The 72,089-nt window shown below is 41.6% G+C and overlaps 2 protein-coding genes across 2 annotated transcripts; one reads left to right on the top strand and one right to left on the bottom strand.

The window, feature by feature from the left end:
- Window positions 1–31,321: 31,321 nt before the first annotated feature.
- LOC125378831 (GATA zinc finger domain-containing protein 11-like) lies at window positions 31,322–34,708 on the top strand. The gene is made up of 3 exons (XM_048394792.1): window positions 31,322–31,358; window positions 33,430–34,278; window positions 34,491–34,708. Exons 1-3 carry the CDS (start codon window positions 31,322–31,324, stop codon window positions 34,706–34,708), a joined length of 1,104 nt encoding a protein of 367 aa, XP_048250749.1.
- Window positions 34,709–37,436: 2,728 nt separating this feature from the next.
- Window positions 37,437–37,951, bottom strand: LOC125378830 (extensin-like). Its single transcript, XM_048394791.1, has 2 exons — window positions 37,838–37,951; window positions 37,437–37,703 (listed from the first exon to the last, which is right to left on the bottom strand). Exons 1-2 carry the CDS (start codon window positions 37,949–37,951, stop codon window positions 37,437–37,439), a joined length of 381 nt encoding a protein of 126 aa, XP_048250748.1.
- Window positions 37,952–72,089: the final 34,138 nt, after the last annotated feature.

The raw sequence follows: 72,089 nt of genomic DNA, 5'->3' as shown, positions 1-72,089 counted from the left end.
GTATATGACCCCGGTGATTAGGTTATATGACCCCGCTGCTTGTATTATGTGTCCCCGCTATTTGTCGTCTTGGCCGCCTCTAGAAGGTCGGTAGCAAATATTAGTGACCTAGCTTATTGTATGCCATCGTACCTCTACAACTTGGATTGAAGCTCATGATATCAACCTCTGGTTTACCAGGTCTAGAATCGGTGACGTACATGTCGCCATGAAATAGCTTGAATAGTGCCGACTGTGGCATCAGAGTACGACGAAACGCAATCAGAAAGTCATCCGAGCCATTTAGTCGCCTCTTACAACAAGCAAAGGTTACTGGGGCCCGTTCTAACCAGGAATCCTCATAAAGTCTTTCCTTCCTGTGATTGCCTTTTCCATTCAGGTTTCCTGTTTAAAGTAGCTTTTTTTTAAGAAGGCGAACACGATCTCAATCAAACATTTCGATCCTCTCACATTGTTTTGGAATCAATCGTCTTCACTATCTCAGTTCATTAACCAGGCAATGCCACCCCCTTGGGGCCCTGTATCCACTGAATGATTCAGAACCTAACCCATCTTCATCAGTCTTCATCTTGTACTCTCGCATTGAGAAGAACACGACGAACCTACTAAACTGCCGGGGAATAGAAATTGTACACTTGAAAATTACAATCATCACCCGTGAAGATCCGGGGTAGAATAGGTTTTCAGCAACCCATGCTTGTCGTCAGAGGCGACTAACGGGATGGTTGATTTGGCTCGCTGACTTGATTGATGCACGTCATGGTATCCCAACTGCGTTGATCTATGCTCATGATATCAATCACTGGATTGTCTGGTCCAGACTTGATTTGTCCAGACGGCCGTCATGTTGCTGAGTGCAGTGTAAACTTTCATTTGCCCGGCGATTTCAATTCAGAAGTCTTAAATGCGAACACTGTCTATTTACTTATAATTAGTCTGCTTAATTTGGATTTTCTATGCCCCACTGTCGAGTGAAGACAATCTCGTCGTTAGCACCTGTCAGGTAATGAATGGCAGCCGTGGTGCCCGGTATCCTATCATGGTGCTGCTTTCATGTTCGGTAACCATGACAGATTGCACGCGGGCCGGAGTTCATGATTTTAGTCACTACCGGGCGGAGACTTGATCATTTACAGGCCGCCCAGAGATACCTGGCATGCATCTATTTACTCACTCACTCACTCACTCACTCACTCACTCACTCACTCACTCACCCACCCACCCACCCACCCACTCACTCACTCACTCACTCACTCACTCACTCACTCACTCACTCACTCACTCACTCACTCACTCACTCACTCACTCACCTCACTAACTCACTCACTCATTCACTCATTCACTGAAATCCGAAGTTATATAATAACCTTTTATATTGTGATGTTTATTCTCGTAAATCACGGCAATTGGATACAGGAATTAGATACAATAGGAGAAAACATGTCAGTGGAACATTTCCATACATGATCTTATATAACTCGCCAGTTTTAATAGAATTGGCTTATAAGTAATGCCATCAAATGGCAGAAGGATACATACAGTAGTATTGAGGCAAAAACTTGTTTCTAATTTCTGAGAGTTTTGGACATTCTAATAAAAAGTGCATTTCATCACATATCAAATTTTTACACAATGTACATTTTCTTTCCTCGCTTGGAATATTATACCATCTTCCTGTTTCAATGGGTAATCTATGATTTGCTGTTCTAAAACGAGCAAGAGAGATGCGTAAGGTGATTGGTAAAATGCCATCTTTCACTCGTCAACAATCACTTCAATAACGCCGTGAGCTAGAAGCCTATCTCGTCAAGATATGTTTCACAAGTGACTAAGGAATTTTTATAAGAAATTCACTATATGTACCTGAAGTCATATTTTTCAGGTAAAGATAATGCAATCGAATGAAATCGGGATCATATAACTGACATAATAGTGTTGTTGATATGAAAGAAATAGCTTTACAGATTGACCGGTGTGCCACGCAACAAACAACAAAATTAATAGTCTTTCCCTTTCAAAATTCTTTACATCTTTGATGGGGAATAAAATAACCAGACATTTTTTTCCACAACAAAACGAGCGAGGCAGAATGTGGATTTGTTTTAAAGAAGTCCATGCGGTCGATCTTTGTCTCAAATACAAATAAGTGAGTGAGTGAGTTGGGATTAACGTCGTTTTGAACAGTATTCCAATTATATCGCGGCGTGTCCGCTTGATGTGGTAAGAAAGCCCCAAGGTATGCATGTGGCAGACGTTCACCACTTTGGCAAAACCCACGAGCACCGGTATGGTGCTGACAAACCTAGAAACATAATCGGGGTGAACCGGGATTCGAACCCACAATCATAGATTTCTGTCGTGTCCAAGGGACGCAACTCTGCACAGCGAATGGGGCGCCTTAGACGTTTGGGACACCCGTGTCCCCCACAAAGAGGAAGATAACGTTACGTGTTCCCACAAGATAAGTTATGGAATGACCATAGTTAACTTTTAACCTCTTTACTTAACCTTTGAATGTATTTTAGTCGTTTGATGGATCAGCCAAGGCTTGGGTCTACACTTGTGTATGAAGGTAGTGATGCGGAATGGCGTCGGCTAATCGTAATCCTATTTCTTAAAAATCTCGTTAGGAATTGTGATATGATTGCCTGGACTTGGCAATACTGTGCCAGACCAATCGACTCAGTCTTGCAGTCATCAATATGATTGTTCATTTGGCGGAACAGGCTTCGTGCGACTGTTGATTGACCGGAACATACTTGACCACTCATCTGTCTGCCAGTACAGCTCCATCACGTGCATACTCCATTGTGTCAACGCTGGCGGACCTATTGTTCCATGTTCTGTAAAAGTATAATGTATTTATCACCATTCGTATCAAACTGCCTTGTATACTTCCTTTGACCACCCCCTCCCCTCTCTTTAAAGTAAAAAATAAATATATTCTCTCTCTCTCGTACCCAGCCCCATCGGTGGTACCCGTCACAAATACATGCAAAGGAGAGTCAAGTCTTCACCTGAAGAAACACGAGAATATATGTCTTAAGTCAAAATATTGCATTGGACATCATTTTTGTCACTGATGCCTCAGATTTGGAAATGTCGTCCACGTGTCTACCAGAAAACGTTTTGAAAGCTTTGCTGAGGCCTTGCATGTTGTTACCTTGATGAAACAACCTTTACGCAAGAGTCGTTTGATGATCTTTGTAAACGTATAATGAGCGTAGTCGATTGTACCTCAATGTAGACACCAAAGGCTGGAGCTGATGGAATATTACTCAACATAAAGGGAGTTTACTTTTGGTAAGTTGAAATCTTCACTCTTGTCATGCAGAATTGTGAGAGTGGTAGGTCACTGAAGAACGCGCAAAGCATCGTGATGATGCCACGTCTGTGCTTAGCAAAATGTGTCATTTTGTGTGTTGCTTCTTGTTGAAGAGGGCGCAGTTCGCAATTCGCTTTTGGGGGTAGTGGCCAGGAAGGTATGGTTACGGGTTCGAAGCCCAGATGTAGCCTGATTATGTTTCTTGGTTTGTCAGCACCTCACTCGTCCTTGTGAGTTTCACCAAAGTGAAACATCCGGCTTTCCTCCAACATTAAGCTGACACGCCGTGGCATCACTGAATAGTGTAAAAAGCGTCGTTCAACCAAACTCACTCTTGTTAAATAAAAGTCATTAGGAAATTACATTTCCCTCCCGCTCAGTGAAATCTTTCATGAAGAAACACTGCATGGTTTTGAGATTCTAAATCCTACGTGTTGCCATGGAAATGACAAAACTTCAGCACCAGGGCACTAAGCGTTCGATATACGAGTGATGTTTCATGAAATCCTTTTGCATGTTTTTGTTCTGTTTTTAAAACTCTGCTTCGGAAACGAACCCCACTGTCCAATGAGATTCGATGCCATAAAAACAGAACACACAACAACAAAAATATAAAAAAACAAAAAACAGTCTTAATAGCAACCTGCGCCAGCGCCATCATGGTTGATATGTTTTATGAAAAAAATACTGAAAGGATTCTAAGGTCTGTCCGGAAATGAAATGATTCCAGACAAACAGGCACTCCCATTGCTGCATCTCACATCCACATCGGGGGGATAAATGGAATTCAGATGACAATTTGCAATCCAATTTCCCCGCATCATGACGACAACGTCCTTGATGCGAGTGTTCACGTCTTCCAGAATATACCTTTTCAAATAATCAGTATCAGTATGGCTCCTTTAGAACTACAGCCTTCAGCTCTACACGTTGTCGGACAAGGAGAAAGCACATCATGGTGTTTCAATGGCATGCATTCAATTGCAGGTTAACGTTCTATTGATTAGTGCGAATGAAAGCTTCTGAGTTTTTTCTCTGAATAAGACTTTGAGTGGCGACACAACGACAGTTTGGTTTAAAAAAGAATGTTTGATAATGAAACTTGACACTATGCATTGATGTATTTTTAGTGCAAACCATCTTTAAAATGGTACCTTCGTACAAGTTTTTACTTTAAACAACAGATGCACATGCGAAGAGTGTCCGTATCTTTCAGAGGGATGTTTGTAGAGTTAATAACAAGCATGTCTCATTTCCTCGCTGAAATTTCGGAATCTCAAAGTCCACTTTTTTTAGTTTAAGGCTTTTCAGTAGTTTCACGATTGTCTTGCAAATTGTGGTGTTTACGTCTCGACACATTGCCAGGTTCCTGTAGTGCTTAGAAAATGGCTTTATAATCCTCCAAGTGATTTCGGAGAAATGAAGTGGACAAAAAGTCGAAAAAATGTTATTCTGATGAGGTGAGGTGAAATGGGGTTTAACGTAGCGGGCAAGATTATTACGTGTGTGTGTGTGCGTGCGTGCGTGCGTGTGTGTGTGCGCGCGCGTGTGTGTCTGTGTGTGTGTGTGTCTGTCTGTCTGCTTGTACTTGTCCGAGTTATAGTGCCAGCCCACTGAGATACCATGCCGCAGTTTAACATGAATACCCCACTCAGCCACAATATACTGACTCCTTAATGCCGAGCACCAGACAGTGTAACAACAAGTACCTTCTTTTAACGTCTTTTGGTATGACGCGGCCGGGGATCGAACCCCGGACCTTCCGCTCTCCGGGCGGACGCTCTACCACAACGTTTACACATCCCTCTGTCATCCATGATGTAGGAACGGTCTTAACCGCTCTTGGACAGCTTGCTGCACATTAACGACTTATCACCAAGGATTTATGCCGGATTGAACCAAACACGCCATCTCACACAAACTTAATATTATTTTCCGTTTTGACAACATCTTGGCATAAGGGAGAGGCCATGTATTTATGGGGTTAGGGTTGGCGTTGGGAGCGATATATAAGAAGGGGTCATGAAAATATGACGCCGAAAGATGGGGATTGGCAAAATTTATCACAACTATATGGTGGTGAGGGGCATGAAAAAATTAGTTCTATTTTTCATATATATATATTTTAAATTTAATTTCACCATTATTTACGGACTTGTCATTTATTATAGGGTGTCATGAAAAAAGGCTGCAGATGGATGTGCCGTGTTTCGCTGCACAAACATGGACGCGTGTGTACAACGTTATAACGAAATGTTGAAGATAACACTCTTACTTTGATTCCTGGAATTCAAGACTGAGAGATGTGACAGACAAGAATCTAACCAATTTACTCTTCGAAATAAACCCATGCATCAGCATTATACCTTTTAACACCAGTTAGCGTCTTGATCAGTATGTTAATAAAGATAATTAACTTGGGACACGGCTTAAATCTCACACGAGGCACAAATGTCACTGTCTAGACTCCACACGATTGTGGAGCCGACGCTCTTTAAGACTCCCGAATTAGTAGACACGTTAAACCATGTCTGATGTTGATTGGTTTTGGCTACGGTTTGACCAGGAGAGGTCAGTATATCTACTATATTGTCCTTTACAATGGCCAAGGAGTGTCCTGTCTTTGGAGGTAGTAAATGTGATGAGGTGGTGGTGGGAGAGGGGGTGGGATGGAGGGTGGGGGGTGGTGGGTGTGTGTGTGTGTGTTAATGTAAGACCTTGTGAGCGCCAGTTACGTGCAGTTATATATATATGCAGATATCACTCAACTGAACTTTATGAATCGCTGCGAATACGACGTTAGGGTCGGTGTTGCCAGAGACCATGCACCGATATATATCGGTATATCATGCAAATACGTTTGTTAAACCAAATGAACAAAAAGGAAGATGCGTCATTTTAAGCCAAAGCAAATTACCAGAAACATAATTCTTTGTTTGGGACAATGTACACATGCATTGCTGCCCATCACACCAGAGGCCTATGGAGTGAATAGTCTTCTAATCCTGTTCTAGGCGCCAAGCATGGCCAAGTAGTCCCAGGCAACTATCGTGCCAGGTCATGTTCCAGTGCCAGTTTCGTCCCGATTATGACCCTTGGTATGTCAGCAGATCCTCGATTATCCCGTGTATTATACTATGATAAATATCTTGGCTTCAGTCGACTGGAATCTGAAGTCACCGTCTCCATACTTCCTAGGAGAAATTTTCAACAGAATTTTCCTCGCGCGTGTGTCTTTGTTGGCTAACGCCGCACCCAGCAATGTTCCAGCTGTCTGTTATATTCGAGTTGGAACCAGACAGTGATTGACATCATGCGCATCGATCTGCGCAATTAGGATAAAGGGCGTGCATCAACCAAATCATCGAGCCCGACCACCCGATGCCACTAGTCGCCTCTTGCGACAAGCATGGGTTGCTGAAGACCCCCAACCCGGGTCTTCTAGGCGGTCTCGCTCATGTAATGTTATTCGACTGCTAGTATTTGCGTCGTGTCATTGGAATACAAGTCCTGCCAAAACTACGGCATATCATAAGATAAGATACACTGGATAATTCTAAGATGTGTGTGTGCGTGCGTGCGTGCGTGCATGCGTGCGTATGCATTTGTCAACGTTTATGAGAGAATCGCCTTGATACACGTTAACAAAATAAGACGAAAATATTAATTGTGTTAACTTAAGTGATTCAAGATGCAAGATTTCAAAGTTTACACCTTTCTTTAGCAACGTGCAACTTTGAGAATCATTGTGTTTAAAGTGACTTTTGAATTAGAAAAGTTCGAAACACGCCAATACAGATAGACTGTAGAATACAGCTGTGCGTTTGTGCGTTTGATCGTTGTGTAAATTTCGTTGAAAACTAGTTGAAAAGAAATGTATCAGTAAAAGTGTTGATGCACGTGTACACATATCACACACGCCAACTATAACATTCCCAAATGTATATTTTAAATGTTTACCATGATTCGAAACAAAACGAAAGAGGGGGTAAGGGGGCGCGCCCCGGCACTCCCACTGCTGGACCTGCTTATGGAAAGGATCAGATTGATATACGGGCCTTTAAAAACAAAGTCAGATACATGTGTGTCTAGCACTTATTGGCAGATGAGTGAGTGAGTGCATGAGTATTGTTTTACGCCGCTTTTTGCAATATTCCAGCAAAATGACACCAGAGGACCTCAGAAATGGGCTTCTCACATTGTACCCATTTGGGGCATCGGCGTGGCCAGCGAACGCTTTAACCACGAGGCAACCAGCTTGGCAAACGAATGACGATCATGCGACGTGTACTACAGCTGGACCTTACCGTCCACTCGCAAATTATTGTAAAGTATTTGGAATTGCAAACTTCATGTTTAAATATCAAAGACGTGACAGTAATCTTGACCTGACGTCAGAAAACATGTTCTCGCGTGCTCGAACGAGACCGATGGCTTCTCTCCTATCATCTATCATGTGGATAGAGCGTCTCCCCGGTGAGAGGAATAGGGGGGGGGGGGGGGGGGGGGGGGGCGTCCAGTGATGGCTATCATGAGCATGCATCAACCAAGACAGGGAACCTGACCACCAGATCCCCGTAAAAGTGGACTATGCTTGTCGTTAGAGGCGACTTACGGGATCGGGTGGTCAGGCTCGCTGACTTGGTTGATGCATTTCATTTTTTCCCAATTGTGTGGATCGATGTTCATGATATCAATCACTGGATTGTCTCGTTCAGATTCTATTATTTACAAACCGCCGTCATATAGCTGGAACACTGCTGAGGTTTAAACAACAAACAATACAATACAATGAAAGATGCTACTTGTTGTAACCCTGCCTGGAGCTCGGCTTTTGGGGATAAAACAAGGACTGGTCCGTTCGGAGTCCATATATTGTGTCTGATTGGTAATTATGTTAAACTACGGCATGGCACACACGCGCGCGCACACACACACACACACACACACACACACACACACACACACACACACACACACACACACGCACACGCGCGCGCGCACATACACACACACACACACGCATGAACAACGCATAATCTTGGCATTCTTTACAGAGTATGAAATTCCCTGTGTCTTTATACAACCTCTATTTGTCCAAAAGCATCGCATGTATTGATTTTTCGCACCCTGTAATTTTCCTTTCGTTCCAGGAATCGCTCACCTGCAGATGCACGCGGTGCGGATTGCCATGATGCTGATCGATGCGAGGAGCTCGTGTGGTGCTCATAGGGGGACGTAATTGACAGACAAGAGGACATGATGGAGTTACTTCATGACTCAATGAAGCTATGTCACCTCTCCTGTCAGGAGGGTTCGATAGACTTAAACCTAATCTTCTCACCCACTTGTCTCTTGAACCAAACCCATTTGTCACCACCACGACGCATGCGTGCGGGCCCGGTTAACCCGCGCCATCAATTTTCCGCTTTTTAACCTTTACCGTTACGTGGTCGTCGAAGCCTTGACATGATGAAGAATTACATCATTCTGCTTGCATCACACTCTGTAATTAAAGAAACAGTTTAATTGGTTTTCGAGAAAGTACCAGTAAACCAATGAAGCTCGCTTCGACAAAATCCCATTAATGTCAGCGTGACCAGAATTTCCATTTAGGTTAAAATCAGGTGAACGACACTGCAGTCTAATGACCGACCAGTGCCACGTTATGGCTAATCGGTGGTAAAATTGGATAAAATGTTGAATCAGCGATAGCCTGACTGACTGTGACAGTGACTTAGGGGATTTAGGTGATTTCAATCTGCATCGATCCATGGTGATATTAGGTAAATGTCATTGTATTTACTCCTGCTGCCGGTAACACAACAACTACCACGCCGGTAACACAACAACTACCACGCCGGTAACACAACAACTACCATGCCGGTAACACAACAACTACCATGCCGGTAACACAACAACTACCATGCCGGTAACACAACAACTACCATGCCGGTAACACAACAAATGCGGTACATGTTTGACATCTGTGTTTTGTTTGACAAATAAGGTACATGCTTAATATTCACATGTATTGTTTTCCTGACAAGTGAGGTTCATTTTTCACATCTGTTTTCCTGACAAGTGAGGCGTGTTTGCCATCTCAGTTTTGCTTGACTAGTGAGTTACGTGTTTCGCATCTGTTTTGCTTGATAAGTGAGGTACGTGTTTCGCATCTGATTTGCTTGACAAGTGAGGTACATGTTTGCCATCTCTATTTTGCTTGACAAGTGAGGTACATGTTTCACATCTGTTTGCTTGTAAAGTGAGGTACGTGTTTCACATCTGTTTGCTTGACGAGGGTACATGTTTCACATATGTTTTGCTTGACAAGTGAGGTACGCGTTTCACATCTTTTTTGCTGACAAGTGAGGTACATGTTTCACATCTGTTTGCTTGACAAGTGAGGTACGTGTTCCACATCGTTTCTCCTGACCAGTGAGGTACATGTTTCACATCTGTTTTGCTTGACAAGGGTACAAGACATAGTAACAAGACATAGTAACAAGTCACAGTTTCAAGACATAAAAAGGTACCCCAAACGGAAAATTGACTTCGAATAAATTCCAACCACATTCTGCAAACAAATCTATTTTGGTTCTACGTTAGCCTGCACTGTGAAATTACTGTCGTTATGCATCCTTTCAGATCCCCGTTTCGCTATATAATCTTTTCAAGAAAAAATCTACAACGGGTATGGTGATTTCCTACGATTTGAAGTACCTCTCAATACCAACATCGCATAAAGTAGTCGCACCCAGACATTTTTATTTCAACCATAACTCCTGTGCTCCTCCGCTGGGGTGTGATTACCGCCGGTTCAATACGACTACAGCCATGCCTCTCGAGAAATCAATTCATTTATTTCTCCAGTCGAAAACAAATTCATCAATCAAAGCTTTTAAAAAGCTTTTTTGGGGCCGTCTCTAGTATGCTTGAAATGACCGCATGAGGCCACAGAATGTCAGCTTTCGCAACAAAACTGGTGAAAAAACTGTTAAATCTGCAAGGAAAATTTCCGCTAGCCGCAGTTTCATTAGATCTCGCGCGTTAAACCTCGGTCGGAGCACCTCACTCTTAACAGTTAAAAACGACACTGGTCGGAAACATGCTTTTCTCATGAAATTAACCCCTCTGTGGTTAAAACACCTTTTCTATGCTTTACATGTCCGTATTAACCTCAAAGCTAATTGCAAATATGTGTAACATTGTGTGGTTTGAAAATTGGGTTTAACATATGTGGTAAATACTTATTTATTATGACATCAATTGCTGTCTCATACTGATTTAAAAGGTTAACATATACTTGGGAAAATGAAATGATTCTCCGGATTTGTCCAAAGTAAATCTTTATTTTTGACATCATACATTACTTTTTTTCTTTCCCTATTTTACGTACGGAACTGGTAGTTTTGCGCATATATAAATCATTCATGTAAATGTCGCGCTGCCTTACGTTATGAGGTAGGTTAAAATGGAGGTTTTATTGTTTCTCGAAGCGGTTGGAAATTAGATCAAGTCGCTGATAATTAAACTTCAGAAAAGTAATAAAGTACAAGTACAATGAAAATTCCCTTTTTGTCAAATTCAAGAAGCGACTTGTTGCGCAATAAACATCGAGTAAAATGGATTAATCAATATAAACATCGAGTCATGCAATGGTTACACAATATACACATCGAGTTATGCAATGGTTGCACACAATAAACATCGGGTCAGATAACGGTTGCACACAATAAACATTGGGTCATACAATAGTTACACAATATAAACATCGGTCATACACTGGCTATACAATATACACATAAAGTCATGCAACGGTTATCCACTGTAAACATCGGGTCATACAATGATTTTACAATATAAACATCGGTCATACACTGGCTATACAATATACACATCGGGTCATGCAATGGATATACAATATATACATCGGGTCAATGAATGGTCATACAAATATAAAAATCGGGTCACACAATGGTTATACAATATAAACATCGGGTCATGCAATAGTCATACAAATATAAACAGGTCATGAAAGGTTATACAAATATAAACATGGGATCATAAATGGTTACAAAATAATAACATCGGGTCATAAATGGTTACACACTTTTAACATCGGGTCATTCAATAGTAACAATATATAAATCGTGTCATGCAATGGCCACACAATATACACATCGGGTCATACAATGGTTATACAATACAATCCAGCTATTCAATAATTATACATTTAATAAAACATGGTCATACAATATACACATATATAACATAAACATCGACAAAACGTTATAGAAGATAAATACATGTTCATTACACACAACTAATACCTTAGAAAAGATAAATACATGTTCATTATACACGACAAATACCTTAGAAAAGATAAATACATGTTCATTATACACGACTAATACCTTTGAAAAGATAAATACATGTTCATTATACACGACTATGACCTTAGAAAAGATAAATGTATGTTCATAATGTACGTTACACATTCCAGATAAATGCATGTTCATTATATGTGGCAAATACATTATAGAAGATAAATGCATGTTCATTATATGTGGCAAATACATTATAGAAGATAAATGCATGTTCATTATATGTGGCAAATACATTATAGAAGATAAATGCATGTTCATCCTATGTGGCAAATACATTATAGAAGATAAATGCATGTTCATCCTATGTGGCAAATACATTATAGAAGATAAATGCATGTTCATTATATGTGGCAAATACATTATAGAAGATAAATGCATGTTCATCCTATGTGGCAAATACATTATAGAAGATAAATGCATGTTCATCCTATGTGGCAAATACATTATAGAAGATAAATGCATGTTCATTATATGTGGCAAATACATTATAGAAGATAAATGCATGTTCATCCTATGTGGCAAATACATTATAGAAGATAAATGCATGTTCATCCTATGTGGCAAATACATTATAGAAGATAAATGCTTGTTCATTATATGTGGCAAATACATTATAGAAGATAAATGCATGTTCATTATAGGAGGCAAATACATTATAGAAGATAAATGCATGTTCATCATATGTGGCAAAAAAATTATAGAAGATAAATGCATGTTCATTATAGGAGGCAAATACATTATAGAAGATAAATGCATGTTCATTATATGTGGCAAAAAAATTATAGAAGATAAATGCATGTTCATTATAGGAGGCAAATACATTATAGAAGATAAATGCATGTTCATTATATGTGGCAAATACATTATAGAAGATAAATGCATGTTCATATATACTATTAGATTATCATTATATAGGTTCACTATTCTGGACAAATACGTCGAAGAAGATAAAAACATATTCGTTATATATAAGCAAATACATCAAAGAAGATACATACATGTTTTTTTATACACGACAAATGCATTATAGATGATATATAGAGCACATGTTAAACAATATGACATACATTATAGAAGATAAATATATGTTCACTGAATATGACAACTACATTCTTTAACGCCGCATTCAGCAGTATTCCAGCTATTTGATTGCGATCTGTAAATAATCGAGTCTGGACCAGAGAATGCAGTGATTGACATCATGAGCATCGATCTACTCAATTGGGATACGATGACATTCCTCCAGCAAAACAGCAAGTCTGACCACCCGGTCCCGTTAGTCGCCTTTTACGACAAATACTGTCGCCTCAGCATTGGTTGCTGAAGACCAATTTTTATCCGGATCTTCATGGGATATGACAAATATAACAAATGCAGTATGGAAGGTAAATATGTGCTAATTTACCTGACAAATACGTTTTAGAAAATATATAATTCATCATGCATGCCAAATAGATTATAGAAGATAAATCTGAGTAGTATATCTATGACCTATTACCAGTAGTGTTTCCAATATTAAATGCAATGTACGCCTGTATAGGAAGAGATTAAATAACGACTTCGTGTTCTACAACACACGAGCTAGCAATGATATATTAATTAATACTCTGTTCCAGCTTTGCAAAGAAAAGGATAAAACGTATCACATTCTTACGAATTGCTATTCCGGACCTTCAGACCATGTTACGTATCCTAGAACAACAACAACAACAACAACAACAACGGATATGACAAGGCGTTTCAACTTCTATATGAGGTTAAGTCGATGATGTGTTTTGTCAGAGGAAACTCTGAGTGATACACGTGATACAAGTGATACAAGTGATACAAGCAGTGGCTGGTACAGAGACTACTTTCCCGAGGCAGAGAGCAAAGCCGTGCCAATGACCTACGTCGCCAAGGGGCATAACTCTAAGCTACTGATCTCTGCAGATCAAGCTTGCTGCAGCTGGGTTGTTGTTGAGACGTGGGCGTTCTCCCTAATTGGAGACACTAATAAACAGTGAACATTTTTTCCGAAAGGAAGACGTATCTGCCTTGGGAGCGCTCCTCTGTCCACTTCATAAAATATAAAAAGAAACGCTTTTCCTCATACGGCAATTTGTATAGCGATGCGTAGGTGTGGCCCGCGTTATAACAATGTTACATCCTTGTAGATCCACAAATATACATCACAGGACTATTTCTATAAAGGGCATAAAGCGTGAGGTGAAACATGTTTGTAGCAGGATTGGGCTCCATATACAGGGATGGTGGTGGGGGCGGTTTATGGCCATGACCATCGGGGGGGGGGGGGTCGGCCCGGGAGCGCCAAGTTTGATATTTTAGGAGGAAAACACCTCTTGGCTTTCCCGGGACCAGTAAGGGCTCAGACACGGTTCACTGACACGGGATTGACGCGGTTACCGGCACATAAGCCATCAGGGAAGTATGTGCCCGTATGGTTTTCTGCTGTTTGGCCACATTTTCAGACAAACAACTGCAGAGGACAATTCATTGCGTTTTATTCATACAGGGAATCGAACCAGGATTCAATGCATACCGGGTGAACACCTCATCCTCTGGCTTACCCATCTTCCAAACAAGGGAATGGGTTGTCCTGAAGCGGCTAAGCCTTGTCTGAGCTGCCTGGATTGCTGTTCGCGAAAACACAAAACACAACGTTGCGAATAATTGCACATCACGTGATGCGTCAAGTGGGTTCGATTTAAAGATCCAGATACAATTAGGAAGGTTTTGCACCAGCCTCGAATTTAACACGTCTTCACTTAGAGAGACACATATCGCCGCTGCCACTTACAGTAATTTCGGAGGGCAATGTCTTTTTAGATTTTTAAAAAATAAAAACAGGTGAAATGATCAGCTATCTATTTCACCCTCCAATCAATCACCCATGGAATATCTGCGAAAACGTCGAACATAATACCACGCAATTTCTTTTTTTGCTAAAATCACTTTTATTACAATCTCAAATTCTCAATATAATTTAATTGTAGCCTTAAGGGTTAATCCTTCTCCGTGCGGATGTCGACCCTAGTCGCCTGAAAAGTGGCTCAGATCGATGCCACCTACATATTATAGCCCGACAAAAGCTTCTCGAATATGAGCGAATTTAATCCGAGTCCGTCGTGCATCGATTCGTCTAAGCACTGGCTAGTGTCTGACTGGACTGCTCCCAGAGAGACAAGGCGTTCGACGTATGACACCAAAGGGTCAGCGCGCTATTTATCACGCTGTCCGCGCGGTCTCAGCTGTTTCATCATCGTACGACTAAGTGGCATATTGCTAGACACACGGTAATGCAGGAGATAATATATATGTAAAACTGGAGCATAATGCTCCCATTCGGCAGACAAGAAGGGATGTTATGTTATAGCACTGGATAAACACTCAAAACTCATTCGGTATATAGTTTTTGGAACTACCTCGTAGGATTTTCATCAAGATCGTTTGGATGAATGTATTTCTAACATGGCCATTTATACAGAGTAGATACCTGCATGTATGTATATGTATTGATCATCTCACGAATTTCAGGAGAAGCGACTCTAGAACATTCCAGACTAGTATGAACTTCAAAACACTTGCAAAAAATCTGATTTGCAATGGGAATAATATTTCTTCTCGTCTTGCTTTTTCGCATATTTGGATGATGATAGTTCGTATTTCTTAATTTTTTTTATTTCAAACGGTGAGCAAGCAGTTAACACTAGGCCATCATTAGCCATTGGTGCGCCAGCAAATGTACAGGGATTCCGAGTTGGATCCCCCGCAACGTATTGTTGTTGCGACACGATGGATCGAGTGGTCAGGCTCGGTGACTTGGTTAAAGGTCATCGTACCACGAGGGACGTTGTTCATAATACGAATCACTAGTTTGTCTGGTCCAGATTTAATTATTTACCGGCCGCCGTCATATAACTGGAATACTGCTGATTGCGGCGTTAAAGAAACTGTACGATGGATTTCTATGATCACATGTTATTGCTCAAGCACAGCTATCCTTTGCTTGTTTGGAACTTAAATAAATGAAAGTATGCAATGAAGTACAGTAGCTATTATAATCTTGCACTTTACTGTTTATATTCTTCAAAAAAATAAAATTATAATAAAAATACCAGATGGGCAATTATATCAGGGAACACATTGTACGACTCAAGGAATAGTTTCTAAAAAATATTTCATGCCATCGTGTATGTAATTCAAAACATTTGAAAACGAATTTTTGTTCCTGAATTTGTAGGTTCGGATTTTGTACGGTAAAAACCTGGGCTTTTCGTTCTGTAAGATTGAAAAACGTCCGGACTTTAAGTGAAGAGTTGTCTTTCCTTCTCTAAATTATGCTGTCCTGTGTTCTTGCGAGTTTGAATATAGTGTTCTGCCTTATGTGAAAAAAGGTTAAACATTTGACCTGGACAAGTTTGTTTCAGATGGAAAACATATTTTTAACGTCAACTGGTACATTTATTCCAGATTCATGAATATAGCCGTTTATGATGCCATGAATCTCTGAAATAAATATGATTTGAAAATTGTGAATTGTATTTTTGTTCCGAAGATGCTGTAGTTATAAATATGAAGAAAAGTCAACATGTGATTTTCAGCCATAAGGTCCCTAATCTCATGTTTGGTCACAAATAAGTTTGGACTGGGAGGCTGAAATCCCTCTTTTTTCCCATGTCTTGCAAAGCTGAAGACTTAATCAGTGAGATTCTCCCGAATCCGTTGTAATATCTGTAGATGTCAGACTGAGGACCAGCAGTGACAGGCGTGGAATCAACACTCCTTCCACACAACAGGCGGCTAACAGGCTCCCCTTTCAAGACAATTGACAGCTAGTATCCCGAATGAACCAGAAAATCCAAGTAGGTTTAACATTGATCAAGTTATGTTTACGATTATATTAGTAAATAAGGGTTACTCACCCACACTCCACTTTGAGGCTTATAGATGGTTATGTGAGAACTTGGAGGCCGTTGGCGCCCCGTCAGGTGAGGGCCACGTATTGATGAGCCCTTCACGGCCCCTTCATTGTGGTTCTGTTTGAAAGAGTCTCAGATTTAGCATTCGGTTTGGCGTTGGGCAGAACCGTTCAGTACAAAGCACGTAGAACTTTATTTTTTGTTTGTTTGTTTGTTCTTTAACGCCGCATTCAGCAATATTCCAGCTATATGACGGCGGTTTGTAAATTATCGAGTCTGGACCAGACAATCCAGTGATTGATATCATCAGCATCGATCCACACAATTGGGATACGATGACACGCATCATCCAAGTCAGCGAGCCTGACCACCCATTCCGTTAGTCGCCTCTTTCGACAAGCATATTCGCCTTTTACGACAAGCATTGTCGCCTTTTACGGCAAGTATGGGTTGCCGAAGACCTATTCTACACCGGATCTTCACAGGTCGAAGAACTTTATTGATACGTTGAAACAAATGATCTGTATCATCTGATTACAAGTTTTCCAGATTTTGGAATTCGATTCCGCTGAAATGGTACTGTCAAAAATACATTCTTTTCGTTTATTTAAGTTACAGGGTGAATGCCGCTAAAATAGCTTGAATTCGAGACAAGCATTTTTGGATGTAGTACCACGAAATTGCAGCCTAGTTTGGCAAGGGTGGAAACTGGACTTTTACAGTCAGTTAACTCCCTTGCCTCAGGAGGATGGCCGCAGCGTTGACAGTATTATCTTATCTTACAACCACTCTTACTCGGCATAAGCAGTTCCTGATGGCGTTGTTTGAATAGAAAGTAAATAGAAACGCGATTCCTGTCGCAAGAAGCAACGATGCATGCGACAAAAGATTACATATAGTTGCAGGTCCAATTTAAATTGCCAACTGACGTGATTATAGTGGGATAAACTCCTGCCTCTGCGTAAGACACAGAGCTGCTGAAAAAGTACGCGTTGCCTCAAATTCTATACATGATGCCACGGGCAGGTTTCTTCGTCTTCTTCATCCCCGCTTCCAGTAATTAGATATTAAGTAATAAAAACCTTACTGGAGCTTCTTTGTCATTCAATACTGACTTGACAATGATCTGATGTTGGGTTCTACATTGATAATGCACTTGCGTAAGTACTACTAGTATTTGCAAGTTGTTCTGTGGCATGTGTTGTACAAAAAGTGTGCGTTTCCGCGAGCATAATCACACATTTGTTTTCTGAACATGAGTTTCGTTCTTTCATTGACTTTCTTTCAACATCTGAACATGCTTGATCTCTTGGTTTAAGATATTCGAAACGTGATTAGGTTTTTGAATGTTGATTAAATGGCAACAAGATATCTCATGTTTTTTGTATTAAAATGATTGGTGAGATGAAAGAACTGTTTCCTGTTATATGATTACACGTTTGTGATCGATTGATTGGTTTGTAGTTTTAGTTTACACTAATCCAGTGTCTGATACGAACGAAGGCATTACAAATGTGTAATTCAATTTCTTATGCTTAAATAAAAAGTAAAATATATTTTCAAGGCGGTATAAGAGGAAGAAAATGTAATTATATCAAAGTTTCAGGGTAAACGAATGGTCAGGTCGTCAAAGGCGCCGTAATTATCTGTGCAACCTGAGTCACCTCCCTTATGCGTGTCAGTATCCGATCAACCAAATAACAATCAGATATGGAACTCCAATACAACTCTGTGCGTGAAGGTGTGGCATCGAAGTAAAACATCGTTTTTTAGGGGGAGGACCATCTCCGTGGTCTTGTGGTAGGTCGGGGGTTCGGTCCCCGGCCGCGTCATATTAAAAAACCCGTTGAAAGATGTACTTGTTGTTACCCTGTCTGGCGCTTGCATTAAGGGGCTAAAACAAGGACTGGACGGCTCGGAGTCAGTATACTGTGTCTGAGCGGGGTATTCCTGTTAAACTGCGACATGGTATCTCAGCGGGCTAGCATTATAAAATCGCCATTAGTCCGGACCGGTATAAGCAGCCACACACAAACGTGCATTCGCGTCGCTATTTAAGTGCAATAATCTTGAGCGTGACGTTACACCCTATTTCACCTCACCTGTTTAATGAGATGGACGATCTGATAAGTCAGGGTTCGACTCCAAGATACACTGTGATGGTTATTATTGGTTTGTCTACACCATACCCGCCCTTGTAGGTTTCACTTACCTCACCCACTAACCCACAATTGGATTTTGTTCTTATTCTGCTGAAATATTAAATAATGACACCATATTTATAAACCTCGACTTTTGTGAGTGTGTTCGTCGGTTCGCTTTTTAAAGAAATTCATTTTGCAGAGTTTCGTTCCTTAGGCCTGCCTCAATGCTACGATCGTTTCTCGGCTTGTCACAGCCGTTCTCGTGGGTTTCAAATGGCAAACGTCTGAGACGTGCATCTCTTTGATCTGTCCTCCTGCATAAGTGAGTGAGTATAGTTTTACGCCGCTTTTAGCAATATCACGGTGGGGGACACCAGAAATGGGCTTCACACATTTTACCCATGTCGGGAATCGAACCCGGGTCTTCGGCGTGATGAGCGAACGCTTTAACCACTAGGCTACCAGACCGCCCCCCTCCTGCATGAAGCTGACACGCCGTGATGTAACTGAAATATTGTTCAAAGCGGCGTTAAACTCACTCACTCGCTAGGACATCTTCACTATTGCTGCGTGTCATCGAAGGGCTCTTGCTATGTTTCTACTAAGAAAATAAATTATCCCCGAAAATTCTGGAGAAAAACAATTATGCGTCATAAGTTGGAAAAATAAATAGAAATTGTAAGCCACAAAATGACATTGTTGCAATGTGTTTTTTAGAAGAAAAAATATTTTGGCTCAGTTTTAATTAAAAAGGTTTCAAAATATAGCATACACAAAGAGCACCATTATCACCCCGCCAATGTATCAGTGTGGACTCGATTTTCATTCTCAGCTCCCCGTGAGGCACTAGGTTAACGGTCACATTACCATCTCTTCATACCGGCTGCCCATTCACTGCTTGGCGAACAGAGGCATATTTGCCTCTGTCAAGGAGTCAAGTTGCCGAACACGGCCCATCCACCGACTCTCCGCCACCAGCTTAACTTCAACTAGATTTGTGACCTGCGCCCTTTGCACAGGGCCACGTGGTACCAAATACATCTGTTTTAAGGACCAGGCATATAAACAACTTGCCAAAACGCAACCTAGGGAAGATCCCGTCTGTTATCAGTTTCCTGACGTGAGTAATTAGTCGACTTTACTGCAGTCAAATCTAAACGACGCCTGGGGGGCCGGATTACAACGCCGCCTAAAATTTCAGTTCATTTGGTAAAGTCTGAACCAATATTTAAAGCCCATGGGAGGTAAGGCAAAGAAGATGTCATTTGGTGCGGCGAAACAATGGACACACCACTGAGGCCCACAGATAAATGTCAATTCAATGCCTTCCAAATGAAGGAACATTTGTCTAATTAAGATTAAAGAAAACTGGTTTTTCTGCGTTTCGTGCGAGTCCGTTCAAGATGAGATTTTGTTAATAAATCTAATTGGACATGATTGCATAAGACACGTGAAAACAGGCGCTCTTGGGCCATGATCAATAGACTATGTTTGAAGGGCAGTTTCAATGACGTCATGATCAGATCTATTATGCATTACTTAATTTTCCAACCTAAATGGACCTTATGTTGGGATTACTCACTGCTGGGGAAATGAAAAAACGACCACATGGCGTTAACAAGTCAGTTTCAGTAGGTCAAGAGATGCAGGCATCCTATAATGAAGAATCCCATACTAAGAAGGATTCCCAATATGCTCTTAAAGCCAATTCCCAAACCTCTCCAAAATGTGTTTGCGTGTTTGTTAAAATTCTTCTTTTCCAATGGCGCAATTAAAGCAGACTCAGGCTCGCATGAAATCGATCGTTCTCGTCTTTGGTTGGTAGCCATTAGAGTTTTGTAGAAATGATCTTTGACCTTTCTGTAAACACATGCAGCCCTTAACTTCGCGATTAATTCCCATCTTTCAAGTTTTTGTCAAGTTTCCGTTTTGAAATTATAGACTTTGTCGGGTTTGCTTTCTGTTGGCATGTTGTAATATGTACCTTTTCGCTTCTCAGTGTTTGCACGCTCTGGGATAAGGTAATCATCTCCACAATGCGCATCTCCAGATTCCATCAGTGGTTGTAACGTAATGTAAGGAGTTACTTCCCTTGAAAGATGCTTCTTTCTCAAGAAAATGCTGCAATAAATAATTTGACCTCAGGATTAACACACACAAATAAGTGTCCATTGGACCCGATGGGCGTCCTAAAAGTGTGTTCCTGTCCACTCCATCAATGCCCAGGTTTCTCCTTTCGGACGGAAAATGGTGCTTTGAAGAAAAAATGGTATGCCCCCAACAAGAATCCCAAATAGTATGTTGTCAGTCGATGAGTCATTCGTCATGGATCTGTTTACATAGAATATACACCCGAAAAGGGTGAATGGATGAATGAATGATTGAATGAATGAATGAATGAACGCAGTCAGCTGTATCACTGCGGCCTTCTTTGAGCGACGGCATGATCTACGTTCCGCGCCGTAAGAGTACGATGAGATGCAACAGAGCCAGGCCAACCTACCAATCTTAGTCGATTCTGACGACAGAAATGGGTTCTTGTGGACCAATTCTTCATATGGCCCTAACACGAGAACCCATGAACATCCCATTGAGAATATGTCTTAAACAACCCTTGCTTGTCGTAAAAAGGCGACCAATGGGATCGGGTGGTCAGGCTCGTTGACTTGGTTGATGCATGCCATCGTATCCCAAACACTGGATTGTCTGGTCCAGACCTTATTATTTACAGACCGCTGTCATAAAGCTGGAATACGTCTGAGTGCGACGTTACAAAATGAAACAAAAACAAAAAACAAATCTTAACACTAGCTTCCGGGACTCAGTATGTGATTTGTGTCAGATAACAAAAGTCTGCTCGTCCAATAAGCCATGCCGGTTTTGGTGGCGCATTGGTTGACCGTTCGCCCACCTGACAACAGATCCGTGTTCGATTCTCTACCGCTACAACATCCTTAGGCTCCATCCCCGACATATTAGGTCCCCACTACAGCATAAATAACAGTGTGATGCAGATGAGGTGGTGATAACTGATTGTCTGCCATCTTGCATTTTGGAATCATATTACATATATTTTAAAGAAAAATATTCATAACCTAAATGTTAGTCAATGCTTTTTGGTGATGCCATACTCACTAACTCTTCTAAGAATATGAAAAGAAATAACATCAGCAAGCCGAGAAGAGGAGGAACGCCGTGTTCGCATGGGCTGATTTAAGTGTGTCTCCCGTTATTGAAAATAGAGTAAATTCAAAACCTGATTAAACTTCGCAAGACTTATCTGTCGTCCTTCCCAGCCTACGGCAGGACATCATCATGCTCACAGTGTCGGAATCAAGAAAACCTAAAAAGCGCTAATCTGAAGGGGCGGAATCGATCGGTGAGCCAGCAAATGTGCTGAAACGGCAGAACGTCGTGGATTCATCGCCAACACGACTCCCGACAAATATGTCACCAAGGATTTTAAAAATGTTGCTCTCAATTCCATTTTCAAGTTTTGAAGAGATTCGTAGCTGATGGCCGGGGACTGTTTGTTCGGTAACCCTTCCATCCAACCAATCGGGAGGGATTAGGACTCCGGTTTCACATAGGTGATCCTCGTGTTGGGTCTGTAAATATTTTGTCAAAACGAAAATTTCTCTAGGCAATTGTTTAAAGTGTGATATCGACGTTTCGTCTTGGTTTTTATTCAAACTACGACTAATTACTGTCGCTGTGTTGAAATTTGACCAGTGATTGTAAATACTCAATTATTTTTTTTAAGCCCACTGGTCAGTGTAAAGTTTAACGGAGCCAAACGGTTTTGAATTAATTTCCTCTACACATGCTGTTTTTGTGAATGTAGGTCCTTTAGGGGTGTGAGTAATTCAGCGCGAATAGAACAGATGTGAGGTGTCTGTTACATCTGACCCACACAAAGCCAATCTCATTGATGTCTGAGACCGAGGTGGATTTCATCCGAGTTGACCCGTGGCAAAACAGATAAATTTTCCTCATTGTGTTGACAAACCCAAAAGTATTAGTGTAGCAAATGAAGGGAAACTGCTTACCTTTTACAGCTGAAAAGACACATTGCCTTGTTGCTGGGCTGGGGTACTCTACGTATCGTGATGCATGGATGACAATACGAAACTGTCTCGACACGCAGTAACATTAAAAGTGCCTTTGCGAGTATTTCAGTTTACTGCCGCAATGAACAGTATTTCAGTAATATCACGGCATGTCAGCTTGACATGGTAGGAAAACAAAAAGTGATGCAGGTCTGAAACGTTTACCACTCTGGTGAAACCCGCTATCACGGATTGGTTTTGCCACCCTTGAAACAGGAGCGCAAAAGTGGGATTCGAACCCTCTATCATTGGTTGTGGCACGCCAAAGGGACGCAGTTCTACACAGCCACCTTGGCCATGGTTCCCCTGATAGCATGATATTGCGTCACGCGGCTTTAATTAATTAAATCCCACTTTGATTAGCCCTTTTATAATGAAACCAGAAAGTGCCATCATATTTTTACTGATGTCAACTGACAATGTTTCATATCTTCACTGATGTCTACTTACAATGTTTCATATTTGCACTGATGTCTACTTACAATATTTCATATTTTCACTGATGTCTACTTACAGTATTTCATATTTTCACTGATGTCTACTTACAATGTATCATATTTTCACTGATGTCTACTTACAATATTTCATATCTTCACTGATGTCTACTTACAGTATTTCATATTTTCACTGATGTCTACTTACAATGTATCATATTTTCACTGATGTCTACTTACAGTGTTTCATATTTTCACTGGTGTCTACTTACAATGTTTCATATTTTCACTGGTGTCTACTTACAATGTTTCATATTTTCACTGGTGTCTACTTACAATGTTTCATATTTTCACTGATGGCTACTTACAGTGTTTCATATTTTCACTGGTGTCTACTTACAATGTTTCATATTTTCACTGGTGTCTACTTACAATGTTTCATATTTTCACTGATGTCTACTAACAATGTTTTATTTGTCAGTAACGATTACCATTGCAATTGGATGACAAGATAAGTGTACGATTGGTACAACAATGGTTTGAATTGCACTGTACTTTTCCAAGGGTGTTAGATATGTAGACAAATACCAGCTTCGAGATAAAGGTAGTAAAGTCAAAATTGGGCCCGGGTCCAAGGTTCGAGATACCGCGATTTCTATCTCGAATACAGGAAAAGCGGACACATTTACATATAATTATATTGTGAGGCGGTCGGGACCGGAGAATAGATTCTGGATATCGGTTCATTCGAGACATCGAGGTTTGACTGAGAGTAAGTAAGTTGGATCTTACTTCACATGGAACTGAAGTCTTGTTTGTTTCCGAACATAATTGTGCTTCAGTTAATCAGTTAAAATTCTTAAAAAAATCCCTTTTTACATCGCAGAGGTGTTTGCGTCGTAGGTGTAGAAACAGTGCCAAGATGGTTCTTATTAAACATTTATGTATCCAAATCTATGGCATAAATCGATTTATATAATGGCATGCATTAGTGCCTTGACACATGAAAGCAACATGTGCCACGATAACGCTAGGACATATTGACGTTAGCGTCTGTGAGCGGAAGCTCTCGTCTCTTGCATGTCTTCCATGTTTAAGTTATTTAACATTTTATTCAATTCAAAGCTGAGACTTAACAGGACGTTATCAAACCGAGTCATCAAATTTAACCGTCATTAATGCAAAGTGTGCTTTTCATTTAAAATTCACGTCAGAACCACTATGTCCATTTTCGGACTATTGCTTTCACAAAGTCATCACTGACTCTCATCTCAAAACCCAACAGATAAAACTTCCTCACAATCTCAGGCTCTATGATTACGTTCAGTTTGGTGTATGTTACACTGAACACCGTTAACTTCCGTTGACTTAACATGTAAAGAGACGGGACAATGATCTTCCGTTAACTTCCGCTCCCTGATCTTGACATGTCAAGAGACGGGACAATGATCTTCCGTTAACTTCCGTTGACTTAACATGTAAAGAGACGGGACAATGATCTTCCGTTAACTTCCGCTCCCTGATCTTGACATGTCAAGAGACGGGACAATGATCTTCCGTTAACTTCCGTTGACTTTACATGTCAAGAGACAGGACAATGATATTCCGTTAACTTCCGCTCCCTGAACCTGACATGTAAAGAGACGGGACAATGATCTTCCGTTAACTTCCGTTGACTTAACATGTCAAGAGACAGGACAATGATATTCCGTTAACTTCCGCTCCCTGAACCTGACATGTAAAGAGACGGGACAATGATCTTCCGTTAACTTCCGCTCCCTGAACCTGACATGTGAAGAGACGGGACAATGATCTTCCGTTAACTTCCGCTCCCTGAACCTGACATGTGAAGAGACGGGACAATGATCTTCCGTTAACTTCCGCTCCCTGAACCTTACATGTAAAGAGACGGGACAATGATCTTCCGTTAACTTCCGCTCCCTGAACCTGACATGTCAAGAGACGGGACTATGATCTTCCGTTAACTTCCGCTCCCTGAACTTAACATGTGAAGAGACGGGACTATGATCTTCCGTTAACTTCCGCTCCCTGAACTTGACATGTCAAGAGACGGGACTATGTTCTTCCGTTAACTTACAGTCTATGTATTGATTTAATATCTACTACTATTACAACAATGCTAGTGCTGTTAAATGGAAATGATCTCAGTTCAGTAAGCAAGCCTATCAATAAATATAACCGACAAAACCCTTTCCATGTGCATAAGAAACCTTTGCTGAAAGCTGAGTCGACTCTACGATTCAAACTGTACTATAAGCATGTGTTTATGATTCACTATCAAATAGTGATGATATCAGAAGTTCGCGAAAAGGTGTGTGTATCCTGCCTCACCGGTGGCACCCGTCACAAACACATGCAAAGGCAAGTCAATTGTTCACCTGAAAAAAACACGGGAACATATTGTAAACGTTCTTCTTCTTCGAAAGTTCTTGTGAGGCCATGAATGATATCATTGAGTGAGTGAGTTGAAATTTACCGTCGCATCAGCATTATTTCAGCCATACAGCGACCTTGAATGATGTAACACAGTGACTGATCAAACGACTTTTGAGCGAGATTCGAATATCGCTCTTTAAAATCTTGGTAGACAAAGCATTTTAGAATGTATCTCAGAGGTTGTGAAATGTAGACACCAAACACTGCAGCTGCTGGAATAATGCTCGACATGAAGGGAGAGCTAACTATTGGAAATACACGTCAGGTTCTGAAGAAAATGCTTCCAATCACCTTATAGGTCGTTTAGAACATGACGTCTTAATTAATCTTTTTGATTTTGTCCTGTTAATTAAAACGGTTTCAATATTAATTAATATTCAGATTCTCCGGGCTTTTAAGAATGCGTTGTCTTCCCTTTCCTAAACCGTACCGCCATTTTGGCTTACACGTTTATTGGAATTACTGCCTACAGATGTATTTCAGTAAAAAGACCTGGTAATTTGCAAGCTAAACAATATTTTCATGGTCTAATACTGACTGTAACAAACAGGATCCAATTTGTCGATTAAAAAGCAATGAAAGTTCGTTTTTCATCATTTTAAACGTGATACTATTACAACAATTAACATTCAACGACACTTAAGAAAATAAAACGAATATATCTAATGATCCCTAAAATGCCCCATAACCAGGGTCACGCCCGAGATGAGGATCATGGTCACATAATCAAATAAAAAGGAAAATTGGATACTGCTGTTTAAACCGATACGAAAGTATAACACACATCCCCACTGGCGATTTAATGTTGAATTGATCATGTTTCGGAACGGGGATGTTCTTTGTTCCTCTTCTGGGACACGTTCCCGACCTTTGTTCTCCACGGGGGATGTGTGCTCACGTCTCTCCTATTAAATAATTTCTTGACCCATTGCACGCAAATAAAGACCGTTTTCAGTGTAAGCCTGCCCACCAGGATACAGAGGCTCTATTGTGTGGGTCGCTGTAACCACCACCCATCTTACAGAACCCCCGTACGTCATGGAACGCGGGAGGGAGTGAAAGGGGGCGAAAGATTAGAGTGTTCGGGCGACTTGAACGTGTTCGGGGAACTTCAGCTGTTTTCTATGTTCTCCTGTTTTTTAAATCCACTGCTTAGTTTTGCTGCGTAAGAATCGAAGATTTAGTGAAACTACTAACAATGGAGAATTAATTTAATTTGTAAATGTCAGTAACATTGTTGGAATGTATTTACGTTCTCGTGTGTGCACGAGGCAAAAAATAGCATATGTAAACGAAATTGAGGCCAACCTTGCACTTACAATTGTACACCAGATTGACCTGTGTCTGAATGAGGCCAACCTTGCACTTACATATGTGCACTAGATTGACCTGTGTGTGAATGAGGCCAACCTTGCATTTACATATGTGCACTAGATTCGCGTGTACGTGCATGAGGCCAACCTTGCACTTACAATTGTACACTAGATTCACACTATTTCTGCTTATAAATCAATCGTATACGATTCCACGGCATATGACTGGCTTAGACCACGCCCATAAGCAGCATACTGTTTTCTGATTGGTTTATAATAGGGTGGACTGGGCCTGGGGAGCATTATTGAAATTCATTGATTTCGTATTGATGTCTACATTTTTTGTGTTATGTGTATGTGTAATCACGTGTGTCTGAGAACACAGATATATGTGAGACCCAGCTACACCTACATATGTACCCGTAATACAGATATATTTGAGACCTAGATACACCTACACATGTACCCGTCATACAGATATATGTGAGACCTAGCTACACCTACACATGTACACGTCATACAGATATATGTAAGACCTAGCTACACCCACTCATGTACACGTCATACAGATATATGTGAGACCCAGCTGCACCTACACATGTACCCGTCATACAGATATATGTGAGACCCAGCTACACCCACACATGTACACGTCATACAGATATATGTGAGACCTAGCTATACCCATACATGTACACGTCATACAGATATATGTGAGACACAGGAACACCCATACATGTACACGTCATACAGATATATGTGAGACCCAGCTACACCCACACATGTACCCGTCATACAGATATATGTGAGACCCAGCTACACCTACACATGTACCCGTCATACAGATATATGTGAGACCTAGCTACACCCACTCATGTACACGTCATACAGATATATGTGAGACCCAGCTACACCTACACATGTACACGTCATACAGATATATGTGAGACCCAGCTACACCTACACATGTACACGTCATACAAATATATGTGAGACCTAGCTACACCCACTCATGTACCCGTCATACAGATATATGTGAGACCTAGCTACACCCATACATGTACACGTCATACAGATATATGTGAGACCCAGCTACACCCACACATGTACACGTCATACAGATATATGTGAGACCGAGGTACACCTACATATGTACACGTCATACAGATATATGTGAGACCTAGCTACACCTACACATGTACACGTCATACAGATATATGTGAGACCCAGCTACACCCACACATGTACACGTCATACAGATATATGTGAGTCCCAGCTACTCCCACATATGTACACGTCATACAGATATATGTGAGACCTAGCTACACCCACTCGTGTACACGTCATACAGATATATGTGAGACCCAGGTACACCTACATATGTACACGTCATACAGATATATGTGAGATCTAGCTACACCTACATATGTACACGTCATACAGATATATGTGAGACCCAGCTACACCTACACATGTACACGTCATACAGATATATGTGAGACCCAGCTACACCTACACATGTACACGTCATACAGATATATGTGAGACCCAGCTACACCTACACATGTACACGTCATACAGATATATGTGAGACTCAGCTACACCTACACATGTACACGTCATACAGATATATGTAAGACCCAGCTCCACCCACACATGTACACGTCATACAGATATATGTGAGACCCAGCAACACCCACATATGTACACGTCATACAGATATATGTGAGACCTAGCTACACCCACTCTTGTACACGTCATACAGATATATGTGAGACCCAGGTACACCTACACATGTACATGTCATACAGATATATGTGAGACCTAGCTACACCTACACATGTACACGTCATACAGATATATGTGAGACCTAGCTACACCTACACATGTACCCGTCATACAGATATATGTGAGACCCAGCTACACCTACACATGTACACGTCATACAAATATATGTGAGACCCAGCTACACCTACACATGTACACGTCATACAGATATATGTGAGACACAGCTACACCTACACATGTACACGTCATACAGATATATGTGAGACCTAGCTACACTCACTCATGTACACGTCATACAGATATATGCGAAACCTAGCTACACTCACTCATGTACACGTCATACAGATATATGTGAGACCTAGCTACACTCGCATGTGAACACTGACTAACCCTACTTCCTAGAGTTTCGCCTATAACCATCACAGAGAGGTACGTCTCAATGAACGCAGTATGACTTTAAAAGTTCCTGATAGCGTCCCAATCGCCTGAACGCGGCTTTCCATAACGCCTGCAGGTGTCTGTGGCCCTGTTCTAATGTCAGGGTGGCTCGCCCTGTCCCCATTTATACTAGGCCATGGCTCTTGGGGGCTCATATATAACACCCGTTTCCTTTTGATAGTCAACGGAGCTTAGATCATCGTTAACATTCCTCGAACCATGTGATAATGAAGGCTGTCGCTGACGTTGGTTTCAGCTGGTGGTCGGTCAACCCCTGTGTCAGAAGGATTCATTCGTCACGACATCCTGTGAAAATAACTGGGTTGACGAAGATAATTAAAGGATGCAGCTTGCAGTGGGTGCATTAAGTCATTGCGTAATGACGGCACGGAGAAACTAACGAGACCAACCACGCCGAAGAGCGTGTTAGCAGGGATTCTCGGCTCAGCGATACATTCGATTACTGACTTGTGAAAATAGATTTGCACCCAGAGATGAATTTAGTCCCGTGTATGGCTCCACTGGGCTGAAGTCTGATATTGTCTGCTAAATAGTTACAGACATCACCGAGATTTGTATCTGGCAGTGCTAGAGAGAGAGTCGATTTCTCGTGTGATTTGCTTTAACGACATCTGTAGCATAACATATTGGATAGGTATTTCTTTAACACACGGTGTTAGAAGAGAAAAAATGATAAACCTACTGATCTTTTCAGCTGGGTTTTTTGGATACGGGGTCGGTGGGGTGGTCTAGTGGTGAAGTGTTTGCTCGTCACGCTGTAGATCCTTGTTCGATTCTCCACAAGGGTACACTCTGTGAAGCCCATTCCTGGCACCCCCTCCCCCGCCCTGGTTGCAAGAATATTGGTAAAAGCGGCGTAAAACAATACTCACTCACTTTTGAAAATGTTCACTATTTATGAAGTTTAGAATCGATGCGTGGGGTTTTGTTTGTTTAACGTCAGTCCGGCGTCATGTAGCTGGAATATTGCTGAGTGCGACGTTAAACAAACAAACATATCTATTTTAACGCGTCTGATCATTCAAGTATTAATTCGAGGCGAGTTGTTTGTGTGTCCGCTAGAAAATCCTGACAGAACCCTGGTTGAAATAAGACATCCCATTCAATACACACCAATCAAAGCCTAGAAGCTCGTAGACACGGAAGTTTGACATTTCTATCAAGTTTCATCTTAAGTGAATTACTCTTAAGTCGGAGATACGTCCGAATTACTCTATTGAAGTATAAATGTCCAGACTGTGGCATAAAGGGATTCACATTCTTTTAGTAATCTTGTTTTAGTCCTTTATACGTCCTCTGAAAATCAATACTTTAGTGGTTGTTACGACAACACGTGAATTATCTCCCTTGGTACAAGAATAACGTTTGAACTGCACCGAGGAAGCCCTCGTTTGACAACACACGCGGGGTGTGTTAATCTCGTATATTCTCGCCCAAATCAGAGATAAAACATGTCTATCGCGGCCGCGAATACAAGATAGCTATAATTAGGGGTCTCTAAAAGGTTCTCGAGATGAAATCTCATAAAAACCGTATAAACGTCAAGGCTAGACAAACCACACGGAGACTGCCGGCCGACGGGACAGGCGCTGATAAAGAGGGTGGAGAGGAGGCGGTCTTCACACATAAAAAAGAGATTGTTTCTCTTAAGATAAAAGCTAGGTTTCTAGTTTAGAGCATCAAAGGGTTATCGGCGTGGCAAATATTTCCTGAGGGGCAGCCTGCTCGGCGATAGCTGTTTGTGTTATTATGGTGCTTTTGGAAGGCTGATTGTGTGTCAGGAATTCCTACTGCGGTCATTATCAACATATAACAGACCAGTGAAACTAGCCCCATCCAGACACCTAACCTTCCAAATGATTAAAGATGAAAATCAAATTCCAATCTGTACTCCAGTCAGTTATTACTGACGTCGTGAAACCCAGATTAAATACCCTGCAAAGTCCACATACAGGAGATGTCAGTGTTGTGGTATTCCCCATGCAGTCTGCAGCTGACGCCTCGTCTCTCACCGCTGGTACTCTTACCATTGATTCGTTGTTATTCAAGAGTATGGCCACGATACAGTAGTTCTTCTATCACTCAACCTCAACCATTGTCAGCACTTCCTGTAACTACACTTTCTGCACAACAACTAACTTAATGGTCTGCACAACAACTAACAATGGTCTGCACAACCACTAACAATGGTCTGCCCAACCACTAACAATGGTCTGCACAACCACTAACAATGGTCTGCCCAACCACTAACAATGGTCTGCACAACCACTCAGCATTGTCTGCACAACAACTAACAATGGTCTTCACAGCCACTAACAATGGTCTGCCCAACCACTAACAATGGTCTGCACAACCACTCACCATTGTCTGCACAACAACTAACAATGGTCTTCACAGCCACTAACAATGGTCTGCACAACCACTCACCATTGTCTGCACAACAACTAACAATGGTCTTCACAGCCACTAACAATGGTCTGCACAACCACTCACCATTGTCTGCACAACAACTAACAATGGTCTTCACAGCCACTAACAATGGTCTGCCCAACCACTAACAATGGTCTGCACAACCACTCACCATTGTCTGCACAACAACTAACAATGGTCTTCACAGCCACTAACAATGGTCTGCACAACCACTCACCATTATCTGCACAACAACTAACAATGGTCTGCCCAACCACTAACAATGGTCTGCACAACCACTCACCATTGTCTGCACAACAACTAACAATGGTCTTCACAGCCACTAACAATGGTCTGCACAACCACTAACAATGGTCTCACAACAACTAACAATGGTCTTCACAGCCACTAACAATGGTCTGCACAACCACTAACAATGGTCTGCCCAACCACTAACAATGGTCTGCACAACCACTCACCATTGTCTGCACAACAACTAACAATGGTCTTCACAGCCACTCACCATTGTCTGCACAACAACTAACAATGGTCTGCACAACCAGAAACAATGGTCTGCACAACCACTCAGCATTGTCTGCACAACATCTAACTATTATCTGCACAACCAGAAACAATGGTCTGCACAACCACTTACCATTGTCTGCACAACTAAAAATGGTCTGCACAACCACTTACCATTGTCTGCACAGCCACTAACCATTGTCTGCACAACCACTAACCATTGTCTGCACAACAACTTACAATGGTCTGCACAACAACTAACAATGGTCTGCACAGCCACTTACCATTGTCTGCACAACCACTCACCATTGTCTGCGCAACCAATCACCATTGTCCTGCACAACAACTAACAATGGTCAGCACAACCACTAACCATTGTCTGCACAGCCACTAACCATTGTCTGCACAACCACTAACCATTGTCTGCACAACAACTTACAATGGTCTGCACAACAACTAACAATGGTCTGCACAGCCACTTACCATTGTCTGCACAACCACTCACCATTGTCTGCGCAACCAATCACCATTGTCCTGCACAACAACTAACAATGGTCAGCACAACCACTAACCATTGTCTGCACAGCCACTAACCATTGTCTGCACAACCACTAACCATTGTCTGCACAACAACTTACAATGGTCTGCACAACAACTAACAATGGTCTGCACAGCCACTTACCATTGTCTGCACAACCACTCACCATTGTCTGCGCAACCAATCACCATTGTCTGCACAACAACTAACAATGGTCAGCACAACCACTAACCATTGTCTGGACATCCACTAACAACAGTTTGCATATTCACCTAACGCCCTAACACTGTCTGCACAACCGCTAACAACTGTACAACCGCCATCCTATGTCTGTTAAACAACTAATTATAATACTCTCTTCAAAACCATTTATCATTGTCTGCAAAGCACTTGGACTGTCTGCAAAACCACTAACACCTATCTGCACAAACCCCCACACTGTCTATACAACAACGAACCACTGTCTGTACAGCCACCAAGCATTATATCCATTTTATCACCACGACCACAGCTACAACGACTACCACAGCCAAACCAATAGCCACGGCCACAACCTCAGCCGCAGTCACAACAACCACATTCAGGCCACAGCCAATCACATAACCATCCACGGCTACAGCCACAACCACAGCCACAGTCAGTCACAGTGTCACATGCAGCTTTAGTCACAGGTTCAACCACACCATAAACACAACCAGCCACATCCACAACTACAACCACAACCACATCCACAACTACAAACACAGCCACGGTCACGTCCACATCCACAACCACATCCACAACCACAGCCAAGGTCACATCCAAAACCACATGAACAACTACATCCACAACCATAGCCACAGCCACTGCCACAACTACAACTACAACCACGTCCAGCCACAATCACAGCAACAACCGCAATCACCGTCACAGCCACGGTCACATCAACAGCCATTCCCACAGCCACAGCCACAATCACAGCCACTGCCACAACTACATCCACAGCCACGTCCACTGCCACAGCCACAACAACAACCACAGCCACGGTCACAACCACAAACCACGGTCACAACCACAACTACAACAACAGCCACGGACACAACCACAACTACAACCACAGCCACGGTCACAACCACAAACCACGGTCACAACCACAACTACAACAACAGCCACGGTCACAACCACAACTACAACAACAGCCACGGACACAACCACAACTACAACCACAGCCACGGTCACAACCACAAACCACGGTCACAACCACAACTACAACCACAGCCACGGTCACAACCACAACTACAACAACAGCCACGGTCACAACCACAACTACAACCACAGCCACGGTCACAACCACAAACCACGGTCACAACCACAACTACAACAACAGCCACGGTCACAACCACAACTACAACAACAGCCACGGTCACAACCACAACTACAACCACAGCCACGGTCACAACCACAACCTTCGCCCCGATTATGTTTCTAGGTTTGTCAGCACCTAGCCGTGCTCGTGGGTTTCACCGAAGTGGTAAATGTCTGAGACCTGCATCACGTCGGGCTTTCCTCCCACATTAAGCTGACACGCCGTGATATAACTGGAATAATGTTAAAAGCGGCGTTAACCCAACTCACTCACTCACTCACAACCAAAACCACAGCCAACCACAGTCGTAGCCACAGCTACAACTACAACCACAGCTACAGCCACGGTCACAACCACTGCCACAACCACAACCACAACCACAGCCAACCACAGTCGTAGCCACAGCTACAACTGCAACCACAGCTACAGCCACAACGACAAGCACAACCACATACAGCCACGGCCACAACCACAGCCGCAGCCTCAGCTTCACTCACTCCATCCCCACCACTTGAACCTGGCTACATATGCTTGCATACCCTCAACTAACTGAGCGGTCCGCTGCCACTTCTCCTGTATTTAAGCTATGATGTTCAGTTCTCCTGCCGCACCCCCTCCTACAGCCCCGCTCATATCCCACTGTTTTATGTTTCTCTTGTAAAAGAAGTGGCGATCTCTTAGAAAACACGTTTTTATCTTTGTATAAGCTCCCCGGCCAAGTTGGGGAGGCATGTGCCCCATTAATTGAACATACGAGCCCCATTCCTTCGTAAACAAAGACAACGTAATTAAAAGCACAAGTCAAAACTGCCCCCAGACAGTTCAAACGTGTACAACCTGATTAAACGACTTTTTTCCAATATCAAAACCTTGTTATCCGTTCTGTAATTTTACGTCAAATACACTCGGAGACCAGGTACATTTCCCGGTGCAGAAAACTCAACACTCCTTCAAAGTGACTGAATCCCAGTAGTAAGGTTGCTGTATTTTTTTCAAGATCAAAGAAAACAAATGCTTTTTTGTATTCACCTTATGCTGCGGAAATATAATAAGCAAACTCTTTGTCTTTATTTATGTCGAGTTGGCTTAATATCAAAGTACTTGGAGGCGAATATTCGCTGATATTAAGTTCTGATGAAATAAATGTTTAGCTCGGAGAACGACATGTCGTCACGACTTATGGGAGCGATAACTCGTAGCTTAGAAAAAAGGTGCCTGTAGGCTTGGGTTGTCAAGGTAATAAAAACTTCTAATTCAGTTTCAGATTTTGTGGTCAATACGAACCGTAACGAAGCTTAAGAGGTTTACATTAAGAGACAATATTATCAAATCGACGATTAATTTGAATTTGAATGTTAGTCTTTGTTCCACCGTCCCAGATCCTTTCATTTGTATCTTGAATTCTAGTTACCGGTTTAAATTGGCAGTCCCAGCAATAATAATAATAATAATAATAATAATAATAACAACAACAACAACAACAACAACAACAACAACAACAACAACAACAGTAACACATTGTCAGTGGATGCGCAGCTTTGGTATGCACATAGTATCTGAAGCGACATGATGGAGTGGCTCGATCATTTTATTACCGTCTTCGCAATGCTTGTGGTTTTGGCGCAGAGGTCCATCCATGGTACGAGCCAGAATATGAAGAGGGCGTCATGGAAAATGATAAATACACATTCTTTGGAATAGGCCCATTTACAGCCTTAGACGTATCCAGCCCAACAAATCTGTTCTTGTCCTTTTTGATAAATCCAATGAAATCATTTTTATTATTGAATTCTCTGTCCCTTTTGACACTAATGTGATTGACAAGATTCAGGAAAAACATGGTAAGTATGCAGACCTTGCTTTCGAGATGTCACGCTTGCATCCCAAGTACCAAGTTGTCCGACTCCCCATTGTTCTCGGTGCCTTAGGTTTGGTATCTCCTAATCTGTTGACTGACATTGGGAGAGTACCCGGGTTTGCTCCCAGGAATACAGCCCTTCTGACAATCTGGGTAATGCAGAAGGCTGCAGTGTTGGGAAGTCTTCACATTCTCCGAAAAGTTCTGGGTGGGTTTGTCTAGGCAGCCCTTCCTGGGAGAAGTCCCATTCGCTGTGTGGGCTGTGTGTATAGGGGGCAAGGGCCCTGAGCTGATGATGAGCCTAACGAGCCTGAGTGTGCCAGGGTCACCCAAACCCTCTTTGCTGCGTTTATTATTAATGATAATAATAATAATATAGTCGGATTGCACATTATTGCAAGTGGGCGATCAGGTAGCCTTGTGGTTAAAGTGTTCGCTCATCACGCCGAGAACCCGGGTTTAATTCCAACTATCATTCCATTGAGTGAAGCCATTTCTCCCGTTGTAAATGTAATGTAAAATCACACTCACTTACTTGTGATGGGAATTCATAAGTAAATGGTCAAGCATACACTACCTTTCAACTATTATTGCGAGTTAGTGACGGGATTAAGGTAGCCTTCGCAATGGAAATACGGATTCGATTGTCCTCTGTGCAAATTAATGCTAAGCCCACCATGAAGCATATTACTATTTCTCTCTCTCTCTCCCTCTCTCTCTCTCTCTCTCGCTTCTTAATTGTGCGTGCAGTTTGGAACTGTGCTCATCCAGATACCTAGGTGTAGCAAGGTATATCTCAATGACAAAACAAATAAAAAAGTCGGTTACTTCAGCTTGTTATGTTTGTAAACGCACCCATATCCCATTCGAATCGAAATCTCTCGGGGCCCTCTTGGCCAGATTGGAATCGAACCAGCGCCTACAGTATGTCGTTCATCGTATCGCCACTGCTGACAACAGAGCAAGGGACACTGAACAATTCTATGACGGTGTGTCATGTCAGTGTGGGAGGGAAACTCCAACTCTAGGTTGCCATTCTGGTAAAACACACGAGTATTTGTCGACCTTGAGCTGACAAACCAATGATCATAATCAACGCGCATCAATTCGAAACCAAGATCACAGGATCCTGGCACGCCTGAGGAAAACAACTTCACAGGTCGAATTGCAGTGTGTTAGACGACTTGGCCACCCGTAGTGTGTTGACTCAATCAGCAGTTCCCGCTGATAACACCTGGTTAAATTTGTCATATTTAAAGCGTTCGTATGCAAAGCGGCAAGAATGGGCAGATTTCCGGCATCAGTTAGACCTGGGGTGGGGTGGGGTGGGGTCTGGGGTCTTGGTCTGGGGTCTGGGGTTACGGGCTGGGGTTATGGGCTGGGGTCTTGGGCTGGGGTTATGGGCTGGGGTCTTGGGCTGGGGTTATGGGCTGGGGTTATGGGCTGGGGTTGTGGGCTGGGGTTGTGGGCTGGGGTCTTGGGCTGGGGTTATGGGCTGGGGTCTTGGGCTGGGGGTATGGGCTGGGGTTATGGGCTGGGGTCTTGGGCTGGGGTTATGGGCTGGGGTTATGGGCTGGGGTCTTGGGCTGGGGTTATGGGCTGGGGTCTTGGGCTGGGGTTGTGGGCTGGGGTTGTGGGCTTGGGTCTTGGGCTGAGGTCTTGTGCTGGGGTCTTGGGCTGGGGTCTTGGACTTGTTTGGGTGCACATCACATGTTTTCTGTTGAAGCTTGACGTCATGGCCGCATCACTACTATCCATGAATGATTTCACAGAACTTTAGTAAAAATAAACAATTCAAAATCTTTCTCATTGGCTACCTTGTACATATTTCAAAGCTTGCACATAAAAATTCGTCTGCTGGAAAAATCCAGCATCTGTGATTGCTGCCATGATGGGTCCAGACTCTCCTGCGGCGAGGCAGATGTTGTCACGTGACATGTCCCCAACACAGTTTCGGGGTTTTGTTCACATATTGCATCTGGTAGTACAAGAGACCCCAGCCGAAAACTCAAACCAAAGACCCAAAGACCCAAAGCCCACCCCAACCCAGGTTTCCCATCCCAACCAAGGTTTTACAGTATGCACAGATTTTCTGAGACCTTTCCGCACTTGAGAATGATTTATGCATGGCCACAAATAAACAATGTAGCTTGACGCGAAGTCACGTGATTCTGTCAAGGCTGCTTTAGAAAAACGTGATATCACCAAGTGCGTTGGTGTATAGCGACAAGCTTAATTAACAGACAATGCTTACTGTTGACATGATCAACAAGTAAAGACAACGTCACAGCGGTACCTAATTCCCCGTGAAGCGCCAAACGCTTGGCGTGGTGCATACCGAAGGTTCGCGGGGATGAGGTGAAGTGATGATTGTTACATAGCGACGTATGTGTAGTGTACGTGGTGTGCGTGTGTGTGTGTGTGTGTGTGTGTGTGTGTGTGTGTTGGGGTGTGTGTGTGTGTGTGTGTGTGTGTGTGTGTGTGTGTGTGTGTGTTGGGGTGTGTGTGTGTGTGTGTGTGTGTTGGGGGGGGGGGGGGGGGGACTGCTTGTTCTAGTCCGGGAAGATGCCGGTTTTATAGTCCCAGCCAACCAGTCCTTGTTTTATGCCATTAATGCCGTGCTCCAGGCAGGGTAACAACAATGTTTGGGCATATGTTGGTATAACGTGGTGTGGGGTGAGACTAACCACAAACTCAATCACTATATTACTAAACATATTTTTAAAAGATTGAAGTTATGGGAATAGTGCGTGGTTTGACTGCGGCGAAAATCAACCTTCTCTCATTCACTCAAAAATTACTCAAAAATTAAAAGAACGGACAAAACGAATGACAAAAGCAGCGTTTCAATTCTACCACACGCACATGAGCAACTATATTTGAGATTTCAACAATATTCGGTTCCAATATAAATGCTTACCTACCCATCTGAGGCGCTACATTACACTGTGAAGAGTTACGTCCCTTAGCTCCCTTGATACGTTGGTATGCGGTGGTTCGAAGCCGAGATTTGTCCTCATTGTGATCCATCATCACACTCTGTCCTTGATCGTGGGTTTCACCAAAGTCGCAGATTTCGTACACTATTACGAAGATAATCTTCATTATCTATGTTAATGTAAACGTTAAACGGACATAAGATCAAATCGTTTCTGTTTTTGAAAAGGTTATGGTCTTAATGTCGTGTTATCTGGAGACATAACTCCGTCACATAAGCAATTATTAGACTGATAGAATCTGTTCATGCATATGTTACAATGTACAAGTACATGTTTTGTACAGCTATATATATTTTAAGTTTAGCTTTTTATCATCCACTGTGATATAAGTATTTTTTATCGCCTGTTGACAAAGCCATGAAATAAAATTTTGTTTCAACCAGGTGTAGATTTCTACACCTTTGGCTTCCCTTTCTAAATAAGTGAGTAAGTGAGTATGGTTTTACGCCGCTTTTATCAATATTCCAGCAATATCACGGCGGGGGACACCAGAAATGGTCTTCACACATTGTACCCACGTCGGGAATCGAACCCGGGTCTTTGGCGTGAACAAGCGAACGCTTTAACCACTAGGCTACCCGACCGCCCGCCTTACTAAATAAGCTGACACGCCGTGAAATAATTGAAATATTGTTGAAAGCGGAGCTAAACCCATACTCACTCGCTCACTCGAAGGCTGTTGTCATTTTTTCATTGACATATTGGTCTTATTCAATAAACATATTCAGTATTACTGGCATCAAGAAAACTGACGATTTTAATGTCATGACTTTTTAAAAAACAGAAAAAAACAAATATCATGACCCAAAGAAACACGACAGTGCAAAATGATATTGTTTAGGTGCTGACGTATATCGTAAGAGCGTAAACTCAGAAGACTTCTGTTTAACCTTTGTTAGCAGTCGTTCTTTCCTATAATACATCAAACGTTACGACCAGGGGATTGCGTTACAAGCAAAACAAGAGAGACATATGTGGCTATTACGCTGGTTTTGGGTTGCGGTTGATGGGAAGCGGAGTCCAAGCTGACTTTAAAATGATTCAGCACCATCAGAGTGTGATCATGCACTCCGCCAGTGTAACACTCGAGGTCGCCCGTGATTCACGCCAAGGAACGTGGATAACAACATCCAATGATTGATACAGACTCGATGCAGAGTGTTCATTAAATACTTGCATTGCGTGGGTCCACTGTACCGACGCCGATGTACGCTTGTTTCTTGAGACTAAATGAGCCTGTGGATATTGAGGACTACGCTGCTATCTCCGGCTTTTCAACCAAGTCAGCGGGCCTGACCACCCGATTCCGTCTGTCGCCTCTTACGACAAGCATGGGTTGCTGAAGACCTATTCTAACCCGGATCTTCACAAAACGAAATATATCACTGTGTTACATGCGTGTAACGACTTCTGTCCACTCTCGAATGTTTTATTTCGTGATGACAGACGGATCTTGAGAGGATGGAGGTGCAGGGATGCGCGGTCACTGTGTCCTCGTGCAATGTACTCATGCTTTCGTTCATCGGTTGGGCTGGTCAGGATTTGGTAATGGTTTAAAGATATTTCGACTTGAAATTGGGTTTGAACTCTAATTTGAATACCTGTCCCGATATGAAAATCAAGTAACAAGAGATAGTCAGGGCATTCCTAACTATACAACATATTCCTCGGTGATCAGTTGTCATTGACAACAGCGTCCGGTTTTCACAGTCTGTGTGACGGCATTATACGTCAGTAACATTAGTTACTACACAATAACCACAAGCTATGGAGGATAGTCCATGTGTCTCGTGAAATGGCATGTTTCTCTCATCGAGTGACGGAAAATATCTCCTTTCCCCCGTCACTCGATGAGAGAAACATGCTATTTCACGAGACACATGCAATTTCTTATGTATTATATAGTTTTTGTGTAATTGTCTGCTGGAAAATTAAATTATTTCATTACAAATGTAAAAACCTTGAAACGTAAATTCTTCCAACCGAACACACCGGGACGGTTCATCACCCTTGTATTTGCGAGAGTTTCGTGTTTACAAAATCTTACAAAAATATAAACAAAAGTGTCGAGAATAATTTAGCGTCACGAAAATTCTTTATCGTACAATTAGATATGATTATATACAAAATCAACTTTAACCAAAAATATTCTTGAAATCAACGATGCAGCTGTTGGAAGCGAAAGCATACACGTTGGTCAATTTAAAAAAATCGCGCTTTGCGAAACCAACAGTCTTGTTTGACGAATTTAATAAGAAATTTACGAAACATTTGCGAGAGAATAACAAACAGCAAGAAGTGATATTCACTCCACAGACCATCTGTCATTATTTTTGCCTGATCAATGTGGAACTCACGTAGCAAGACGTCAACAGTTTGTGTACGGGTCAGACACAGGGATAAAGGGGGACAATTTCAGGGGAGGTTACTCTTGTATGGCAATAGTTCCGTCAGGGTATGTTCACTTCAGAAAACTCAGTCTTTCACACAGAAGTATATAATAAACGTATATATCATGTGTCAGTGTTTAGAGAATTTATTAAGTTTAAATCTACCAGAATGTGTGGAGAAAGTATAGACAGATAAAATAATCTCTTGATTTAATTCAGATGATAGGCCTTCATATCCGTAGAGTATTGTAGTTTTAATATCATATTTTAGTATAATATACTAAATTGCTTCTAACTTTATCCTAATTGCAACAGACAAAGAAGTTGTGTCGCGGGTCTTCACAGTACTGACCACGAGGACAAATTGTCAGTTCTGAATCCGAGTTCGTGCAAGTAAAAGCAGACAAACACGCACGCGCGCGGGCACGTCGCTAAATAAGTGCAATAATCTTGAACGCGACGTTTCACCTCATCTCACGAGTGGGTATATGGTGTGTATTTGGTATACTGTATAACTGGTTGCGGCGTAAAACAACCTTCTCTCACTCACTCTCCTGAACAAAACGAATGACAGGGAGCGTTTCCTTCCTGTCACGTGCGACTTTTTTAATATATACTTAATAATATATAATTTAATCTCAGACAATGCTGAATTCAACAGAATGTTCTATTAAAAATATATTATTTCTTTTGTTTTTTCCTGAAACCAGACCATGGTTTGTTTCAAATGTGGATTTATATTATCTGTCCAACCATTCTTGAAAAGAACAATTTCAGCAGTCATTTGTTTGACTAACGTTCTAGTAAGTCTGGTTGAAAAAAAATAAAAACGGTGAAATATTCTACTTAATCTAAAAAAACGAACACAAATTATTGTTCTGCAACCAAGCTGGACTCCCATGTCTCTCGCCACAGAACATTTATTGGTATGTCTGGGGTGTTAGTGATCATTTGAAAAACAAATCTAAAAGTATAAATCCAATTTATTTAAACATTTTGTCATGTGAATAGGCCAATGCCTTATGAAGACATCCCTTGGTGGCTTGACTTCGGTAATTTGTTCCCAATAGAATCATTAAAAGCATTGTGGTTGAGCTGAAAGCGTGAGAAAGGACTATGGTATTGCGAGTAATATTCAAACTTACTGTTCAAATGGCCATCTTCCCATAAAAAGTAAAATGTGAATTTTATTTCGTGAACCAAGTCACGTTTGTTTGCGAAGAAACTTGACGTCATTATTGGGAACGACGTTCTCCAAACTATATTGAACAGTAATCGATCTCTTTAATCAAATTTAATTGCTTTCAAACGAAAAGCCAACATTGAAACGGAAACGGGTTCACACAAACAAATTGCGGGAGAAAAAAACGTCTCCAGTTATTTTTTCTCTTCTGCAAAGCCGATCTCTAATCGATTTTCACCAGCGCGCCTTTTAGCGTCGTTTACTTGCTGAGTTGACGAGACTGTGTAGATTTCTGTCTGAGGTAATCATCACTAGGATCCCAGCGTCTGGACAAAAGTACCAATTTGTCTGTGAGCCCATCCAGAACTTTCCTTGGAACCTATCACAGACGTTCCGTCTTCGCCTACACAGTAAATGGTCGACGATCTTTTGTTGGGAGATCAACTTCAAACTGCTAAAAACAAGCAATACTTCTATTAGAGACAGAGATCTGCTTGTATTGCGGTCATCTGATCGAATTTTCATCCTATTTGAGCATGGTGTCCACATCAAATGATATCATCGGCGCCAACCAAAGATATTTGAGGCGATCGCAATCAGAAGTTCCGTCTTCAATGGTTCTCCTGGCACAAAACTCGCGCCACCTTCATCGATTTTTCCGATGGCCTTCACCTTCACCTTGGGGGTCACCTAAGGTCGTGAACTGTCTGAAAGCTTAATTCGACGTGATTACTTTCTGAAAGGCCATTCTTACAACTAATCGATAATCAGGAATAAATAGATTGATCTGTCTCGAAGGATTCCGACGCTATCTATAATTCAAGAGGGTCTTAGCGGCTTGAATCTCTCGCCAGTTCCGTTAAGACTGACCACTGTCTGTCTGGCTTCCTGGGGCTTGAGTGGTCAGTCTGATTGGCAAGATTGCTCAGTGCACTGGCATTAGCACTGGTCAGCGAGTGGTCAGTGGACTCAATGACTCCAGACGCGGCGGCTAGCGTACTGTTAAAGGGGCGATCTCAAAGAACTTATCCTTATTATTTTTGATAAAAGAACTTGGCGTTTATTCTGGCCGCATCTTTTAAAAAGGGATTCTGTGCAATAACTTCTTTTTTAATTACAATTATTTGTACAGGTTTATCCATGCCAAAGTTTGTTAATCTAGAGCGAAGTAAAATACCTTTATGCAAATCTTATGGTCAAAGCTATCTGCTGTTGTAGTTCATTAATCGCAAATCCTATTGTGGTCGTCGTAAAAAGATTTCGCTTATTTAAGTGGTCGAGTGCTGCAAGATCGTTACATGTATCATGTATAAATAGTTTCAATAACGTTCCGGTAACATTTCATCCGGCTTTTCCCGCGATGCCTCGAGTTAACCTGTGACTTGTTCTCGAGTTGTCTGAAGTTAATTATTAGATTTCACCCAAGACAATTCCCAGTTAACTGATATTAACCCGACATATTTCGATCGATTTCATCTCCTCTACACCCGAGCCATCTTGGATTTCACCCGACTTTTTTTCAGAGTTGTATCGAATTAATCCGGCTTCATCCGATTTGACTCGAATTCAATCGACTTCATCCGATTTGACGCGACTTCGCCCGACATCATCCGATTTGACTCGCGTTCCCCCGACTTCAGCCGACTCAGCCGAGTACAATCGATCATTCTGTTGGATTGTTGTGAATAATGGGATATAAAACTGTTGGGCTGTGATAGACTGTGGCAACAGATAAGTGATGAAGGATGCGAGTGTACAGTCTCACATTGAACCTGGGGACGCTGTGTTGGGATTCCTGTACGTGTTCTCGTGCTGTGGATACGGAGACTGAGCGTGGATACCAGTTGATGGATTGAGTCGCTAAAACCTTCTCAAAGGGACATTCCGTCAAGTCTAGATACAACGATAAGGAGATCCACCAGTCCTGCGCCATGACTGCACAATATCTGCTCGAAATTTAATCAACACCGTTTTGTGATAAAAGTTGGCAAGTCTCACTAGCTCTTTTCCACATTAAAAATTAAATTTGAATATTTAAAAAAAATAATATAACAGAAATGTATTGTGTAATTACATATTCCACAGATTTAACGTAAGAAGCCAACAAACCTACATTTGGTAACATGTGTCCTTCGTTGGTTCGTTGAAACACTTTGACAGAACTTATTTTCTTATTGTCAGAAGTGTCTTTTTGCAAACCACACTCATGTTTCCGTGGTAACGTTATCAGGGTTTCAATTACGACGCTCGCGCAACCAGTCATTGTAAAATATCCAGGGGGTGTTTAACTTGTTTCTTTGTGTGTTATATTACGGCAGAAGGTCTCCGGTTGACAGTGGCAACAGTCAATATGTTTCCAACTGAAACAAGTTTAGTATGCAAAAATAACAATTGCCTTACGCGCAATCCATCGGTCCGCCTGCAAGTGTAACTGCCCTTTATCAAAGGGAAGCTACTCTCGTGTATGAGATGTCACATTGTCATAACGTTATGCAATGCAGTGGCAGATGTGCACACAGCGCGAAATAAACAAGGGAACAATTCTGATCAACATATTACGGCCTATTTGGGGGAAATACCCCAAGCCGCCGAGGACAACTATCCGAGCACAGATATGGAAACTGATACCGCTTGGATAGTGTCCTCGCTAAACTCTTTCATATCTCCAAAGTTGTCAAAACTTGTAAAATGCCTCAGCTTCGTCCCATTTAATCTCTGATTCTCAGCACCTGAGACCATTGTTTTGATAATGAAATAAATTGCTAGTATCCCAGTCGTTTCTCCAGATTTCCTATGGTTAATTCTGACAAGATCACCTATTAACAGAGGCGACGCCATGTTTGTAAACGTCCTTTCATGCTCAGTGACGACCTTTATTTCAACCCTTTATTTGTTTAACCGGCGCCTGTTGTTTTATTGTTTTTTCACCTTTATTAGTAACATTTAGTTCTTTATTCGTAATATTTGACCTTTATTGCGTACTTTTGTCCCATTTTCAGCTTAGTATTTTTTACCCGAATGGCCCCCCACAGCCATATTTGTTAACACTGAAAGAAGTACCTACCTGACCTCTTCGTATATGCATTTGTATCTGTATATGACTCCAACGGGTACCTATTTATCGTATTTTACCGAGAAACCAACCCAGTATATAAAAAAATGTTGCTATCTGAATGTATGGGTGTATTCTCTTGTGTAAGGTGGTGAAGACTAATAATCTAATCACCTCCTCGATCCCCGGCTGCGTCATACCAAAATACATTAAAAGACGGTACTTGTTGCTACCCTGTCTGGTGCTCGGCATAAATGGCTAAAACAAGGACTCGTCGGCTAGTATATTGTGTCTGATTGGGGTATCCAGATTAAACTGCGGCATTGTGTATTGGTGGGCTAGCACTATAAAACCGGCACCAGTACAAGAAGCTACCCAGACACACACAAACAGACACACATATCTGTACACACGCCTGCCTGCATGCCTGCAAATAAACTTGAACGCGACGTTCAGCTCACCTCCTTTCATCTGATATTTGGGTAGCAGCGCTTGTTTTAGAAACAAAACTACAGTGTCGATTGCAAGCTGACAGAACAGGACTGAACTTTACTCCACTCAACCTTATGTACACAGTTGAGGTCATCTTCCCGAGGCAAGGGAGTTAACTGACTATAAAAGTCCAGTTTCCACCCTTGCCGAACTGGGCTGGAATTTCTTGGCTCGATCGTAGCGCCAGCAGTGATTATTACGAGTTGTGTTCCTTCTATGCTTCTCCTTTCGACCAATCAGATTACGCCTCTTGTATCACTTGCATTGTTTCAAACAAAATGGCGGCTCCCAGTCAAGACGATCTGATCAATAATCAACGTCTATGTTGTGATAAAACGGGTTGTTGACGCCGAGTTGGCAGTGCATATGCTTTGCAAATCCTGCTATCGACTGAGATCTGCACGACAGTTTACGAACCGGATTTCGATTTCCTTACGCGATTGTGACTATGCATAGACTCGTTAGCCAAGCCAAAATAAACTAAACTATTTGTTTTTTTTATGGCGACTATTTCAACGAGTGTATCAATTTTTCTAAGAAATTAACAGCTTTCCTTAAACAGTTACCCAATGAAATTTTAACTTCATTTTACATTCTTACTATCATTCATTCTAATATAGTTAATTATAAAATAGTGACACAAAATTAATAAATATAGAATACTAAACAAGCTTCCGTGTAATACCAATTTTATGAAACTCGTGAATAGTTCTGGTATCTGACTCGCTTTCGCTCGTCAGATACCATAACTATTCACGAGTTTCATAAAATTGGTTTTACACGGGAGCGAGTTTAGTATTTTATTTATTACTGGCCATTTATAACGTTTTTAGAATTATACTGTTGAGTGTGAATAGGCTGACACCTACACGATCCACGGCATAATCCAACTGAGTTTAACACAGTAATACTTCAGTAATACTTCAAATACGTCAAAAGTTGAAACGTATGAATTTAATACCATCCAACGGTCCACCTTTAGAATTCAGGCGTCCGTTCCACAAAATTATCGTAGCGTTAAGGTTATCGCAACTCATATACTTTAACTCTGACCATCGACTGTCGTCGCGCTACCGTACGCATTCGTGACCAACTCGTGTTATTCCGGGACAAGCAGGTTACGGAAAGGGGCGAGTGGTGACGAATGTACCGTACGATCGCCTTGTGGAACGGGGCCTTGCACCTCAAAGTTTACAATCACGTCACGATACCCGATGACGTAATTTGTGGAATTTTGTTGCAAGATCCTTCGGCGAAACAATGCCATGTGACGTCAACCTAGCAACAAGGTTGCTGGGGTCATCCAGTGTGCATAAGCTCCTCTCAGTGATCTATCATCTCCACAAGCAATGTCGTTGAATAAGCCAAGGGATGTTGAGAGCTTTCAATATTTGTTCGTGAAACGTGTTCCGAGAGTACATAAGCACGCGTTTTGGTATTACACAATGTGTAATACAGCTGTATGTTTATTAAACGGGTGATCTCTTCACGGGCAAGTAATAATGGCATTTACTATAACGGTACAGTACTGTTTATCGACATTTTCTTTCATCTTAGAATTCCTGTTTGTTGACAAAAAGTTTAAGTAAAGTTTGCAAGACAGTTTTAATACATGACATAAAAAATTGACATGAGGTTTTCAGCAATTTCTTACAATTACGACGGACAATTATATTTAATTGAAAATCTATGAACGCCTTCCCGGTCCAACACTGTGTTTTATTATTTTAAAAGGTAAATTCTATTTCCAAATCAGGTAGAAATCCAAAGAACACTGATATTTTAAGTCACAGTGTTTAACCACTTATCATGATACTAGTAGATGACTGCAGCGGATATCCTAGACTAACATACTTAAGTTGTGTTACTCTATGGAATGAAATATACGCCGCGACAATTATACTTACAGGTATTTACTTGAAATAAGCATTATGTTATTGTGGAAGGACAAATTTGAACCGGAGGTAACTTAACTCAGCGCATTGCGGCGCCTGGGACTGATGGGCCACCCGTGCCTCCTGTTCAGATGGAATGTCAATAAATGCAATTGCCATTGTAATAACCTCAGTAGGAGCCAATTCAAAACCTACTGCCATGTCTTGTTGGTGACACGAGGACGCCATACTTTAACCAGTTCATTAAGTCCACTCCATCTTGGCACTGGAAGGTACAATGTCATTAGGCATGGCTTGGAGACACCGTGTCTTCTGTAACACCCAAAGAAACAGATTCACTTATCCAGAAGGCTCGTTCAATTTAATTCAATGTAATTTAAAACTGTTTTCATCTTGCCGTGTAACGTGTTCAGATCGTGAAAGGCGTACGCCTTGCCTCATAATCACCATATCTTAACACATCAAGTGTCCATTAAACACTCTCTCTGAAAGTATCATTGAAAGATTAAAAGGAATGTTAAACTTGACGAACAAAACGCAAGGAATACTTAAACTGGCGCATAAAACTTAAGGGATATTTCAGTTGACGAATAAAACTTAAATTAATACTAAAACTGAGGAATATAATTCAATAGATCTCAAATCTGAGGACTTCATCAATGAATTATCAAAATGAGGCAAAAAACTTAAGGAAATGGAAACAGAAATTAATTTTGGGGAAGAAGGAAGCTCCGAAACTTAAATTCTTCAGCCAAGTCGTGACAAACAATATAGGAGTTCTTATCCATATCTTCAAGATCCTCCAACTTCTTAATGCCTATGAAAGACCAAAATCGTTTGTTGACCAAATGATGTTTTTGTTGTTTTCGCATTTAAGAAGGACTTGGCAACAAACACAAACGAAGAGAGCTACTTTTCATAAGAAGAAGCTGGAGTAAACATGGAGTCTGTTGATTGATTCCGTGTCTACCAGTGAGACTGCGCAGCTGTATAACGGAAGTAATTTCATCAATTAGTTATCTGTTGCCTGAACCAGCGACACCATTATCTGTCAGTCGACTGAGCCTGACTCTGCTTCCAGACAGACCTACTAATATAATCAGCGCTGTACATAACCGATCTTCGTGTCAAGGACGTTCAGAAAGTTAGAAAGCGTTCAAAAGATCACGTTTTCGTTTTCGTGTCCATATATATGGCGTTGCCATCATGCCTTACCATGGTATACACAATCCCTCGTTATTTCTGTAGAACGTTAATGTGTATAATACTTCAACGCATATCGTCCTTTTAATTCGGTTGTAACTCAATACCTGACATCCGTTCTAACTTGTCGATATTCGTTTCCCTGGAATAACTGTTGCATAAGTGTCATAAGAAACAACGTCATGTTGCATAAGGAAACGTAACATCAAACACACTCTGATTTCTACCTTCCACTTTACATGAAGAAACGTAACATCAAACAAACACTGTTTTCCACCTTCCACTTTACATGAAGAAACGTAACATCAAACAAACAATGTTTTCTACCTCCACATTACATGAAGAAACGTAACATCAAACAAACACTGTTTTCTACCTTCCACTTTACATGAAGAAACGTAACATCAAACACTGTTTTCTACCCACCATGTGAGTTGTAGACACGCAACATCAAACAAACACTGTTTTCTACCTTCCACATTACTTGAAGAAACGTAACATCAAACAAACACTGTTTTCTACCTTCCACATTACATGAAGAAACGTAACATCAAACACTGTTTTCTACCCACCATGTGAGTTGTAGACACGCAACATCAAACAAACAATGTTTTCTACCTTCCACGTTACATGAAGAAACGTAACATCAAACAAACACTGTTTTCTACCTTCCACATTACTTGAAGAAACGTAACATCAAACAAACACTGTTTTCTACCTTCCACATTACTTGAAGAAACGTAACATCAAACAAACACTGTTTTCTACCTACCACGTTACATGAAGAAACGTAACATCAAACAAACACTGTTTTCTACCTTCCACATTACATGAAGAAACGTAACATCAAACACTGTTTTCTACCTTCCACTTTACATGAAGAAACGTAACATCAAACACTGTTTTCTACCTTCCACTTTACATGAAGAAACGTAACATCAAACACACTCTGATTTCTACCTTCCACTTTACATGAAGAAACGTAACATCAAACAAACACTGTTTTCTACCTTCCACATTACTTGAAGAAACGTAACATCAAACAAACACTGTTTTCTACCTTCCACGTTACTTGAAGAAACGTAACATCAAACGCTGTTTTCTACCTTCCACTTTACATGAAGAAACGTAACATCAAACAAACACTGTTTTCTACCTTCCACGTTACATGAAGAAACGTAACATCAAACAAACACTGTTTTCTACCTTCCACATTACTTGAAGAAACGTAACATCAAACACACTCTGATTTCTACCTTCCACATTACTTGAAGAAACGTAACATCAAACAAACACTGTTTTCTACCTTCCACATTACTTGAAGAAACGTAACATCAAACAAACACTGTTTTCCACCTACCACGTTCCATGAAGAAACGTAACATCAAACAAACACTGTTTTCTACCTTCCACATTACTTGAAGAAACGTAACATCAAACAAACACTGTTTTCTACCTTCCACATTACTTGAAGAAACGTAACATCAAACACACTCTGATTTCTACCTTCCACATTACTTGAAGAAACGTAACATCAAACAAACACTGTTTTCCACCTACCACGTTACATGAAGAAACGTAACATCAAACAAACACTGTTTTCTACCTTCCACTTTACATGAAGAAACGTAACATCAAACAAACACTGTTTTCCACCTTCCACTTTACATGAAGAAACGTAACATCAAACAAACACTGTTTTCTACCTTCCACTTTACATGAAGAAACGTAACATCAAACAAACAATGTTTTCCACCTTCCACTTTACATGAAGAAACGTAACATCAAATAAACAATGTTTTCTACCTACCACGTTACATGAAGAAACGTAACATCAAACAAGCACTGTTTTCTACCTTCCACATTACATGAAGAAACGTAACATCAAACAAACACTGTTTTCTACCTTCCACATTACTTGAAGAAACGTAACATCAAACAAACACTGTTTTCCACCTACCACGTTACATGAAGAAACGTAACATCAAACAAACACTGTTTTCCACCTTCCACTTTACATGAAGAAACGTAACATCAAACAAACACTGTTTTCCACCTTCCACTTTACATGAAGAAACGTAACATCAAACAAACAATGTTTTCTACCTTCCACGTTAGATGAAGAAACGTAACATCAAATAAACAATGTTTTCTACCTTCCACATTACATGAAGAAACGTAACATCAAATAAACAATGTTTTCTACCTTCCACGTTACATGAAGAAACGTAACATCAAATAAACAATGTTTTCTACCTTCCACATTACATGAAGAAACGTAACATCAAACACTGTTTTCTACCCACCATGTGAGTTGTAGACACACAACATCAAACAAACAATGTTTTCTACCTTCCACGTTACTTAAAGAAACGTAACATCAAACAAACACTGTTTTCTACCTTCCACATTACTTGAAGAAACGTAACATCAAACAAACACTGTTTTCTACCTTCCACATTACTTGAAGAAACGTAACATCAAACAAACAATGTTTTCTACCTTCCACGTTACATGAAGAAACGTAACATCAAACAAACACTGTTTTCTACCTTCCACTTTACATGAAGAAACGTAACATCAAACACTGTTTTCTACCTCCACATTACATGAAGAAACGTAACATCAAACAAACACTGTTTTCTACCTTCCACATTACATGAAGAAACGTAACATCAAACAAACAATGTTTTCTACCTTCCACGTTACATGAAGAAACGTAACATCAAACAAACACTGTTTTCTACCTTCCACATTACTTGAAGAAACGTAACATCAAACAAACACTGTTTTCTACCTTCCACATTACATGAAGAAACGTAACATCAAACAAACAATGTTTTCTACCTTCCACGTTACATGAAGAAACGTAACATCAAACAAACACTGTTTTCTACCTCCACATTACATGAAGAAACGTAACATCAAACACTGTTTTCTACCCACCATGTGAGTTGTAGACACGCAACATCAAACAAACACTGTTTTCTACCTTCCACGTTACATGAAGAAACGTAACATCAAACAAACAATGTTTTCTACCTTCCACGTTACATGAAGAAACGTAACATCAAACAAACACTGTTTTCTACCTTCCACATTACTTGAAGAAACGTAACATCAAACAAACACTGTTTTCTACCCACCATGTGAGTTGTAGACACGCAACATCAAACAAACAATGTTTTCTACCTTTCACGTTACTTGAAGAAACGTAACATCAAACAAACACTGTTTTCTACCTTCCACATTACTTGAAGAAACGTAACATCAAACAAACACTGTTTTCTACCTTCCACATTACATGAAGAAACGTAACATCAAACAAACAATGTTTTCTACCTTCCACGTTACATGAAGAAACGTAACATCAAACAAACACTGTTTTCTACCTCCACATTACATGAAGAAACGTAACATCAAACAAACACTGTTTTCTACCTTCCACGTTACATGAAGAAACGTAACATCAAACAAACACTGTTTTCTACCCACCATGTGAGTTGTAGACACGCAACATCAAACAAACAATGTTTTCTACCTTCCACGTTACTTGAAGAAACGTAACATCAAACAAACACTGTTTTCTACCTTCCACATTACATGAAGAAACGTAACATCAAATAAACAATGTTTTCTACCTTCCACTTTACATGAAGAAACGTAACATCAAACAAACACTGTTTTCTACCTTCCACGTTACATGAAGCAATGTAACATCAAACAAACACTGTTTTCTACCTTCCACGTTACATGAAGAAACGTAACATCAAATAAACAATGTTTTCCACCTTCCACATTACATGAAGAAACGTAACATCAAACAAACACTGTTTTCTATTTTCCACGTTACATGAAGAAACGTAACATCAAACAAACACTGTTTTCTACCTTCCACATTACATGAAGAAACGTTACATCAAACAAACACTGTTTTCTACCTACCACGTTACATGAAGAAACGTAACATCAAATAAACAATGTTTTCTACCTTCCACATTACATGAAGACACGTAACATCAAACAAACACTGTTTTCTACCTTCCACATTACATGAAGAAACGTAACATCAAATAAACAATGTTTTCTACCTTCCACATTACATGAAGAAACGTAACATCAAACAAACACTGTTTTCTACCTTCCACATTACATGAAGAAAGGTAACATCAAACAAACACTGTGTTCTACCTTCCACGTTACATGAAGAAACGTAACATCAAACAAACACTGTTTTCTACCTTCCACATTACTTGAAGAAACGTAACATCAAACAAACACTGTTTTCTACCTTCCACGTTACATGAAGAAACGTAACATCAAACAAACACTGTTTTCTACCTTCCACGTTACATGAAGAAACGTAACATCAAACAAACACTGTTTTCTACCTTCCACATTACTTGAAGAAACGTAACATCAAACAAACACTGTTTTCTACCTTCCACGTTACATGAAGCAATGTAACATCAAACAAACACTGTTTTCTACCTTCCACGTTACATGAAGAAACGTAACATCAAATAAACAATGTTTTCCACCTTCCACATTACATGAAGAAACGATACATCAAATAAACAATGTTTTCTACCTCCACATTACATGAAGAAACGTAACATCAAACAAACACTGTTTTCTACCTTCCACATTACTTGAAGAAACGTTACATCAAACAAACACTGTTTTCTACCTACCACATTACACGAAGAAACGTAACATCAAACAAACACTGTTTTCTACCTTCCACATTACATGAAGAAACGTTACATCAAATAAACACTGTTTTCTACCTACCACATTACATGAAGAAACGTAACATCAAATAAACAATGTTTTCTACCTCCACATTACATGAAGAAACGTAACATCAAACAAACACTGTTTTCTACCTACCACGTTACATGAAGAAAGGTAACATCAAACACACAATGTTTGTCTTCTACCGACCACGTTAGGTACCTATCATTTGATATATTGGGGGCGGCCTGGGAGTTTGTCTAGATGTTGTCTAGGTATTGTCCAGATGTTGTCTAGATATTGTCTAGGTATTGTCCAGATATTGTCTAGATATTGTCTAGACATCTTTCAGCTACAGCTTTTTGATTAAAACTATCAGCCTACATTTGGTTTTTAAGAAATAAGCCTTGCAACAATGTACGTTTTGTGTGCGACAAAAAAATTTTTTAACAGTCTGAAGCATAATTACAATTTTCTGGGACAAGTTATATTTTTCGATAAAATCCCACGAAGAAAAGTAACTTCAAACACACACTGCCTTGCACCTTCTGCGTTACACGAAAAACGTAACGTCAAACAAACAGGCTTTGTCTTCCATCTCCTTATGTGACTGAACCAATATCTACATAAATTCCCAATCCATGAAACGTCGTTTTGAAACAAAGCTTTTTAAACACTATGATTCACAGCCCAAATTGTCAGATGTAAGGTAAAACTCAATCTTAAAAAGCCAGTCGTGACAAACCAGCACGTTGCGTTTAATTCCCTCTGTTCCAGCGTAGCCTCATTATGATTTCGACCTTGCTAGGTCTGAAGGTCAGACATCGGTTCATGATCCATCGTTATTCATGTTTACATAGATGATTTCCAGAAGACTGATTCTCACCTTTCAACTACGGTCTTGATGCTGGGGCTGAGCCGAATGTTGATGTTAGCAGTAGTTGATAGAAAACTATTACCAGTCACTGCTAGCTTATCGGAGAAGGTAACGGGCGAATCTAGACGCTGAAGGACTAATGTTGATGTAATTGATCAAACATTCAGCGCCTGTTTTGAAAAGTGGCACCGCCATCAGTTTCAAAAGACACGAAGTAAACACAGGACGACAGATATTGACATGAAGGGAAATTGAACTGTATATTGAAAGTGCTGGATTGTCAAGGTGAAAATTTCAGTCAACAAACTTTGTAATCAGTTTTGTTGAAAGCGCCATTCGCCTGATTTAAACTTAATTGTTAAGTTATAATGAGTTCAGCAGTTGTCTGTAGATCCACGGTTGCCTGCCATTTCATAATGAAGTTGAGTTAATCTTGTGAATCAAAACTCACCAGAAACAAGAACGCCGATTTTCCAAATGGTTAAGTGCTAGTTGGATGTCACAGCGATCGATAATATAGAATACATTCACTTTGGGTGCCAAACATTTGGATGACAGACTTTGGACGCAACCGTGGTTTTGAAATGTTATTCCGTTATATTGCTTAAATGAACCAGGGCCTGGTTACACAAAGCGATCTTAGCCCAAGGAGGGTCGTAACTTCAATACTTTAACATGGATTTACATGTACGACAATCGTAGCGCTGAGGTCGCTTTTTGGAACGGGTTCCCGGTAGGTAGGCGAGAGACACAGTGGTCGATTTCCTTTAGAGACTGAACTAAACTCACTCACTCACTCACTCACTCACTCACTCACTCACACAAGATTCCGATACACTCTCAAACGTATTTCATTTTATCGATTAAAATTTGCATTGCGCAATTCTAGTTGACACTGATGGAAAAGTAAAATAATTGTCGGGCGTATTTAAATGGCCATAAGTATAGGAAATGAGTGAGTGAATGTTTTTATGATGCATCACTCAGCAATATTGAGCGTTGAACTGTATATGTCTGGGCCAGACAAAATAAAGCAGCTTCCCAAAGCAAGGGGGTTAACTGACTAAAAGTCCAGTTTCCACCCTTGCGGAACTCGGCGGGAATTATGGAGTTGTAGTTTGGCTGAACTAACGAGTCTATGCATGGTCCAATCAAAGTCGCTTAACGAAATTGACATCCGGTTCGTAAACTGCCGTGCACATTTCGGTCGATTGCAGGATTTACAAAGCATGTGTACTCCAACTCAGCGTCAACGGATATTTTCCAAATCGTTTCTTGTTTTTTATCAAGGTGCTCACGTGATTTGATGCACTTCTCGAAGTAAGACCCGTTTTATCACAATTTAGATTTTGATTATCGACCAGATCGTCATGACTGGGCGCCGCCATTTTGTTTGACGCAAATGCAAGTAACAGGATAGGTGGAATTTGATTGGTCGATAGGAGAGACATAGAAGGGTCATAGCTCGTATCAGCCACTGGTGACGCTACGATTGAGCCCAGAAATTCCAGCCTCGTTCGGCAAGGGTGGAAACTGGACTGGACTTTAAGTTAACTCCCTTGCCACGGGAAGATGACATGAAGCGTCAATGCCAGATCATAACCAGTCTCGAATATCTGCCGATACAGATTCCAATGGGCTTATATAAAAGGAAAACTTGTGGGGAAAATTATATGATTGGATGACTGAAAATCAGCGATGACTCTGGATCTGTGTCTGATATGATAAACAAGGCCCTACTCTGTCTGGGTACGATGTCATGCAATGAATCAAGTCTTCGAGTCTGACCTCGCGATACATGCAGTCTGGAAGAAAAACGTCTGCCATGTTGCTCAAGAATTTGAATTTATTTAGTTTGCTTCCAACCTGGGAAAAGACAATAAACTTCTGATGAGAAACAGATCGATGTTATGAGCTAATCGATGTTAGGTTTTGGGACGTCAAGCACGTTCGTCATTCACGTTTGTTGGTTTGTTGTTTAAAGCCGCACTCAGCAATATTCCAGCTATATGACGGCGGTCTGTAAATAATCGAGTCTGGACCAGACAATCCAGTGATTAATATCATGAGCATCGATCCACGCAATTGGGATCGATGACATGCTTCAACCAAGTCAGCGAGCCTGACCACCCGATCCCGTTGGTCGCCTTTTACGACAAGCATGTGTTGCTGAAGACCTATTCTACCCCGGAATCTTCACGGGTCTTGTCATTCACGTATATACAATTACTGATTTCAAGCTTTCATCATAGGTACCTGAATTGTAACATTTCCCATTATCAGAACAGAAGCATAAAACAGAATGCCATGAATGGAAACAAGTATGGCCCGTGGTCCCGTGGTCCTGTGCAAAGCGCAAAGGTCACAAATCAGGCAAGGTTAAGCAGCACTGGTCTCGGAAAGTAGTTGGATGGGGGTGACCGTGTTCAGCAACTTGACTCTATAGAGTTTCTAGGGCTTTGGCCCTGCCCCAAACTGAAGCAATTGAAGCACTTGTGGTGTCTCCTTTGGCAAGTGGCTCTGTTTGAAATGGGCCTCTGTTCCCCCAGCAGTGAATGGGTACCCGGTAGGATGAGATGCTAATGTGGCTGTTAACCTTCTAGGATCTCACAGGCACCTTTGGTTGTATACTCCCCTGGGAGCTGAGAATGAAAATCAAGTGTTCACTGATCCATTGACCGGGGTAATAATGTACCGCTTTGAGCATGATTTAGGGCGTGGATATGGCGCATTATAAATATACACACTATTATCATTATTGCCTCACACGTAATACATCTTCAAATCCAACAAGACAAGCGCAGGTAAGACGTTATGACGTCAACGATAAACATTTTTAAAAATATTTCATTTAAAATGTTACGCCAAACACAAAGGGTTAACACCCCTAATAATTTCATATGAGAGAACGTTGAGCAGGGTTGATCGCCAACAGTTTTAAATGACAAATTTTAGCGATGATGAACGTTCAAGTGAATTTGAAATGTCATTTCCTTCGAAAGAAATTATTGACTGGAATGTGCTGGATCGAGCGCCACTGACAGATTTCATTTTACAGCCATTGTTTCTGGTTCAGAACATGCTTTGTTTGACTTCAAATAACGTTCAGCGTGGGCACCAGTCAATAACTTCTGACTGATTGCCGGAAAATGTAAGGTTTAAGATTTGAAAGGACAACGATTTTTTCTTTGAAAAATATTTTTAAAGTAAAACCTTTTTCACAAATTCTTGTGCATACAATCAGTCAGTAAAATTGTTATCCGACCTTACAACATGCAGTGTATTTTCTATGACACGGTAAGGAAAACTTCCTTGAAGCTCGTACACACAGGGAAGGGTACCAACCACACTGTCTGAATTGGCTTTCGTTTTTTGTAAGTCGTCCGTCTACCTTTCATTTTGTTTGAGCCTAAACGTTTATTTAGTACAATGTATATAAAGTGGATGTCATGGTTGATGTCCATAAAACGACACAGTCTTGGATGGCCCGGAGAACTTCAAGTTGACGAGTTTTTATTGTTTGTTCATTCAATGTAGATAAGATGTAGATGTTGGATAATGACACGTGACCAGAGGAAAAGTCACGTGGTGTACCCTACATTTAACCAACATGATGTGCTAGAAAATAAAATTTCAGCTGCGTAAAACTGCGGCTTCTGTGTACATGCGTATGTAGTTAGCTGCGTAAAACTGCGGCTTCTGTGTACATGCGTATGTAGTTAGCTGCGTAAAACTGCGGCTTCTGTGTACATGCGTATGTAGTTAGCTGCGTAAAACTGCGGCTTCTGTGTACATGCGTATGTAGTTAGGATAACATGAAACTCAATGGATGAAAAGATTATTATTTCAAACGTGTAAAACCATACGAATAAATGTCATGTATTGCAATACAACGAACGTCTAAATGCCGACACAAAAATCTTTACATGTTACCAAATCTTCAATCTGGAATGCCATCATCCACGCCAAGACATCATAAACTACATTTAACAAGAATGCACAACACTTTGATCATTTTTGCTTCAAACATTGCATTTGATCTGGAATATTGACGATCTAAAACCACCTTTTAAATATTTCGTTTCTTTTCAAAATCCAATATGCAGATCAAACGTTTTAAAGCCAGATGTGGTTCGTGAGTACCCCGCCTAATTGCCAACATGTAGGCGTGAAGGCTGCTGTAGTCGTTGCATGAAGACCATGGTCCATTCTTCCATGAGACACGTTAATTCCAAATGACAAGTCGTATAACTAATAACACACAATTATAATCTCACATGAATCATGCAGATATATAATCGACTTTTTTTTAAACTAGGCTATTCAGTCAACTAATGAAACAGCTGGTAACATATTTCGATATTTTGCCATTTTAATAAATAAATTATGAAAGTGCTGATTGCCCACGAGTTATCGTCTACATCTTAAAGTATTTATGAATAATTTAATGTCATATAAGACAATTTCTGGACCATTTTATCTGTAAACAGCAACTCGAAGAAGCTTGTATGTCTGTCACAAGAGCTGATTGGAGAGAGATAAGGCTGGGGGAGGGATTTCTGCTCTCTGCTACTCACACTATGTTTTCCCATGTATACTATGCTAGGCCCTGTGATAGGGTGACCCACATGACATACCGTCAAAACATGTACACACATACTAACATTTAGAAAGCAGATATGTGAGTAACACAAATTATTGTTTAGAAATAGTACCATAACAGCTTCATGAAATTCAACAAAATAAACTGAGGGTCCAAAGAAAATTTACCACTTTCAAATGAATTTGCAAAACAAAACAAAACAGTTTAAAGTAAATCAGTGCAAAACACATCGCCCAAACACAACAATGCTCAATGCAGAAAGTGATACACGTCCGGACGTCTTTTTGTAGAAAATGTGAAAAAGTGAAAAGCATGTGACGCTTGGGCAGCCGAAACTACACGTCCAATAGGGGTATATAAATGATACGGACATGTCAGACACTCACACTGTTAACAACCACCACAGAAATACCTAGACTGACACCCGAAGAACGCGAGCGGGCCCTAGGTATGATATAGATGTTAACCATCCATACCCACATTTCTAGAACTTTTGGTAGCTCCTGTGTTGCTGTAACTAATCTGATGCAACGTCACAGACAGACCGGGCCGGCAGACATCAGATAGGCCAAGAACAGGAAGAGCCAGGGTAACGACGCCCAATGAAGACCGGTACTTGCGTACTTGGCATCTCCGGAATCGATTCCTGACAAGGACGTCATCAGCGACGACGAATGCCTTAGGGAATATGGTTATTCTAGGAATTAGGGCTTACATATATTACAGTGGACAGTTACTGACAGCGCAACATCAGGGATTGAAATGGGCCCGAACTGTTCGTCGTTGGTAGCGTGACTGGCAGAGGGTCGTCTTCACTGATGAAAGCAGGTTCTGTCTGTTCAGAGCTGATGGAAGACAGCGTGTTTACACCGAACGGGAGAACAATTGGCAACATGTTGCGTTCAAGATGTCGTGCCGTATGGTGGATGGGATGTAATAGAGTGCGGAGCAATTTGTGGTCAGAAGAAAACAATGGTCATCGTTGAAGGAAATTAACAGCTCAGCGTTACATGGGTGACATTCTTGGTCCGATTGTCCTAACATTTCTACAACAGCTGCCACGTGGTGTCAGCATGACAACGCCAGACCCCATTACAGCCCGAATCGTACACAACTTTCTTGCAGCCAACAACGTCAACGTGTTGCCGTGGCCTGCACGCTCCCCAGACATGTCCCCCACAGAACATCTCTGGGATGTCATGGATCATCGTGTTCGACAGCGACCACATCCTCAACCAACCGACAAGAACTGTTCCAGGCCCTCCAAGAAGAATGGCGACATAGCCAACGTGACGTCATCAGACGATTTACTTTTTCTGTGCGCCGAAGAGTTTTTGGCGTGTCTTGTAGCAGGGGTTTGTCATATACGCTATCCTTGAACTGGAGCGATATTAGATGTGTGTCCCCTTTGTCCATCACGTTGAAAGCTTGTTTTGCTTCCCCACCTCAATTTGGGCAACTGTCAAGCCATTATCGGATTCTGTCATTTTTTTAAATGTTGAGTTCGTTGAGATACTTTTCAATACTTTATACTTCCTGCATGTATCTTTTGTGGTTATTAAACTAGAGTGATTTAAAACTCTGGTTGGTTTTTTTTGGTCGTCAATTTGTGCTATGTACTCAGGTACTTATGCATAAATTATCACAATACGTGAAAGGTTTTGTCTTGGAGGCTGGCAATGGGCTCTATTAAAATTACAACAAAACAGCGTTATTATCCCCACCATGGGGCACATTAGAATTTAGTTTGTTCTTATAACAGTGAATAGCATGGAAGTTAATGTTCACTGTCAAAACGGTTTATGTAATCAGATAAAAACAATTAATTGTTAAATTAATACACACAAAAAAGGCCTTTTCTTTGGAATTTGTTTATGGCACCAGCTCTCGAACTCAGTGTTGATAAGTATCTCTTGTCTCTTGTATCTTGTATCAGCTTGTATCAGCTTGTATCAGCTTGTAACGTTTCATTCATGTCACTTCAGCAGTTTCTGAGAACACTTGTCCCCATTTCATGCAGCTTGCACTAAGTTGAAAAGCACGGCGCAAGGGACACATCATGGGGTAAGTACTTGGGGCATCATTGGGTAAGTACTGGGTGCATACTGGTGTAAGTACTGGGGGCATCATGGGGTAAGTACTGGGTGCATACTGGTGTAAGTACTGGGGGCATCATGGGGTAAGTACTGGGGGCATCATGGGGTAAGTACTGGGGGCATACTGGTGTAAGTACTGGGGGCATCATGGGGTAAGTACTGGGGGCATACTGGTGTAAGTACTGGGGGCATCATGGGGTAAGTACTGGGGGCATCATGGGGTAAGTACTGGGGGCATACTGGTGTAAGTACTGGGGGCATCATGGGGTAAGTACTGGGGGCATACTGGTGTAAGTACTGGGGGCATACTGGTGTAAGTACTGGGGGCATCATGGGGTAAGTACTGGGTGCATACTGGTGTAAGTACTGGGGGCATCATGGGGTAAGTACTGGGGGCATCATGGGGTAAGTACTGGGTGCATACTGGTGTAAGTACTGGGGGCATACTGGTGTAAGTACTGGGGGCATCATGGGGTAAGTACTGGGTGCATACTGGTGTAAGTACTGGGGGCATCATGGGGTAAGTACTGGGGGCATCATGGGGTAAGTACTGGGGGCATACTGGTGTAAGTACTGGGGGCATCATGGGGTAAGTACTGGGGGCATACTGGTGTAAGTACTGGGGGCATACTGGTGTAAGTACTGGGGGCATCATGGGGTAAGTACTGGGGGCATACTGGTGTAAGTACTGGGGGCATCATGGGGTAAGTACTGGGGGCATACTGGTGTAAGTACTGGGGGCATACTGGTGTAAGTACTGGGGGCATCATGGGGTAAGTACTGGGGGCATCATGGGGTAAGTACTGGGGGCATACTGGTGTAAGTACTGGGGGCATACTGGTGTAAGTACTGGGGACATCATGGGGTAAGTACTGGGGGCATCATGGGGTAAGTACTGGGGACATCACTACATACCTGACCTGCTGGGGTCGAGTGGGGTTGAGACAAGTACTACATACCTGACCTGCTCGGGTCGAGTGGGGTTGACACAAGTAAAAATGAATTTAAGACAATTTTCGAACTCATTTGAGATCATTACCACCAGTTACACCACTGTGTGACATTGAATTTCCCTGACTTAAACCTTCTTTTTAGAAAATGTGTCCCGATTGTGACGGACGGACGGACGGACGGACTGACGGACGAACTCCATACCTGTATCCCTATCCCACTTCGTGGCGGGGGATAAAAACTAAAAACTAAAACGGTTCATGAACAATTCATAAAAACATCATAGGCCGTTGGTGAACATTAAACTCAGATACAGGAGTTTGGGGATGTTATTTGTAGAACATCATCAGCCAGAAAAGCCCGGTTTGCTGGAGGGGAATGGGCCATAATACACCACCCATGCCTCTGTGTGGTTTCCAGGGGCCATGGCATCTGTGTCCAAACCCTGACGGTCAGCCCTGTCTTGGACACAAGTGGGAGTTAATACTTTCTAAAATACTTGGCATTGAAATAATATGGATGATATGTTAATTCAAAATTACAACATTTTTTTTGGTCCATTTTTTATGTCATTACTTTCTGATGACAGCCAACAAAGGCAAAACTGAAGCTGTAACTGTAAACACTATCACCCGCCTTGGTGTTTACACTGACTTGTGATGCATTGATGCTGGAGATGTATAATCTGAGTTGTCTTACTTGGCTGTCACATTCTCTGGATTTTGATATCAACCAGAGATACAGTGTGGAGAAGCCAAATTGGTTTCGTGAAGACCAAAAGTGTCTTCGGCTTCATTAGATTTTAAAGGAAGTCAGTTTTCAATACGCAAGGTAATTTCAAAGCTTGTCAATTCTTGGAGAAGAAATTTTTAACATAATGAGGGTGATAAGGTTTAAATTAAATATCGCGATATCAAATAAGATTTATATTATAAAAGGTTTATGTGAGAGATGGTCTATATTTAGATTACAGGTTTAAAACAATACCAATGAAAAGACAAAGCTCAATGGTTCACCTCATGAAAAGACCATCGCTGCCTCATGTTATGAGTGAGTGAGTGAGTGAGTGAGTGAGTATGGTCTTACGCCGCTTTTAGCAATATTCCAGCAATATCACGGCGGGGGACACCCACACATTGTACCCATGTCGGAAATCGAACCCGGGTCTTCGGCGTGACGAGCGAACGCTTTAACCACTGGGCAACCCGACCGCCCCCTCATGTTATGAAAAAAGGTCGAAGCTATTTCTTATATGACAAAGACTTGCCGATTGGCTGACCTGGAATTGGGCGGAAATTTGGTTTCCTCAATTGGAAAATGCTAAACCCCTTCGTGAGACGTATACGACCCGTGAAGATCCGGGTTAAAATTGGTTTTCAGCAACCGATGCTTGTCGTAAGAGGCGACTAACGGGATCGGGTGGTCAGGCTCTCTGACTTGGTTGATGCGTGTCATCGCGTCCCAATTGTGTAGATCGATGTTCATCATGTTAATCACTGGATTGTCTGGTCCAAAGTCGATTATTTACAAACCGCCGACATATAGCTGAAATATTGCTGAGTGCGGCGTTAATCAACAAGCAAACAAAACAAACATTAGACGAATACCCATCTCGTTGAAGACCGGCTTACACCCTTTATCTAACGGCAGCAGAGGGAAATGATATATTTTATAGGATTTTACATCGGAGTTACATTAAAGCCCGTGTCTGTAATTCTATTTCAAGATCTGATACATCCAGACGTAATCAGCTGAAGATTAATTCGGGCAGCTTCCCGTCGTCAGTTCTCATCACCGAGGAAATGTTTCAAGGGGAACTACTTGCCGAACTACTTTTTTGCGTAGTGAACACGTGTTGTGTAGTTGTAATCTGCGCAGTCGTCGGAAAATCCTCGAGGCTGATTTTCCAGATGGCTTGTGGTATTGAAATATGCCCAGCGAACAGATAATCCCCGTCCTTTTTGCAGTGGCAGATAAAATAACCTTTGGTGACGTCCGAGTAATGAATCTCGGCACAGTTAATTGGCATTCGTTCTTTGTACCTAAGGGTAGAGTTGGAGGAGGGCCACGTGTGTTCAAGTTTTCTACTGGGTGTAATTCTATGCAGCGGAAACGATTCTTGTTGCTCTGTGCACATGTATACTGCTTCTTATGATGATTTGAACTATGTGGAATGTGTGTTTGATCAGAACGACTGCGTTTAAATGGCAGTGTTTGATTTCACGCGCACGGAAATTGCATGCAAAAGCATTGAGGTGTTTTATTTCGGACATTCCTGTCCGTGTGGGTTGCATAACTTCCATATGTTTTCATTGAACGCCTGACGAATGTTAGACAACGCAAAGCTGTCTGTTGCAAATGCCATTTAAAAATATAAACAGGAACATGGACAGCTGCATTGTGTGTTCCTGTGACGTGTGAGCTAGTAAGGGTTCACAATGTTTGGAGGTACTGCACAGACACCACAGTCACGCACCGCAGATACAATTACACTTTAAACTGTTGGAACATCATTTCTCGTACGGATGTTGTTGGGAGATTCTTACCTGAGTGAATGATATGGCATGCTTGGTCTTACACTGTTTCCCTAATGGGGATGATTGGTCCAAGGCGGTTGCTCTAACCCTAAACTGATTGGTCATACAAGGGAGTTCTAATCATATAATGATAGGTCATACAAGGGAGTTCTAATCATATAATGATAGGTCCTACAAAAGAGCCCCCTAAACCCTGGGATGGTAGGTTCAACAAGGACAGTCTGTTTTTGATTCCAAAGAACCTTTTCTCTACTGCTGTGTAGAATCAAGGAAACAAGACTTTGTTTAGTTTGATCTGGACTTGTCAAGGCTTTTAGTGTGTGTGTGTGTGTGTGTGTGTGTGTGTGTGTGTGTGTGTGTGTGTGTGTGTGTGTGTGTGCGTGTGCGTGTGTTTGTGTTTGTGTTTGTGTGTGTGTGTGTGTATTTCACGGTCATGGCGCAGGAGAAAATTGCTTGCCTAGGCTTTTAGTGTGTGTGTGTGTGAGTTCGCGCGTGCGTGTGTGTTTATATGTATCTGTGTGTGTGCGTGTGTGCGTGCGTGTGCGTGTGTGTGTGTATTTCACAGTCATGGCGCAGGACAAAGTTGTTTGCCTAGGCTTTTAGTGTGTGTGTGTGTGTGTGTGTGTGTGTGTGTGAGTTCGCGCGTGCGTGTGTGTGTTTATATGTATCTGTGTGTGTGTGTGTGTTTATATGTATCTGTGTGTGTGTGTGTGTGTGTGTGTGTGTTTATATGTATCTCTGTGTGTGTGTTTATATGTATCTGTGTGTGTGTGTGTTTATATGTATCTGTGTGTGTGTGTGTGTGTGTGTGTGTGTGTGCGTGTGTGCGTGTGAGCGTGTGTGTTCCACAGTCATGGCGCAGAACAAAGGTACTACCTATCTCATAGTAACAAATTGCCAAAAGCGATGCGTTTCCCCAAAGTAGGGTGATGAACTAGCCTGTGATATGTCAAACCGCCTTATTCTGAACTGTCGAACACTACGATAGTATGGTAGTTAGGAAATAATTCTCTCGAATGATTATAGAGACAACGTATGAAGATGTGCCATTCAGGTGTGAGAATACGCCAGTTTAAACTGAATCAATTAAAATAGTATTTCTGTTTTGAGAGTGTTTCTGCAGCTCTTTGATTCCGGCAGCTGAACATGATGGACAGGAGTATGAGAGATGAAGTCACAACATGGGGCGTGGCTCGGTGATGACGCCCACCGTGGACACTATCTCCGCGGGAACGAGCTTGCTGTGCTACTAACGTTCAATATTACTGTTAAATATATACTGGCAAGGACGTTATCATTGCAGGATAGGCACTATGCCTTTTCCTAACCAAATGACGGATATATTATTTATGTACAATGTGTCTTAATGTATGGATGAAGCCGATGATGTTTATCCATATGGAACACAAGTTTAGATAACCTGATTATTTGGAAGCTTTACACTCAACTTTATTTGCCTTTGCAGCTCATCAAAGAAAATGCGATAGCGAATTTTTCAACTGTTACAAAGCCCATGTAACAACAAACGCAAAACATATACATGTATAAAATGTAACTTAGGCTAAAGTATTATCCACACTAGTAATTATTCCAAAAATGTATCTTATTTTTTATCGTTCAGGCGCATGTGTGGTGACCACAAGTTGCCGGTTAGAGGCGACTAATTTTCTTCGTTCTGCACATCTCGTGTAAACAACGTCACAAATTATGTTCTGAATGAGCTCGCGCATGGTCAATGGTTATCGCTAGGCTCCAGGTTGACAAGCACATGTCCTCGCCCCCGTTGGACGAGGAAATCACGTCATATGACGTCATTATCTCGTGAGATCGATATTCGCGTCTGGGGAAAATGTATTGGAGGGGGAAAGCTGTTCATCAAATGACAATCGCCCTCTGACGAACGTGTTCCGAAAATACCATTTCTGTTTTGGTAATAGTGTTATGGGAAAGATCAAGGAACCGGTTTTCATGTTTTCAGTGTTTGCTGAAAGAGATATATATTTTCACATATAACCAGGTCGTGCAAGATATTTGCATTTTATGAATAGGAAAAGACCAGTTTTAATATCAAGTATCATATATCAACGATTCACCCACTTTGCGATAAAGTGAGTAAATACTATGATCAACCATAAGTGTTGGAAAAGACGTCATTATAGTTCTGTAGAATTTCTCTGATGTGTTAAATAATAACGAATGGAGTAAGGGTCTGGGTATTGATTTTTGTTGTTTGTTGCACAGACTTTTCATGCAATATTGCATAGCCTTGTAACGCAATGTACTTCCCGGTGCCATGGCTGATGCAAAACCGTCTTCACACCTTTCTGACTCCAATGCATTGTTAGAATGATGCAGAACCCATTGATGCCATGTTTGACACCTTCTGATGTCTCCCGCACAGCCGTCTATGTCATTTGGAGAGTGTTCCCATATCATATTGAACAGCCTTCTCGTTCCATGTTCCACAGCTTGGTCTGATCTGCACAACACCTGATGTTACCTGCACATCCTTTTGGTTTCACCTGCACAACCTCCTGATGTCCTCTTCAGAGCCTCCTCTTGGCGCCATGTTGTCATGTTGCACTGCCTTCCGACGCTTTGTTGCACTATTCCCATGCCATGTCTCACATTCTTTGTGATGTCAGGAATGTGTGCACCTCTTCTTGACGCCATGTTGTCATGTTGCACTGCCTTCCAACGCTTTGTTGCACTATTCTCATGTCATGGTTCACATTGTCATGAATGTGTGCACCTCCTCTTGACGCCATGTTGTCATGTTGCACTGCCTTCCAACGCTTTGTTGCACTATTCCCATGCCATGTCTCACATTCTTTGTGATGTCATGAATGTGTGCACCTCCTCTTGGCGCCATGTTGTCATGTTGCACTGCCTTCCGACGCTTTGTTGCACTATTCCCATGCCATGTCTCACATTCTTTGTGATGTCAGGAATGTGTGCACCTCTTCTTGACGCCATGTTGTCATGTTGCACTGCCTTCCAACGCTTTGTTGCACTATTCTCATGTCATGGTTCACATTGTCATGAATGTGTGCACCTCCTCTTGACGCCATGTTGTCATGTTGCACTGCCTTCCAACGCTTTGTTGCACTATTCCCATGCCATGTCTCACATTCTTTGTGATGTCATGAATGTGTGCACCTCCTCTTGACGCCATGTTGTCATGTTGCACTGCCTTCCAACGCTTTGTTGCACTATTCTCATGTCATGGTTCACATTGTCATGAATGTGTTCACCTCCTCTTGACGCCATGTTGTCATGTTGCACTGCCTTCCAACGCTTTGTTGCACTATTCTCATGTCATGGTTCACATTGTCATGAATGTGTGCACCTCCTCTTGACGCCATGTTGTCATGTTGCACTGCCTTCCAACGCTTTGTTGCACTATTCTCATGCTATGTTCACATTGTCATGAATGTGTGCACCTCTTCTTGACGCCATGTTGTCATGTTGCACTGCCTTCCAACGCTTTGTTGCACTATTCTCATGTCATGGTTCACATTGTCATGAATGTGTGCACCTCCTCTTGACGCCATGTTGTCATGTTGCACTGCCTTCCAACGCTTTGTTGCACTATTCACATGTCATGGTTCACATTGTCATGAATGTGTGCACCTCCTCTTGACGCCATGTTGTCATGTTGCACTGCCTTCCAACGCTTTGTTGCACTATTCTCATGTCATGGTTCACATTGTCATGAATGTGTGCACCTCCTCTTGACGCCATGTTGTCATGTTGCACTGCCTTCCAACGCTTTGTTGCACTATTCTCATGTCATGGTTCACATTGTCATGAATGTGTGCACCTCCTCTTGACGCCATGTTGTCATGTTGCACTGCCTTCCAACGCTTTGTTGCACTATTCTCATGTCATGGTTCACATTGTTATGAATGTGTGCCCCTTCTCTTGACGCCATGTTGTCATGTTGCACTGCCTTCCAACACTTTGTTGCACTATTCACATGTCATATTTCACATTCTTTGTGATGTCATGAATGTGTTCACTTCCTCTTGACGACATATTGTCATGTTGCACTGCCTTCCAACGCTTTGTTGTACTATTCTCATGTCATGTTTCACATTCTTTGTGGTGTTATGAATGTGTGCACCTCCTCTTGACGCCATATTGTCATGTTGCACTGCCTTCCAACGCTTTGTTGCACTATTCTCATGTCATGGTTCACATTGTTATGAATGTGTGCCCCTTCTCTTGACGCAATGTTGTCATGTTGCACTGCCTTCCAGCGCTTTGTTGCACTATTCTCATGGCATGGTTCACATTGTTACGAATGTGTGCCCCTCCTCTTGACGCCATGTTGTCATGTTGCACTGCCTTCCAAAGATTTTTTGCACTATTCACATGTCATATTTCACATTCTTTGTGATGTTATGAATGGGTGCAACTCCTCTTGACGCCATGTTGTCATGTTGACATTTGTCTGTGGCACGTTCCACGTCCTGTTTCGTTGAAGTCAATTTCCCCGACCCACACCCTGCCCCCAATACCTGCAACTGCGGGGTATATGATGATGCTATCCCAATGTGTGCTTTTAAAAATCATGTCTGGGGTACCATGAAGCGTCTATTGCGAGATACATGAGCTTGGGTACGTATGAACCTGAGTGTTTGTTGTTTGTTTAACGCCGCGTTTAGCAATATTCCAGCTATATGACGGCGGTCTGTAAAAACCTAGTCTGGACCAGTGATTGACATCATGAGCATCGATCTACGTCATCGGGATACGAGGAGATGCATCAACCAAGTCAGCGAGCCTGACCACCCGATGCTGTTGGTAGCCCTTTGCGACAAGCCGAGTCGCCTTTTACGGCAAGCATGGGTTGCTGAAGATCTATTCTAACCTGGATCACTAAATTGTCTGGTCCAAACTCAATTATTTACAGACCACCGCCATATAGCAGGAATAATGCTGAGTGCGACTTTAAACAGCCAGCAAACAAACAAACAAACAAACAAACAAACAAACAACGCCTTTCATGATTAATTTTTAATTTATAACTGTAATAACATCTCATATTAGTAACGAAAAATACCTCAAAGATTAGTTCAGAAAAGTTAATGTTTTCTTTGCAAAACTGGTGGCCTTGAAATTGACCTTGAATATGAAGTATCAGATGCCCATTTTCAGCTTCAAAACAACTGTTGTGATGGAATTTCCTCTTTGACAAGTGTTGATGTGCCTCTCGTTACACTGAGGGGAGAGGGGCGACCATGTGCTACTTGCGGATTGAGGAGGGACATGCTCGAGGGTTTGAAAAATAATGTGGTGTGAGTGAAGAAAAAACGGCGTTTCGCTCCTCCTTTCAAACTAACGCAATTCTGTGTTTTGAAGCGATAAAAAAATATTCTATCACAAACAAAGCTCCTAGCCCCAACCACCCCACCTCCTGCCCAACATGCTACCCCCGACCATGAAATAAATGGTTGTTCCCTGAATCGAGTTGAACGTCCGATAGCGTAACCAAAACAGACGCACGTGCAGAACATGCGCTGTGTTTTTTCTCTCTCAAGGAACAGCCATGTTCAGACGAGAAATGACACTTTGCTCGCTGTGTTATGAAACCTGGCGTTTTCCCGTTTACAGTAACAGCGTCTGTAGGGCATTGACTTCGAAGACTGGCTTGTCTTAATCAACGCGTTGATCTTTTTAGCTTCTGACAAAGACGTACATGGATAGACAAACACGTCTTTGCTTCTGACTAACAGGACCTGTTGTCTAAACCGCGCAAAAAAATCAATCCCAGCTGAAATAAACACAACTTGTTGTTTTCGTGTTTTGTATCGTTAGGATCAACGTAAACATCCCGGCTGACTCCCTGCAATCTGCATCATATTGTTACTAGGGGTGGTGGGGTGTGTGAAGGGCTTGGTATTTCGGGGGTGGGGGTTGGAGGCGTGTGGGTGGGATGTGGTATGGTTGGGCGGGGTGTTTGTACCATAAAAACTGACTCGTCACACCGTCTGTATCAGAAATAATCATTTGTCATTACCCCGACTTCAAACCATCACACATAACAGAGAGTATGTTGTTGTACCAAACAACCGCTGAGTGCAGTTGTGAATAATTATGCTCTCAATAACTTGTTTCATGTCCAAAACACCGAATCAGGGCGGCGAATGTTGATAGTAGAGCCAGGAAAAAGCATGTTCAATGTTAATCTATATTCGGCGTTTGACCCTCGCTTGATGCATTGTACGCAAGTAAGTAATGAACTCGATGACCCCAAATAGCGAGTGCGACCTAGGTCAGGCAGTACAGACGAGCATGTGGCAACAAGTAGTTGCGTTGGGTTGGTTTCAACGGGTTTATGACACCTGTGTAATATTTACTGATTCGTTGGCTTCGGGAGAACTACGAGATGTTGTGTCCCGATTATTCAACACTAGCTCTGCTTGTGCAGGTCCGTCATGGCAGGATGGTGGTGTTTTGACTTCAAATTATTGACACTTACTTATTTTGCACGCATATTATCTGTGTGGTGAATGACTGTTTGCGATTAAATACGGCTATTGGGAAATACGCAAATGCACACGCGATTATATCTGGCCTCATAGATACCTAACTAATATACGGGAAATATGATTCTGTCTTACAGGTTAAAGCTTTTTATGAAAGTGTATTACTGTATTAACAGTTTTAGGAAAACTTGTAAACAAAGAAAATTATATTGGGAGCGGGTGATCAGGCTTGCTGACTTGGTTGATGCATGTCATCGTATCCCAATTACGTTGATCGATCACTGGATTGCCTTGTCCAGACTCGATTTACACAACGCCGTCATCTTAACTCAACTTATAATAACATTTTCTTTGTTTCTTTCCGGGGGGCACGGGGGGCCCAGTCGTCCAAGGCGCCGTCACTCAACGTCGTCAGTTTGGGGGTCGAAGTGTAATGGTATAGGGTGGCCCAGTCGCCTAAGGCGCCGCGATTCGCTGTGCAGAGTTGCGTCCCTTGGGCAAGCCAGAAACCTATGATTATGGGTTCGGATCCCGGTTTACCCAATTATGTTTCTAGATTTGTCAACA

Source organism: Haliotis rufescens, unplaced genomic scaffold (genome assembly GCF_023055435.1).
Source record: "Haliotis rufescens isolate VD_foot unplaced genomic scaffold, xgHalRufe1.0.p SCAF_13, whole genome shotgun sequence".
Lineage (NCBI taxonomy): Eukaryota > Metazoa > Mollusca > Gastropoda > Lepetellida > Haliotidae > Haliotis > Haliotis rufescens.
The sequence above is the reverse complement of the archived record's forward strand: the minus strand, read 5'-3'. Positions and strand labels throughout refer to the sequence as shown.

Bases quoted from the DNA above. Each gene is read 5' to 3' on its own strand.
- LOC125378831 (XM_048394792.1), top strand. From the start codon at position 31,322: ATGCAGTCTGCAGCTGACGCCTCGTCTCTCACCGCTG. The intron at 31,359-33,429 runs GTACTCTTACCA...CCACGGCTACAG, and splicing joins CGCCTCGTCTCTCACCGCTG to CCACAACCACAGCCACAGTC. The intron at 34,279-34,490 runs GTTTGTCAGCAC...CTACAACCACAG, and splicing joins CGCCCCGATTATGTTTCTAG to CTACAGCCACGGTCACAACC.
- LOC125378830 (XM_048394791.1), bottom strand. From the start codon at position 37,951: ATGTCACGTGACAACATCTGCCTCGCCGCAGGAGAGTCTGGACCCATC. The intron at 37,704-37,837 runs GTACAAGGTAGC...CACCCAAACAAG, and splicing joins ATGTGCAAGCTTTGAAATAT to TCCAAGACCCCAGCCCAAGA.